General features: G+C 36.2%; 4 protein-coding genes across 5 annotated transcripts in view; 1 reads left to right on the top strand and 3 right to left on the bottom strand.

Annotated features, from left to right (window-relative positions):
- The window catches only part of LOC123539931 (uncharacterized), a 12,966-nt gene extending 350 nt beyond the window's left edge, over nt 1–12,616 (bottom strand). Inside the window, exons 1-4 of the mRNA XM_053525734.1 lie at nt 12,490–12,616; nt 7,976–8,108; nt 2,665–2,858; nt 1–1,974 (exon numbers count right to left, since the gene is read on the bottom strand). The exon at nt 1–1,974 is cut by the window's left edge and continues 350 nt beyond it. Coding sequence (XP_053381709.1) covers nt 1,703–1,974; nt 2,665–2,858; nt 7,976–8,108; nt 12,490–12,580 — 690 coding nt within the window. The 5' untranslated portion in view covers nt 12,581–12,616 and the 3' untranslated portion in view covers nt 1–1,702. The remainder of the gene's footprint in view (nt 1,975–2,664; nt 2,859–7,975; nt 8,109–12,489) is intronic.
- Nucleotides 12,617–35,592: 22,976 nt separating this feature from the next.
- Nucleotides 35,593–57,849, bottom strand: LOC123540877 (cysteine and tyrosine-rich protein 1-like). Its single transcript, XM_045326201.2, has 5 exons — nt 57,628–57,849; nt 56,444–56,558; nt 53,613–53,739; nt 49,702–49,865; nt 35,593–38,503 (listed from the first exon to the last, which is right to left on the bottom strand). The coding sequence occupies exons 2-5, from the start codon at nt 56,508–56,510 to the stop codon at nt 38,232–38,234; spliced, it is 630 nt and encodes a 209-aa protein (XP_045182136.1). The 5' UTR covers nt 56,511–56,558; nt 57,628–57,849; the 3' UTR covers nt 35,593–38,231.
- LOC128549671 (uncharacterized) lies at nt 38,522–48,938 on the top strand. Its single transcript, XM_053526903.1, has 4 exons — nt 38,522–39,039; nt 39,448–39,508; nt 43,130–43,215; nt 44,379–48,938. The coding sequence occupies exons 1-4, from the start codon at nt 39,012–39,014 to the stop codon at nt 44,537–44,539; spliced, it is 336 nt and encodes a 111-aa protein (XP_053382878.1). The 5' UTR covers nt 38,522–39,011; the 3' UTR covers nt 44,540–48,938.
- Nucleotides 57,850–62,287: 4,438 nt separating the features above from the next.
- Nucleotides 62,288–71,241, bottom strand: LOC123540802 (perlucin-like protein). 2 transcript variants are annotated; one of them, XM_045326096.2, is made up of 6 exons: nt 71,093–71,241; nt 68,094–68,185; nt 66,925–67,015; nt 65,397–65,483; nt 64,615–64,735; nt 62,288–62,383 (listed from the first exon to the last, which is right to left on the bottom strand). In XM_045326096.2, the coding sequence occupies exons 1-6, from the start codon at nt 71,136–71,138 to the stop codon at nt 62,353–62,355; spliced, it is 468 nt and encodes a 155-aa protein (XP_045182031.2). In that variant the 5' UTR covers nt 71,139–71,241; the 3' UTR covers nt 62,288–62,352. The 2 variants fall into 2 exon arrangements, with proteins under 2 accessions (XP_045182031.2, XP_045182030.1); XM_045326095.2 differs by lacking the exon at nt 62,288–62,383 and adding an exon at nt 62,948–63,626.
- Nucleotides 71,242–72,089: the final 848 nt, after the last annotated feature.

Below are 72,089 nucleotides of genomic sequence, written 5' to 3'. Positions count from 1 at the left end.
TTCCGTTTATAATCTACGAAAGTATATTTTGATTTCTTTTCTGACAGAATTTCTTTACTTGTACTACAGCACATAATAACCTAAACCTACCTTTTTATCAAAATACGTGACTTGAAGTAACGAAGCTGTACCATTTGGATTATAAAGAAAACATGTAAATACCAAATCTTAGAATGCATGACTGCGTGTGTATATTACAGTCGTACGACCTCCCAAGCATTTATTGTTACTGTTGTAATGCATACAATTCAGCTCATTTATAGTGACAATCCCCGAGCAGCGGTTGCCTCCCTTGCACTACTTCTTTTTACTGCGAAGGGGGGTCACTGCGTAGGAGATTGTTGCAGTGTGACTGATGGTGTGATTTCAAGGTGATACAATCAAATAGATTCTTAACATAAATGGATCTTTCTCATCCGTAGGTTTGTCAATATCCCGTTACGAACTTCTGATTTATTGAGCATGTGCACTCGTAAAATTAATACTTCTGGGAACGGATTCAGACATTACACGCCGAATTGAAAATTCAAACAATATTTAAGCAGAATACTTAGTCTCTTGAGAAAAAAAGCCTGTTTTTACAGTCATAAGACAGTAATTTATATGAAATAAGGCACAGGCTCAATCGGGAATCGATCCGACTTCAACTTTCCCATAACGTTTGAAAAGAACTGGGAAGCACATATCTTTAATTCGATAGTAAATTTCTCATTCGGTATATCGGCAGATTTTCGTCGCATCGCGTAGGATCGACACCCTATCAATTTGAAGGTAGATTTTGGAATAAAAACAACACTGCCCATATTTGTACTAATGTGCAAGACGTTGCTGTTTGGACTAGTTATGTGGACGCTTATTCGGCACAAGGAAAAAGCGTATTCTTCCAAAAAAAAAAATCCAAAGTCAGACGCTTTGTGCACGTGCCGGAAGGATTCTTTTTTTCAATTCGATAGGATATATCTCATTCGGTATATTGCATATTACCGTAGAGGGACCGATCCTGATTTTCGGTAGGATCGATTCCCTATAAAATTTGTCATACTTTTTTGAAACGAGTCTATTGCGGATATTAGACATAAAGAAGCATAGGGTGTACATGCACTGAAATATTGCTGGTTCCTTCAAATTTAAGATTACTGGAGATTTCAAGCGTGGTTTCCTGCTATTTGTCGTAACGAAGAAACAAAATGATGTGGTCAAACGGCGTTTAGTCAGGCCTCACTCCGCTTAAGTTTTCCTTCACTTAAGTTTGTTGTAACTTTTATGCTAATATTTCTGATAAAAAATTTAAGACTGGAGTTGGCATAGGTACTTGGAATAATTATACATAAAGCTGAAAGTCTGAAACAAGTTTAAGCAGTTTCTTTGTATTCAGACTTGGTATTTTGTATGTAATTGCCCGTTGTTCGTGAAAAACGTGACGGAATATAAATTATACGTTTTTTTTGCGATCAAAATGTCAACGTTTAGACCATAAAGTTACTAAATTGAGCTGACATTTTTGTTTCTTAAACATAAAGTCAATTTATTCAAAAACATTGTTATTCGAATCCATCAGTTCTGGTAATAGATGAACTTGAATATTTTTATCGTGTTTTTTTTTTCTCAGAAACACGACTGCTTCCGTCATATTAAGAATGAACTTTGTACGAGACGACTTCATGTTTTTTTTTATTTCTTGTGAATGCTGATTATCCTAAAATTACCACGCCCTAGATGGCGCCAGGTTTCGAGCAGGAGAAGGCTGAAAAGAATACACTTGCGGAGACAAACGCCCCCCGACTCGTGGGGACGGTCGTAATGTCTGTGTAGTAGAAGTGTAGGGAGGCGGCTGCGGCGACAATTTTCTCATTTGCTTAGGGTCGCTTAGAACTGTAAGTTCTATTGGTGATGTTTGTGAGAATCGTGTCGGCGGTCTTGGAGACTGTGAAGGTGAATACGGTGGCGGAAAATCATTACCGTGCTGTGACAGGGCTGAAAGATTATTATGGTAAATTACATTACAAGATTAAAACGGTTATATTTAAGAACGAATTAAATTACGGTTCAGTTGTTTCTATTTTGGTCTGAAATATGCCTGTGCATGCTAAGTATACCAACAGAAGGCATCGACCCATCCAAAGTATTTCACACCCAGATACAAATTAAATTCTCGCCCCTAAAATCCTAACCGATGTATGCTCGAAATCTCGCTTGAGGTGTACAGGTTTTGTGAGGAAGTCCCTCAGCTGGTTCACGGAAGGCTGTTTTACAAAAGGTATCTAACCAAACCGTAAACATGACCGGAAACAATGATCGGAGGTGGGATCTTCCTCCATCATCTGATCTGATAAAACGACGGGAAGCATGTATGCAAAATTTGCATAAAAAGAGCAACGATGTATGCAAAATTTGCATAAAACGAGTTACGACCTCGGGAATATTTCGCCGTTAGGGTGAAGAATTGATTTAATTAGAACACAATAATTTCGACGAAGGAAACGCTGTACCTATGAAAACATACATTATTTACCGAAACAGAACTATAGATCTAAAATTGTCTTTATGCAGTAAAAATTCAGCGTGAAGCATTTCGTGTAAACTTAAAATTTACATTGAAACAGAAGTAATGTTCAAAATAAATCCAAAATTTAATCCTGGTATGAGAAGGTTATTCATACTTACCGCTGACCGACCGAGTGGAGCCCATTGGGTTATTGTTCAGCTGAAGCCGAACACTTGCATTATCGTTAAATTGAGGTTCAACTCCCTGTTTACTCTTTTTCTTGATTGTGAACCAAATTTTTATGCCAATGGCAACAAGTATGATTACGACCGCAACACAGCCTAGAGTTACTCCAACAGTGGTGCTTGCAGTCCTGTGAAATCAAACGTAAATCACTAAACATATGATAATTAAAAATGCAATTGATAGTAACAGTATCTTAAATTACACTGTTATGTATGTATTAGAGTATACATATACCTTAAGCAGTGCACGTAAGCCACTTTCTAAAAACGTAGACCATTTACACTTACCCTGCTAAATTTTTATAGTGAACTTGTCCATCTTTCAATTTGGACAGTACCATTACCAACTGTTAAAAGGAGTGCATACCAGAAAAGCGGATCATGATCTGCACTGGTCACAGAGGCAGAATCAATCGTGATCAGCATGATAAGGGTTAGGAAACCCTACAAGCGTGTATATATTTTGTCTCTGTAAATTTCAACTATATTAAAATCTATGCAAAAAAAAACTTGTAATGGTGTAAGGAGATGTTTACAACTTTGCTATTTTTGTTACACCTATATTGTCCATGTGTTTGCATAGTCTTCAACTTTAGCGACCTTTCCGTAGACATCACGATACGCATCTGATACTCTTCTCTCAGATCGTCATTGAGGACATTCGCCTCTAAAATGCAAACTATAGACAAATTATACTCTTCTATCAGATCGTCATTGAGGATATTTGCCTCAAGAATTCAAACTATAGACGGAGTATACTCTTCTATCAGACCGCCATTGAGGACAATCGCCTCAAGAATGAAAACTGTAGACGATGTATACTCTTCTATCAGATCATCATTGAGGACAATCACCTCAAGAATGCAAACTGTAGACGGAGTATACTTTTCTAACAGATATGGCCATTGAGGACAGTCACGTCAAGAATGCAAACTGTAGTCGGAGTCTACTCTTCTATCAGATCATCATTGAGGACAATCACCTCAAGAATGCAAACTGTAGACGATGTATACTCTTCTATCAGATCGTCATTGAGGACAATCACCTCAAGAATGCAAACTGTAGACGGAGTATACTCTTCTATCAGATCGTCATTGAGGACAATCACCTCAAGAATGCAAACTGTAGACGATGTATACTCTTCTATCAGATCGTCATTGAGGACAATCACCTCAAGAATGCAAACTGTAGTCGATGTATACTCTTCTATCAGATCGTCATTGAGGACAATCGCCTCAAGAATGCAAACTGTAGACGATGTATACTCTTCTATCAGATCATCATTGAGGACAATCGCCTCAAGAATGCAAACTGTAGACGATGTATACTCTTCTATCAGATCGTCATTGAGGACAATCGCCTCAAGAATGCAAACTGTAGACGATGTATACTCTTCTATCAGATCGTCATTGAGGACAATCACCTCAAGAATGCAAACTGTAGACGATGTATACTCTTCTATCAGATCGTCATTGAGGACAATCGCCTCAAGAATGCAAACTGTAGACGATGTATACTCTTCTATCAGATCGTCATTGAGGACAATCGCCTCAAGAATGCAAACTGTAGACGATGTATACTCTTCTATCAGATCGTCATTGAGGACAATCGCCTCAAGAATGCAAACTGTAGACGATGTATACTCTTCTATCAGATCGTCATTGAGGACAATCACCTCAAGAATGCAAACTGTAGACGGAGTATACTCTTCTATCAGATCATCATTGAGGACAATCACCTCAAGAATGCAAACTGTAGACGGAGTATACTGTTCTAACAGATCATCATTGAGGACAATCACCTCAAGAATGCAAACAGTAGACGGAGTATACTCTTCTATCAGATCGTCATTGAGGACAATCACCTCAAGAATGCAAACTGTAGACGGAGTATACTCTTCTGTCAGATCGTCATTGAGGACAATCACCTCAAGAATGCAAACTGTAGACGGAGTATACTCTTCTATCAGATCATCATTGAGGACAATCACCTCAAGAATGCAAACTGTAGACGATGTATACTCTTCTATCTGGACAATCGCCTCAAGAATGCAAACTGTAGACGATGTATACTCTTCTATCAGATCGTCATTGAGGACAATCACCTCAAGAATGCAAACTGTAGACGGAGTATACTCTTCTATCAGATCGTCATTGAGGACAATCGCCTCAAGAATGCAAACTGTAGACGGAGTATACTCTTCTATCAGATCGTCATTGAGGACAATCGCCTCAAGAATGCAAACTGTAGACGGAGTATACTCTTCTATCAGATCGTCATTGAGGACAATCGCCTCAAGAATGCAAACTGTAGACGATGTATACTCTTCTATCAGATCGTCATTGAGGACAATCGCCTCAAGAATGCAAACTGTAGACGATGTATACTCTTCTATCAGATCGTCATTGAGGACAATCACCTCAAGAATGCAAACTGTAGACGATGTATACTCTTCTATCAGATCATCATTGAGGACAATCGCCTCAAGAATGCAAACTGTAGACGGAGTATACTTTTCTAACAGATATCGCCATTGAGGACAGTCACGTCAAGAATGCAAACTGTAGTCGGAGTATACTCTTCTATCAGATCATCATTGAGGACAATCACCTCAAGAATGCAAACTGTAGACGGAGTATACTTTTCTAACAGATATCGCCATTGAGGACAGTCACGTCAAGAATGCAAACTGTAGTCGGAGTATACTCTTCTATCAGATCATCATTGAGGACAATCACCTCAAGAATGCAAACTGTAGACGGAGTATACTCTTCTATCAGATCGTCATTGAGGACAATCACCTCAAGAATGCAAACTGTAGACGATGTATACTCTTCTATCAGATCATCATTGAGGACAATCACCTCAAGAATGCAAACTGTAGACGGAGTATACTTTTCTAACAGATATCGCCATTGAGGATAGTCACGTCAAGAATGCAAACTGTAGTCGGAGTATACTCTTCTATCAGATCATCATTGAGGACAACCACCTCAAGAATGCAAACTGTAGACGAAGTATACTTTTCTAACAGATACCGCCATTGAGGACAGTCACGTCAAGAATGCAAACTGTAGTCGGAGTATATTCTTCTATCAGATCATCATTGAGGACATTCACCTCAAGAATGCAAACTGCAGACGGAGTATACTTTCTATCTGATCGTCATTGAGGACAATCACCTCAAGAATGCAAACTATAGACGGAGTACACTTTTCCGTCAGATCGTCATTGAGGACATTTGCCTCAAAAATGCAAACTGTAGACGAAGGATACACTTCTATCAGATCGTCATTGGGGACAATCACCTCAAGAATGCAAACTGTAGGCGAAATATACTCTTCTATCTGATAGTCATTGAGGACAATCACCTCAAGAATGCAAACTGTAGAGAGAGTTTACTCTTCTATCTGATCGTCATTGAGGACAATCACCTAAAGAATGCAAACTGTAGACAGAGTATACTTTTCTATCTGATAGTCATTGGGGACAATCACCTCAAGAATGCAAACTGTAGGCGAAATATACTCTTCTATCTGATAGTCATTGAGGACAATCACCTCAAGAATGCAAATTGTAGAGAGAGTTTACTCTTCTATCAGATCATCATTGAGGACAGTCACCTCAAGAATGCAAACTGTAGACGGAGTATACTTTTCTAACAGATCGCCATTGTGGAAAATCACCTCAAGAATGCAAACAGTAGACGGAGTTCACCTATCTGTCAGATCGTCATTGAGGATATTTGCCTCACGAATGCAAACTGTAGACGGAGTATACTCTTCTATCAGATCGTCATTGAGGACAATCGCCTCAAGAATGCAAACTGTAGACGGAGTATACTCTTCTATCAGATCGTCATTGAGGACAATCGCCTCAAGAATGCAAACTGTAGACGATGTATACTCTTCTATCAGATCGTCATTGAGGACAATCGCCTCAAGAATGCAAACTGTAGACGATGTATACTCTTCTATCAGATCGTCATTGAGGACAATCGCCTCAAGAATGCAAACTGTAGACGATGTATACTCTTCTATCAGATCGTCATTGAGGACAATCGCCTCAAGAATGCAAACTGTAGACGATGTATACTCTTCTATCAGATCGCCATTGAGGACAATCGCCTCAAGAATGCAAACTGTAGACGATGTATACTCTTCTATCAGATCGTCATTGAGGACAATCGCCTCAAGAATGCAAACTGTAGACGGAGTATACTTTTCTAACAGATCATCATTGAGGACAATCGCCTCAAGAATGCAAACTGTAGACGATGTATACTCTTCTATCAGATCATCATTGAGGACAATCACCTCAAGAATGCAAACTGTAGACGATGTATACTCTTCTATCAGATCATCATTGAGGACAGTCACCTCAAGAATGCAAACTGTAGACGGAGTATACTTTTCTAACAGATCGCCATTGTGGAAAATCACCTCAAGAATGCAAACAGTAGACGGAGTTCACCTATCTGTCAGATCGTCATTGAGGATATTTGCCTCACGAATGCAAACTGTAGACGATGTATACTCTTCTATCAGATCATCATTGAGGACAATCGCCTCAAGAATGCAAACTGTAGACGATGTATACTCTTCTATCAGATCGTCATTGAGGACAATCACCTCAAGAATGCAAACTGTAGACGGAGTATACTTTTCTAACAGATCATCATTGAGGACAATCGCCTCAAGAATGCAAACTGTAGACGATATATACTCTTCTATCAGATCGTCATTGAGGACAATCGCCTCAAGAATGCAAACTGTAGACGATGTATACTCTTCTATCAGATCGTCATTGAGGACAATCACCTCAAGAATGCAAACTGTAGACGATGTATACTCTTCTATCAGATCATCATTGAGGACAATCGCCTCAAGAATGCAAACTGTAGACGACATATACTCTTCTATCAGATCGTCATTGAGGACAATCGCCTCAAGAATGCAAACTGTAGACGAAGTAATCTCTTCTAACAGATCGCAATTGAGGACATTTGCCTCTAGAATCAAGATTGTAAAAGTAGTATACTTTACTTGTAAATTGTCATCGCAGACATTCGCTTTAAGAATAAAAAATGTAGACGTCATATACTCTTCCACCAAATCGCCACTGGGGATATTCACATAACCATGATTCTGGTATAATATTACTACATATAACACCTTATCATTGTTTATTTTTCCGTGAATTCTAACTCTTGTTGTACAGAATACATGTAAGTTCTCAAACTTACCAGATTTCTGCAGCACAGCATATGTCTTCGACATGTCCGTAGTCACTGCAACATCCATGTTCACACTGTTGTTTATGGAAGGTATACAACTGATTATGCAAATAATAACAAGTGTTGCCGTAGACATAACAGTCTGAAACATAAAAGTATAGCAACCGTCCTTTTACCTTGGTTAGGAGTTGTTTCAAACACATACCATTATCAACTTATTAAGATAACAATCATAAATAGCAACTCGTGAATTAAAAGCTGTCTTGAAGCCACTGTCTTGAAGTCACGCATTTGTATAAGCATTTTTATAGTTCTTATATTGGACTGCTTTCAATTGGATTCCGTATTGTATTATCCACTTTCAGTCTAATACCTTTTTAACATTGGACTATTCGCTTAATATTGGACTACGTGAGGAAAAATGAGAGTGTAAGAAAACTATTACTGTGCACATTAGTCTAGTATGTTCTACACGGGAAATACATTACTGTAACCAATTGGAATTAATCCAATTTTAACACCACATTAATGAAAGCACAGAAAAGTGACCATAACTGTTAAATGGCAAATCTCTACTGAAATAAATGCAAATAAAATCAATAAAATGTGCAATTATTTGATGTAAGTATTGATGTAGTCCAACGTTTGTCCAACTCCATACAGCAACGTTCTATTCCCAGGTTTAAGTATTGTGAAAGAAATTTTCCCACCAAACTAAGCTCTGAGAGGCTGTGTTGTAGTCAGCCTCTAGTCAAAGGTGCCTTGATTTTGAGACGAGTAGGGTCACTACTGACCATACAGTCCCAAATCCCATTTATTGAACGAACCAGTTATATACTTTTTGAAAGTACATGATTACCAACCGTCAAGGTGCTATTGGTAAGTGAAACTGTTTAATATTATCTCGTATATAAGACAGTACAACCTCTGTTAAACAAATATGATCGAAGAGATTGAAATATTTAAGATTTACAGGAACACTTGCCCTTGAGGAATTAATTTACTAATAAAATATGTTTATGTCTGCTTGTATGTTTTCGTGTTTTTGCGTCTTTTTTACTTCCATGCTATAATTGCATTCGTTTGTGTTAATTTGTACATGTGCTCAATGAGTAAGTGTTTACAGTTACACATACCCATACTTCCATGCGAAGGGACCTCCGTGGCCGAGTGGTAAGGTCGCTGACTTCAAATAACTTGCCACTCATCGATGTGGGTTCGAGCCTGACTCGGGGCGTTGAATTCTTCATGTGAAGAAGCCATCCAGCTAGCTTACGGAAGGTCGATGGTTCTACCCAGGTGCCGCTCGTGATGAAATAATGCACGGATGGGCACCTGGGGTCTTGCTCCACCATCAAAGCTGGAAAGCCGTCATATGACTTATAATTGCGTCGGTGCGATGTTAAATCCAACAAAAATTCCATGCGGGGTGCTGTATGGGCCGCTGTGTTCTTTGAATGTGGCTTTCGCCTTTGGATTTTATTCTTGTTATTTTCAGTTATGAAGAAAATATATAACTTTGTTGATTGAAGTTCTTTTGATTACTGTTGCTTCATTGCAAAGTTTTTAGCCTACGTTTATATGTCATTTAGAAGAAGTTAATATACAATTTGGTTGTGCCTTCTGCTATAATGGCACATCTAGTGATGAAACTAGGTGTTCCATTATGGCTAGAGAGCCCGCCAGCCGTTTATCGACCTTTTGATTATATACCTTCACATTAATCATGTTTTTTTCTTTTTACATACTTTCCACAATTTTAAGCATTATAAGTATTGTTTTCTCACCAACAATGCCATGATTATTTTAGAATCGATCGGAAAAATGATTCTGCACCCTTTCAATCACCATAATGACGTTGTTCCATGACCTTATTACGTGCTGGCGTTCCGGTTACACATAGCCATTTTAATTATGGTGCGTGAGGTACAATCCGCCATTATCTGTCCGCCACGGTGGTCGTAATGATAGTTTTAACGGATTTTTTGTTACCTTTTAGCTCGACTATTCGAAGAATAGGGGAGCTATCCTACTCGCCTCGGCGTCGGCGTGAGCGTGAGCGTCACACAAGTGTTAAAGTTTGCGTACCACCCCAAATATTTTCAAAGTCCTTGAAATATTGCTTTGATATTTTGCGTACTTGTTAACCATCATGACCCTAGTCTTCAAAAAGAAGGAGGCAACTCTACCAAGCATTTTGACTGAATTATGGCCCCTTTTCGACTTAGAATATGCTTATTGTAATGTTAAAGTTTGCGTACCACCCCAAATATTTTCAAAGTCCATTGAGATATTGCTTTGATATTTTGCAAACTTGTTTACCATCATGACCTTAGTCTGCAAATAGGAGGAAGCAACTCTATCAAGCATTTTGAATTAATTATGGCCCCTTTTCGAGATGGAATATGCTTATTGTAATGTTAAAGTCTGCGTACCACCCCAAATACTTTCAAAGTCCATTGAGATATTGCTTTGATATTTTGCATAATTGTTTACCATCATGACCCCAGTCTGAAAAAAGGAGGAGGCAACTCTATCAAGCATTTTGACTGAATTATGGCCCCTTTTCGACTTAGAATATGCTTATTGTAATGTTAAAGTTTTACCCATAGCTTATATTATACTATCGAGCACTGAGAATAGTCGAGCACGCTGTCCACTGACAGCTCTTGTTATTATTATGGTAAGCTTTATATGTTTAATCATGAGATGTGTTACATCTGTAACCTGTTTAAAGCTATGATTTCCAGACGATATATGTTTTTTACTTTAAGAAGATATCTGTAAGCCGGTAAATTATCAAAAAATAAATGGTATCCTGAAACTTTTTGAATGCCAAGAAATACCTACTGTCCACTGAATCAGCTCGTTATCTATAGTAAGTAGGGGAAACCTTTGAAAACCCTTTTAATCAACGATCTCCTGTCGTCTGCAGACGACTATAATCAAAACCAATAAGTCCATTACTTAAAATGTCACTTCAAAAGATTTCAGAGTTCAGACTTCAGTCTTCGTGCAATATTTCAGAGAATAGTTTTACAATATCCATATATCGATAATTATAAAATAAAAGTGCGTCGTGTTGTCAAATATCTTTTTAAATGATACATATCTGATATCTGATATCTTTGACGAAATCTGATATAATGGCTCATCTATAGGCATTACAGTTATTTTGGTTAATTTCTATTGCTTTACATTGTATTGAAAGAAACTAGACTACTTTCAATGTGAATTTCTTGGCTTTATTTTATTAAGTGTGTAAATATCTGCACGCGTAAATATTCAATAGCAATATTCAGGTTTTTTTTTTTTTTAACTGATTATGTATCATAACATCTAAATATTCATTTATTTCATTTTTGATTAGAAGTTATGTTATACTTGCTGAGTGTGATTCGTTTTACATCACTGAAATGTTCTGAAGCACGGAAAATTGTGTCTCAAGATTTACTTGCATTTTATATGAAATAAAGAAGAAAACGAATTAGTATAACATGACCTCTAAATGAATTTAAAGTAATGCATATTAAAAGATACCAATGCTTTTAGTAACGTGTCATTTGAGATCGTTTTAACCCTGATATTTGTTGCAGACGTCTACATTCCTTTACAATGAAAATGTCATGTCAAGCGAAACGAACTCCATATGTTTATGACAAGCTATTGCTGTCTCTCAGAGCTTTAATGTTGAAAAGAATCACAGATTTTTTTTAATTTAAATAAATTTTATAGAAAAGTGAACACCCAAAGGAACATTTTAGGCCACAATTACCCCCAGAAAAAAAGTGTACGAATCGTTGGTTTCATTTTCAGCACGAGAGTATATGGCATTGGAAAATCGGATTGGTTTTGCCGTAATGAGTAAAATCAACGGAAACGCAAGTCCGGTGCGCAAAAAAATGATATATAAAACTGGTTGTAGATGCAGGTGGGAACATCAGGCTTTCGGGTTACTGTTTCGGCAGTAACTCGGTAGAGCCCCATTATAGCCAAAATGGTACAAACGGATATCTACTTCATAAAAAGTGGCAGGTTATTATAGTCCAACGTAACCATTATGTCGTCATGACGCTTCACGTGAAGTAGGGTAAAATATCTTTACAGCCACTTAAAAGATTACAGCTAAAATAAATTCATTTACATACAAGATGACATATATATTTCACTCATTTATTTCTGGTGTCCAATGGTGAGACAATTAGATATTTAACAGAATCAAGAACATTATTCTCCATTTAATATTTTTGATTAAAAAAAACAGTATAGACAGAAAATCAATTCGTAGACGGAAAAAAAGAAACAACTTGATTTTCAATTCTGTGAAATATCAATGTTAATCAAAGCCGGTGGAAAAACAGTCAAGAAATTCCCCTTTGAAAAGACGTACACGTGAACATTTATTTGTTTAATACAATGTGTAATATCAGAGAAAATTTACATAATTTCTTACGGAATAAGTAGAATTTCACGTAATCAAATAATCAATTGATGTTTAATGTTATATATAAAACAAAATTTACCTTTGAATAGTCCTGATAAAAGCACACTTATTAATGGCGGCAATTTTAATACCTTCGGATATATCATTATGTAACAGCAAACATTTAACATATATTAGAATATAGAACTGTAAAATACATGTTCTACATGGTTCTGTGTCTTCAGTTTGTAATAAGGAAACGAGATACGTCAATAAGCTTGTTGAATTATGGATATCAGTAGAAAAACTCTAAATAATAAACGAAGGAAGAATACTGGTTTTAAATGCCGCCTTCAAACAGTTTTCGTTATCATTAAGGCAAGGGAACATCTCACGATTCATGGGTCATGTTTCAAAACTTGGTATAGTTTAACGTCATCTTTAAAAGTACTATAGTATTTTATATACACCAGTTTTTAGCGTTACTTTACGCAAACCATATATGGTATTCATTATGTGAATTATTCGTGCGCATTTCTAATAAAAATATTTTGATAGTCATTTAGGTTGCTTGGAATATGTAACACAAAAGTAAAATCATCTGATGACAGTCTTGACAGCAAAGAATCTATAATGTCGAAGTAGAAGTAGGTTTAATAGTAGCAGTAGAAGTAGAAGTAGCAGCAGAAGTAGAAGAAGCAGCAGTGCAGGAGTAGCAGCAGCAGCAACAACAATAGTTGGATAGAAGGAAGAGTAGTAGCAGTAACAGCAGTAGCAGGATAAGCGATACTGTTCCAGCAGTAGCAGAAGCAGGAGTATCAGCTGTAGTCGCAGCAGCCGCAGAAGCAGTAGTAACAGTCGCAGTAGTGGCAGTAGCAGCCGAAGCGCTGTAGCAGTAGCAGCAGAGCAGCAGATAGCAGTAGCAGTAGTAGCATTAGAAGAACAGCTGTCGCAGAAGCAATAACAGTAGTAGTAGTAGTAGCATCAGAAGTAGTAGTAGCAACGGCAATAGGAGTACTAGCAGTAGTTGCAGTTGCAGTAGCGGTAGTAGCAGCTGCCGCAGAAGCAATAGTAACAGTAGCAACTGCAGCAGCCGAATCAGTAGCAGTAGTGGCAGTTGTAGCAGCAGAAGCAATAGCAGTAGTGATAGTGGTAGCAGAAGCAGTAGTAGCTGTAGCAGTAGCACAGCCGCAAAAGAAGCAGTAGTAGTAGTAGTAGTAGTAGTAGCACAGCAGCAGTATCAGCAGCAGCCGCAGAAGCAGTAATTGCAGTAGCAGAAGCAATCGCAAAAGCAGCTGTAGCAATAGCAGCAGCCGCCGCAGAAGCAGTAATTGTAGTAGCAGCAGCCACAGAAGTATCAGTAGCAATAGCAGCCGCGGTCGCAGTAGCAGTAATTGCAGAAGCAGCCGCAGAAGCAGTAATAGCAGCAGTAGCAGCCGCAGAAGTAGCAGCAGCAGCCGCAGAAATAGCAGTAGCTATAGCAGCAGCAGCCGCATAAGCTGTAATAACAGAAGCAGTAATAGCAGCAGCAGGAGGTGTAGAAATAGGTCCAATCGTAGCGCTTAGTCATCATAATTTATGCAGTATAAGTATTATTCTTACAGCCTTAGGCCTTGTTGAAATTCATTAAATACATATGAATGGACAATAGTTGTTAACTTTATTTTCATTTTATCTATTAGCTCTATATGGTTCTTTAACATTGTCTTCCTCGTAATACTATACACTTTCCTCATTTCTTTGCGAATATTATATTGATTTTCAAGCAAAGAACAAACAACTCGGTCGCTAAAAATCCTTTTTTCCGTAACTTTAATCATATGTATGAAAACAAATACTTTTGATCTCTATATGTGATAAAGTTACCTGTATGTGAGATAAAGGTGAAATTGGCTGTTATTTTCTAAAGGGATATAACGCGGAAGTACAACAATTTGTTCAAAACCAGAGTGGTCTTTGCCTACCACTAAACGTAACGGTTTAGACAGTATTTTCACATTGTATGTAACAATCCATGCACAGGAATATCCGTTCAAATCATGTGACGAAGGTAAAAAGGCACCTGGTTAATGCTTCCGGTCAGTTAAACACCTTTAAAAACACCATTTTCAAAGAACTGTTACATATGTTCGTTTTGATGCATTTGCAATAGCGTATGAGTGTTGAAATTTCACATAACTAGGTGGAACACAGTTTTCAGCAATTGTTTATTTATATTTCTTTACAAAAGGCATTCATTTTCAAAGGGGGACAACTTTTTCAGAACATTTTAAGTATCCGCCGTACGGGACAGTATGGCAGAACATGTAATGGCCAGGTAAAATATTGTTAAAGATGTTGTTCGTTTATCAAATATTTCTGTGTTTTGATGATATACTCCTAAACCTTAATCTAAGTCTTGCCGTAGCACGCAGAAGAATTGATATTCATACCAAAAGCTGTAAAAGACGACAAAAGCTGTTATAGATTTAAATTTAGATTAAAGAATTTGTCAAATTCTTGTCTTTATTTACCTAACGTTCAATTTAATTGTTACAAGACCAGAGAATTTCTGTTTCATTCAGTTTCTCACCTTACTAAGCTAAATGTATAATATCTAAAAACGGATATCTAAAGTTTACAGAACAAAATTTATACGCAGAAAATATGATATCAGTCAAAGTACGCATGCAGAATGACCCTGACTAAAATGATAACGGTCTTTGTGAGTAAGAAACACAGTAAGAAACGTTATGGTGATGTTGATTTTAATTGACAGTTTTGACCAAGGGTACAAAACAGTAAGTAAAACTATCTACAAGGCTATCTTAAATGGACAGTCATTAATATTTCAGTAACAAATATGAATCAATGGGGACAGATCAGAAAGTCTGTGGAAAAGGTGCATCCCATTAAGATAGTAGATAAGATGAATCATCTTCCATTTTTTTCAATCGAACATAAATCGGCAAGAAGAGATATAGGGCCACCTCTATCACCATAGTCTCCCCCAATCCCATCTAGCTTGTATTTAAGCTGATGTTGTACATCTGTGCACAGGTCAAACGATGATACAGTGCAATTTACTATTCAATATGGTGGCAGAATTCTGCCAATCAGGTTGTGTATTTATAATTTAAACGACGATTTATCGTCTGTGCTATACATCACTCTAAAGTAACCAAAGGATGTTAAGAGAAATCGTTTTGTATTCAAATACCACATTATTTTGATTCATTAATCCTGATTTTATTTATAAGACGCCCAGCTACTTCTGAATCGCAAAATTTTATCCTGTTGTCACTCTTTTTCGGCATTTTAACAACACTTTTCAGGTTCATCTTGCCACAGAAAGAACTGTCTTTCGGCTTTGATACTTTTATCTACATTAACAGCCGAAGTGCATCCTGTCTGTCTATTATAGAAATGAGATTTGTGTGGGAGTAAGAAGAGATATGCAGAGAAATTATAGTAAGTAACTTAATGTTCATTTTAAAATTATGAAAACTAGTAATTTCTGTCGAAACTAATATGTGCAAGAAAATAAATGGCAAGTGCCTTAAAAAAATATATATATATTTTTATAATAAAACTGGAATGTCTCGAGATACTAGTAACAAAAGATCTTGCAATATCACATCACTACTTACAAAACGTTGTTCACTAGGAGGAAATAGTTAGAATTAATGTAATTGTTCTTTTCTTTTCATTGTTCTGTTTGCTTTTTTAAGAGTATCAGTTGTGTTTTTGTGGTCATTTAGCCTTACTATAGTATTCTTGGATTCGAACCAGCATTAACTTGTTCAACTCGAGTAAAGCTAAGCACTAACACATAATTCACAGGCAGAGAATGGCTTCGAAAAACATACACGTGGATCAAATTTGCAGCCTTTTTCTCATATTGTCTTTTTCTCTACCTACTTGGCTTTCAAGACTAAGAAATAAATTTTATTGACAGATACATATATTACTTAGAAGACATAACAGTAGTGTTTTACCTGCAACAATTAAGTCGCTTTTAACTGCATTGGCAAATAATATCTCTATGTAATTTCTTTTTATTTTGTCTTGTCCAGTAAGCCACTTTGCAGAAAATCAATTTATTGGAGAGGATTTCCTTCAAATAATTTTAATGTGTATCAGTTTCTTAAAACGATTTGTGAAATTCATGCTTGCTATTCATTTGGACTTTTTCAGCGAAAGGGAAAAGCATTCACCGGAGTGAAACCGTTTCCCACATGACTCAGAGGCGGATGACGAATGATTTCAGACACAATGTCTTTTCTCAAATCGTCATAGAGAACATACCCCTCACCCGGGAATCGAACTCACGACCCCGCAATCCGTAGGTTTGACCTCTCCCTTTTAAGATAAGCGGACACGCTTTTCTGTTTAAAGGTACAGTTACACCACAGAGACAAGTTTTCTAACCTTACTGTTTCTTTGTCCATATTATTTTCAATTTAAACTTTACAAGTTAACTCTTGTACAAGACAAAAATTATAAGTTTAATGACTTAAACTTCTGTCTTTATTTTGTTGTTGTTTTGTGTGATGTTTTTTTTTTTTCTTTTTGTTGTGTTTTGTTTCCTTTTTCTTTCTTTATCACATCGAAATTATGAAACTACGTTCTTGATGAGAACGACGATGGTAAAAGTTGAAATAAAAAATGCTCGGAGGATGAAACAGCGACATGTTCCAGTTTTTAGCGTCATAGCTTTTTCTGTTTTCACCAATATGGTTTCAACTGTCAACATGGTAATTTCGACTATCAACTTTCACCATCGCGGTTTTGACTTTCATCATTTGACTGTTTGCTCTCAATTATCTGTTCAACGTATTCCTTACCTTATTATTACTGTTGTTTCATTATCATTTTTATTGCTTTCTTTATCTCTCTATATACTTATTTGTAAGTTGACAAATGTCTTGTGACCAGGACACAGACGTACTGATAGACATGTAAATTATCTTTTGAACGTGCGTTGTGATTTAAAAGAATGAACACTGGTTAGGTTAACTGCCCACCGATACATAACTGAACAAATTTTGAAAAACGGCGTTAAAACTGTACATGTCAGACACCCAAAATTCAAGGTAGGCTGTATCTTAAAAAACAAGAACGTAGGTCAGTAAGTCACATTCATGGTCACTGAAAGTCAATTTTAAGATCAGTGTGCAAAACTGTACATGTCATCCAAATTTCAAGGCTGTATCTTAAAACACAAGGAAGTAGGCCAGTAGGTCACATTCATGGTCACTGAAAGTCAGTTTTAAGGTCGGTGTGCAAAACTGTACATGTCATCCAAATTTTAAGGCTGTATCTTAAATAACAAGAAAGTAGGTCAGTAGGTCAAGGTCACAGTCGGGTGACCCCTTATCACTTGGGGTCTTCAGGTAATTATAATTAAACAGTCTAGGAAATATGATCTGATAATTTTTTAAGTATTTTTTCCTATATGACTCATATAACAAGTGACCCCCGGGGCGGGGACTCTTTCCGCCCCACGGGCATAATTCGAACAATCTTGTTAGAGATCAACTAGGCAATGATACATACAAAATATCAAAGTATCAAAGGCCTAGGCCTTGAACTTTTTTTTAAATCCTATGTAAGTCTATGTAAAACTTGGGACCCCCAGGGCAGGGCCTCCTTCACCCTATGGGCATAATTTGAACAATTTTGGTAGTAGACCACTAGGCAATGCAACATACCAAATATCAAAAGCCTAGGCCTTGCAGTTTCAGGCAAGACGATTGTTAAAGTTTTTTCCTATATAAGTCTATGTAAAACTTGGGACCCCGTGGGTGGGGCCTCTTTTCAACTCAGAGGCATAATTTGAACAATCTTGGTAGAGGACCACTAGGCAATGCATCATACCAAGTATCAAAGGCCTAGGCCTTGCAGTTTCAGACAAGAAGATTTTTAAAGTCTTTTTTCCAATATAAGTGTATGTAAAACAAGGGTCTGGGACCCCCGGGGCAGAGCCTCTTTTCACCCCAGGGTAACAGTTTGAACAATCTTGGTAGAGGACTACAAGGTAATGTTACATACCAAATATCAAAGGCCTAGGTCTTGTGGTTTCAGACAAGAAGATTTTTATTTTCCTATACAGTCTATATAAAGCATGTGACCCCCCCCCCCCCCCCCGCCCCATCCACCTCCCCCTGCGCGGGGCCATATTTGACCCTAGGGGATAATTTGAATAATCTTGGTAGAGGATCTCTAGATGATGCTACATGCCAAATCTCAAAGCCCTAGATCCAGTGGTTTTGGACAAGAAGATTTTGAAAGCTTTCCCTATATAAGTCTATGTAAACCATATGACCCCCAGGGCGGGGCCATATTTGACCCTAAGGGGATAATTTAAACAACCTCTATAGAGGACCACTGGATGATGCTACATACCAAATACAAAAGCCCTAGGACATGTGGTTTTGGAGAAGAAGATTTCTAAAGTTTTTCCTTTCGGTTGCCATGGTAACCAGAGTTCTGCATGGATTTTAACTCTTTGAGCAATTTTGAAACGGGACCACCCAAGGATCATTCATGTGAAGTCTGGTGTAAATGTGCCTAGTGGTTTTGAAGAAGATTTTTTTTAGAAATTGTTGACACACGACGATGCACGACGGACGACGGACATCGAACGGTCACAAAAGCCGAGCCTTTGGCTCAGGTGAGCTAAAAATAACCAAGCAGACTATATCTTTAATAAAAACCAGCGAATATCGATATCACACGGAGAAGACGTATATGTACGGAAAATGCCGTTTGTCATTATGGGTCAGCTACCTTAATAGACAGCCAAGAACAATCCATCTCTGGACAGCACGCAGCGTACAGATGCTCTCTGATGCGGTCTCGTTTTTCTTCTCATCATCGTATCATGAATTATTGAGTAATTAGGGTATATATTTTACAGCTGCATTCGAGCAAGGCTCAAAATACAATATATCTATATATATTAAATAAATACATTGATTACACTTTCGAGCCTTACTCATGTCACTTGTACTATTTCAATTTTGTAGAATAGTTCCTACCATCTGAACATTATTCCTGTACTAATTACCATGCATTCTTTTCTTACTTTTTGATGCTGAAAATTGCTAAGGCGCTAGAGGGATATTGCGCGTAACCATACTCTGCCAAACTGAGACTGCTATTTTATTACTTGGTTCCATTCTCTGATTTCAACGTTACTGATATTCTTTTAAGTCCTACGTTCGAATGATTAACTCTTGTCTACATATGACTAGTTAACTTCCATGTACGGCATACTAAGTTCTACGTAGGAATTAGTAAGCTATAGATAGGAGCTGTTATGTCATACGTAGAAGCAACTGCCCTACGTTGCGTAGGAGTTACTGTGTTACGTTGCGTAGGAGTTACTGTGCCTTACATTGCGAAGGAGTTACTGTGTCTTACGTTGCGTAAGAGTTGCTGCGTCTTACGTAGCGTAGGAGTTTCTGTGTATTACGTAGCGTAGGAGTTACTGTGTAACGTTGCGTAGGAGTTACTGTGTCTTACATTGCGAAGGAGTTACTGTGTCTTACGTTGCGTAAGAGTTGCTGCGTCTTACGTAGCGTAGGAGCTACTGTGTCTTACATTGCGAAGGAGTTACTGTGTCTTACGTAGCGTAGGAGTAACTGTGTCTTACGTAGCGTAGGAGTTACTGTGTCTTACGTTGCGTAAGAGTTGCTGCGTCTTACATAGCGTAGAAGTTACTGCGTCTTACGTAGCGTAGGAGTTACTGTGTCTTACGTAGCGTAGGAGTAACTGTGTCTTACGTAGCGTAAGAGTAACTGTGTCTTACGTAGCGTAGGAGTTTCTGTGTCTTATGTAGCGTAGGATTTACTGTGTTACGTTGCGTAGGAGTTACTATGTCTTACGTTGCGTAAGGGTTACTACTACTGGGAGGTACTGTGTCTTACGTTGTGTAGGAGTTACTATGTCTTACGTTGCGTAAGGGTTACCACTACTGTGTTACATTGCGTAGGAGTAACTGTGTCTTACGTTGTGTAGGAGTTACTATGTCTTACGTTGTGTAGGAGTTACTGTGTCTTACGTTGTGTAGGAGTTATTGTATCTTACGTTGTGTAGGAGTTACTGTGTCTTACGTTGTGTAGGAGTTACTATGTCTTACGTTGCGCAGGAGTTACTGTGTTACGTTGCGTAGGAGTTACTGTGTCTTACGTTGCGTAGGAGTTACTGTGTCTTAGTTAGCGTAGGAGTTACTGTGTCTTACTTAGTGTAGGAGTTACTATGTTACGTCCCGTAGGAGGTACTATGTCTTACTTTGCGTAGGGATACTGTGTTACGTTGCGTAGGAGTTACTATGTCTTACGTTGCGTAGGAGTTACTGTGTCTTATGTTGCGTAGGAGTTACTGTGTCTTCGTAGGTAGGAGTTCTGGCCCACGTGGGTAAGTAAGATGTACGTTGTACTTTCCCATTTCTCGCGGCATCAGGGTGTGGCCTTAAAAGCCTTTTTAGATTTGTATGTTCTTTCGGCCCCCAACCCCTTCTTCACTTTTGTTTGTTTAAAAATTGTTTATTTAAAACAAAATTAAATAAAATTTTTACAATTCATTTCTGGTAATAAGAAATGCCTGAAAAAGGTCAGAGCCGAAGAAACGCTTAAAAAGGGTTTTCCCCTATCTTTTTTTTGAGCTTCTATTATTATGATTTCTGTGCCTTGTGATATGTTTTTTGGGGGGAAAGAATTACGCAAATTTTTTAAATTTTTGGGTTATTGCTCAAAAAAACCAGGTTTTTTTTAGCGAGGGTTTTATTCGTTTTGTTAGATATAATCGTACGAAGTTAAATAAAAAAAAAGTAAATAAATAATGAAATATAATTTCTATAAGAATAGCACCCCAACTTTAGCGAAACGGCGGAAACTGCGTTTGATTACCGAATTTGTCTCTTATCAAAAGGTCATAGGCCCCTCTTTTTCCGAGGAAGCAATGCCTGATTTCAAATTTGACAAAAAACTTTATCCGATTTAATGCTGAAATGAAGGAAAACTTGTTGAGAAAGAACGGCAAATGATAAACAATTTGCCTAGTACTTCTCGAGCAAACGATCGGGACGGGGGGGCCGGTCCGACAAAAAATTTGAAGTTTTGTGAAATGTAGTTTTTGGGTTTTACAAGATTCGGTGCAAAAGGTAATGTTGATTGCAACTTTATAGATTGTGTTCTTTGCTCATAAATACAGATAGTTTTAGTAATAGAATGTCAGGGTGTGGTGGGATAGTCTGCCTTCTGTGGCAAAGTGCCTATTTGTTTTATTGACCCCCCAAGCGGGTTTAAAAACCTAGTAATCGCCTCGCCCGACATGCTTACTTGCCTTCGTAAAGCTTAAAAACTCGCAATATGGGGGTAAAAATATTTTTAAAGCTGTTTGGGCTGTGGTCATGTTTAAAAATTTTCATTGCGCACTTTAAGTTTCGGGGAAAGGAAAGTGATTAATGAATTCTTTGGTTTAAATGATCTGAAAAAATTTTAAATCGTGAAGTGAGGCGATGATTTTCCTAATTTTCCCAAACCAAATGCCTTCAAGGTGCCCGCCCAGTTTGGTGCCCATAGGGGTCCGCCCCTCAAAAAAAAAAAAAAAAAAAAAATTAAAAAACTTTTTTAAAGCCTAAAAAAAAAAAAATTTTATTTTTTTTTTTTTTTTTTCCCTTATTATTTCTGGAAAAGGTGAGTGTTCCCCGAAACGCTAGGGGGTTTTTATTTGGACACGCTGTGGAAAAAACCAAAATGTCCAGTTAGTACCAATGAAAGTCCCTGCTGAAAATTTTTCAACTGCTTTTTAAAAATTAGTAAACAATCCTATTCTACAAGTAAACACCCTTAAAAATTTACATTTAAATTTAAAGACGAAAAAAGGGAAAAAGGTTTTTACTTTCGTTTTGAAACAAAAGGGCCCGATCGTCACTGTTTTTTGAAAGTGTTAGACAATTTGGTGTTTGAATTTAAATGTAAGTTATTTAAGGGTGTTTACTGGGTTTGAATGGACGTTTTTTTTTATAAAGCTGATGTGTAAATTGCAGAGGGTGCTTGCTTGGTACTAAACTGGTATTTTGGTTTTTCCCACAGCGTGCTAGTAAACCCATGGTTCGGAAAACCATGCCCTTTTCCTATAAGGTTTTTTGGGAAAAAAAAAAAATTTAAAAAAATTTTTTTTTTTGTTTTAGGCTTAAAACAGTTTTTTTAATTTTTTTTTTGGGGGGGGACCCATATGGGCCCCAAGCGGGGAGGGACCTGTGAATCCCTTTTGAAAATTGTATAGATTAGTTTAATAAAAATTTTTATTGTATTTGTTTTCAAGGATCAAACAACAATTGAACTGAAAATATAAGGGGAAATTTATTATTTTAGAAAGGGTTTGGGGCCCAAAAGTTTTGTCAAATTTTTAAATTATCCTTTCATTTCAGTTGATTCCCACGTTAAAAAAAGGCGTTATCGTAATAGTGATTCACATTAAAATAAACTGTCAGTTCGTTTAATTGATTTATGGAAGAAATGATATTAAAATTTGTGGGTGGTACATTTTCTCGTGAACAGAAACTTTTTCAGCTTTGTTCGCATAAACCTATAGAAAAAACAGTTGGCATCTATTAAAATTATGAATTGAAACCCTTTGCTTAGAGCTTTTAGCCAATGTAAAGTCACGTTCTTTTTTATCTCGGTGCTCCGAAAGAAAAAACACATAGAATGTATGAATATATTCCTCAAATATTTTGTTTTAAATGTTGTATTGTGTTAGAAAAATTGAAAAAAATTTTAATTTGGCTAATGACTTAGAGATATATTTGGGCCCAATAAATATTGTTCTTATTCACGTTACTCAGAAAGGGAAAATGACGGGAAAAAAAATGCCCCGTGACGTAAAAAAGTGTGACATCCCCAAGGGGAAAAAAGCAAATCGATAAAAAAGGGTAGAGGGTGATTTCTTGGTAGTGCGAAGTGTTGAATTAGCGTATAACAAAAAAAAAAAAGCTAAGAAAAAGTTCTTTTTGGAAAAATTTTTCTTTTCGCCCTTAAATTTCATTGTGCTGGTACATCTTTTTTGGAAAGAAAAAAAGTCCCTCAATTAGTTTCCCGCCTATTTTAAATAGTTGACTCAAAATAAGTGACAGCTCTCTCTGGGGAATTAATTTTGATATGAACTTTGAACTATGTTAGAACAGATCATCAGTTCTTTAAAGCGGTTATTTTTTTTGGTCCCCGCCACCTGTAGCAAACCAAAACCCACTTAAAAAAAGTCAGTATTTAAATTTGTTTAGTAAAAACATTCTTAGTCGAAAGCAGATCCGTCCCTTGCATCGTACGTGTTTAAAAATCTCTATAGCCACTTCACGTAAAGTAATGGGTATTAAAAAGGATTTCCCCCTGTAATTAAATTTTCTTTTAAAAATGGGGCGCAGCCCGATGTATTTCCTAATTAGAAATTTTGGGGTGATCGTGTCGCGCATCCGCCCAGCTTATCCTTATCGCATTTTTCGAAATATTTTTTAATAAATGCTTTGTAGTATGGATTATTTTTCCAAATTTAAAAAATCAATACCCTTACGGAATTTTGCAAGGCCCTTCCGATTTTTATTTAAAAACAATAAAAGAAGACGAACCTTTCCCTACGCAACTTTTGCGTTTTTTTAAAGGAGCTAAAATTTTTTTAAAAAATAAAATTTCCCTGACTTTTATGGGTGGTGGTTTTTGTCCAATAAAAAATGTCATCTAAGCTTTTGGCCCAAAATGGCTTATTGTGAAGAGTTGTTTTTTGGATGCAAAAAACAAAAAGAAATAAATCAAGTCGATCAAAGTTAACTTTTTTCCGATTTAATGGAAACTACTTGACCAATAAGATCTTAGTTTTAAAAAATATTACCGGTAACCATTTTAAAAGGTTTGAAGCAATGATTTTAGGTTAATCGTGCATCAATTTCGGATTGTAGCTATTTGTTTTGAATTTTCGGGTTAAAAATTTTTTAAAATTTTATCGTAGTGGCAAAAGAAAAGGAAAAAAGTGGGCAGGCGCATGTTTTGTTAATTTAATTCGTTTTTTTTTATAGATGAATTTAATGCGTTTGGATTGATTTTCCATTGGTAGTTATAGTTGTTTTTTATTTGTAAGAGATTTCGTTCAGTAAAAGTCGTGCCGGGGTTTTTTACGTGTTGTACACAACCGCAAGTTTGTCCAAAAGGTAGGCTTCATTTTGTCCTTAGTAATTTTGTACCCAAACCCCTTTCTGTCCGCAAAAGGAGTACCGCCGGTCTGTCTTTTCAGTCCCGGGTTTAATAAAGTAGTAAATTAAATGCAGTCAAACGCAAGCTTGTCCCTGTAAGTTATAAGGTATCAAAAGTTGTTGGTATGTGTAAAATGGTGCGGTATCAAACCGGTAGATCTTGTCGTGTAAGTAATCGGGGGTGTCGTCCCTGTGTTAAATGTTTTGTCCGTATAAGAGCAAAAATTTTCCGGTTAATAAAATGTACACAATGTTGTTGGTATGTGCAAGTTGTGCGGTATACAATGCCGCATTCCGTGTCAGTAACAGGTGTGTCCGTGTCTGTGTTTTACTAGCATCTTTTTTTCCCCTTTAAGTGATTGTCAATGTCACAAATGTTTTTGGTATGTGCAAGTTGTGCGGGATACAAATGCCCGCATGTCAGTGTCCGTAAAACAGGAGTGTCCCTGTCCGTGTTTATACTACCATCGTTTGTCTGTTTGTGTGAAACTTGTCCGTGTAAGTAATAATTTTACAATATCTGTTGGTTGTGTAAATTGGGGGGTAAAAAACCAGCTTTTCCTTCTTTCAGGGGTGTCCTTTTTACAGCATCAGTTTTGCTGTTTAATTAAATTGCCCCGTAATAATTAATTTCAAAGTTGTTTGGGTTTTGTAAGTTTTGCGGTATACAAATGCCAGCTGTCCGTGTCGTAATGGGCGTGTCCGTGTCCCTGTTTTATTTTATCAGTTGGCCGTTAAAGTGCAAGTTTGTGGGGGAAGTAATTTGTTTACAAATGGCGTGGTAGGTAAAGGTGCGGGATTCAAAAGCCGTATGTCTGTGTCAGTAATCAGGGCGTTTCCCTGGTGTGTTATACAGTCAGTTTGTCCATTTAAATGCAAATTGTCCGTTAATTAATAATGTGTCCGAGAAAAATCTGTTTGGGGTGTCCTGAATATCCCCGGGGTGTCGGGGTTATCAGTTGGTATAAAAGTGTACATGTCAGTGTTTTGAAGGTTTTGTATATCCCTGTGTTTGGGTTTTGCGGGAAGGTTTTTGTAAATGTGTGTAGGAAAACTAGGTTCGGGTATGTTTTTTAAACCGTGTGTTGGTTTTCGGTGTAAGTTGTGAAAGTTTTAAACCTGTTGGGGTTTTCGGTGTTAAAATTTTAAACCCCGGGGTATATGATGTGAAGTTTGGGTAAGTTTGTAAAACTCTTGTATTGGTTTATTGTGTTTCGCCCGGGCTTTTTAAGTGCGTGAAAAAGGTTTTTCCTGGAGTGTTCCTAATTCCCAGTTTTACGGTTTGTGGGCAATGTTATTATCTTAACTTCAATTCGAAATGTAGGTTACAATGTCCCACAAAAGGCCTCTGATCCCCAATTGGGCTTCCTGTGTATCGTTTCCCTGGGCCATTGTAAACTTGCCCTACAATGGAATAGGGCATAGGAAATAGTTCGAAAGTGTAAAAGGGTTCCAAAATTGACATTTTTATAAAGCGATAGAATTTAAAATTATTTGGCGATTTATCCATTTGTACTCCCGGCTTGTTTTTTCCTTGATAAAATTTTTTCGTGCATTCGACTCGACGGGGGAAAATTGGTTTTGGCGGAAATTTTCTCGAGAAAATTTTTTTGGCGGAAATTTTAGTTTAGGTTGAGTATTTTCCCGTTCGAAAAATTATTAAACTGTTAATCTAGAAAAAATTTTCCTTTAAAAAGTTTAAAGTGAAGTATTTTAAGCCCCTGTTTTCGTACAACAAAATTTTTAAAAAAACGATTTACAGGGCCTCGAGGTTCGCTGTCTATTTTGGTGTCCTCGGAAAACTTGTTGTTTGGCTAATGTTTTTTGGGGGGCCTGCAGCGGTTGGGATACTAGTGTAGAGTTGTGCATGTGTAGCAGTTAGTGCGTGGTGTAACACATTGTGTGTGGTGTAGGTTTGTGCGTGGTGTAGCCTAAGTGCAGGTTGAACCTTTTGGGCAGGTGTGACGTCAGTGCATGTGTGCAGTTGTGCGTGGTGTGACGTCGTCCCTGTAAGACGTTAGTGCATGGTGTAGCCGTTAGCGATGGGTTGCGGTCGAAATGGTGTAGCCGGTAGTCATGGTTTAACAAATCTTGGTGTTTGTTAAAACCCTTTTAAAAACTTTCCTATTAGTCCTGGGTCAAGCAAATCAGGGTGGTTAAAAATTTTTATTTTCCCCCCCCCCCCCATAACACCCCCCCTTTCTATTTCCCACCCCCCCATGTGTTAGTGGGTTTCTATGGGGATTCAAATTACTTAGCGGCCAAATATTCCCAAAAAGACAGCAGGACAAACTATAGGGAAACTTTACGCATACAGGGACAGGTTTAATTTTAAAAAAGTTTCTAAGGACTTTTTATCTGTCGCATATGGTCCGCGGAGGATTGTTATTGTCGCCTATTGGTTTCCCCGGGGATTGATTATCTTACCTATTTGGTCGAGAAGCTATTATTGAAATAAGTATGAAGATGTTTAAATAAAATGACAAATTTTAGTGTAGTTGTAATAAACTTACTGGTGGGTTTTGCCCGATTGAAAATGATGATAAAAAATAATAAAAATAATAATAATAAAAAATATTTAAAAATAATAACTGATGTCTTTAAATTAAGTAAAATTGTTGTGTTTTTTTAAATTTTTGTTGGGAGGCCTAATTTCTTTGGGTATGAGTTCCCCCCAAGTCATGAAAGGCCCCTAAAAACTATTACGCAAAAGCAGACCCCAAACGTTCGGGGTCGAACCCAAGGGGTTGGATTTGGTAAAGGAGTCCCTTAAAAAAAAGGAATTTTGTTTCTTGGAAATAAAACTATGTTTTTTTTCAGTTGGGAAAAGAGCTAATTTTGCTTTATTCTTAATCCAGTCCCCTACAAAATAAAATGCCTCGATTAATCAATTTAAGACGAGAGGTCCGGGTGGGTCAAATTTATATTTTATATTTCAAACCGGTTTTTCCTTCGCAAATAAATTAAACAGACAAGTCGATAGTTCGTGTCAAAAATACCTTCATCATGTTGAAAAGTTGGCGTTTTCCGTAAAGTTGCCAAAAAGAGGAGGGCAAGAAAAATGCGTAATTTTTTTGAACAAATTGGGAAAATTTTTTTTTTTAAAAACCCTATTTCATTAAATTTTTGATGAGTGAAAAAATTCAATTTAATTGGCCACTAAAAACTCTTGAATACAATGTAATTTTAAATATTTTTTGTGTTATTTATTAAGTCCAACAAAAATCGGTTATTTAGATATATATAAAAATATATTGTTGCAAATTTGGGAATTGAATGAACGATTTTTTTGGATGTTGCCAAAAGCAGTTGAATACTTTGAAGGTAAAAAATCTTCACCAAACTTAAACAAAATGTGTTCGACCTAAGACCTCGGCGAAGTTGTAACTGCCCAAAACGGCCCCGCACTTTTGGAAAATTTTGGCTCTTGAAAATTGTTTTAAATCAAAGCACTGAAAGTCTGATAGGAGTCAGTTATACCCCAAAGCATGAAAATTGTAAGACAGTTTGGGAGACATGCGCTTTTCTCAAAAAGATTCTTGTTTAAAAATAAATTCGTGGTTATTTAATTTTTTTTGTTTATATAAAATTTTGATGGTTCTCTATAGGATTTGATGGCACTTGTGGTATTAAACTATTTAAAAAACCCAAAAATAAAAAAAGTTGGTGTGAAATGTATTGGGGGGTGGTTTTTATGTTTGATTTTGTCTAGATTTTTTTCTGTACATTAGGTGATAATTCAGCAGTACTTTTTTGACCCCCGAAAACTGGAAATAGTTTAAAAAATTAATCATGCTTAAGTATTACATCAGTCAATCTTTTGCTTTGTTTATTTCTAAGCAGGTATTGAAAGGGAAAATTTCTTTTGGGTGTTTTGGTAAAAAAACATACGGTGGAAATAGAAATTTAGTGTTATTTGGGAAAATTGTTAAAATATGTTTTTGGAAGCAAAAAATAAAAGGGAAGTAGTAGGTAAAAGCTAAGTTATTAAACGTGTCTTTTGGTCGTTTTTCTCTGCATCTAAATCGGTTGTGACCATTTTTTATTTAAAAAGTTGTTATCAAAAACTGTTTTGTGTGGTTGTTGTAGAAGCAGAGGATAAATTTCGACGTTATTGAAGTTGTTATTAGTCCGTTTTGTTCTACCGTATGGTCAGACTTTTTTCATAGGTTGTGTCTTTTAATATCTATTTTAAATGTTTTTATTAAATGTTTTCCGGGGTTTTGTAAACAGGTTGTTATGTGGGTTAAATTGATCGAAGTGATTTGAACGGCATTTTCTACAATTTTTTCTTTTTAATGGATTTGCTTATTCGGTGTAGATGCTTTTTGTGAGGGTTTTTGTTTTACGTATGAAAATATTTCTATTTTTTCTGCCCCTGACTTATCGTAGAAATTGCAGTAACAAGATTCTTGAATATTGTGTCGTTTGATATCTTACTGCCCCCATCTAAATAATTTTTTCCCTTACAGTGCCCCCCAAAACTAGGGTTGTACGCTTTGTTCTCTCGTTATAATGAAACATTATCAATAATTTAAAAAAAAAAACTGTATAGTATTTCTGTTATTTAAAGATTTGAATTGGCGACATTTAAAACCATTAAAAAAGAAAAAAATAAATTTTGATATTTTTTTTTTATTTTGTTCCTTGTGAAAGCGCTTTACATCCCTTTGTCACTGGCGTTGTGCTGTCGAATATTTTTTCTACCCGGGCAGAAAGAAGAAACACGTTTAAACAGTACATAAGAATAGAAGGGGGAGTGAGAGCACTGTCGAACCATTGGCGGATTGCTTGAGATTTGTAAATCAAATATCACTGGGAGTGGCGGGGGGGCATGACCTCGGGAGAGTTTTTTTACCTTGGACTGGTGAAAAAAAATGGAAACTTTTTATAGGGTAGCTAAAAGTAAAAGTATTTATTATTCAAATATACGTAAATTTCATACTTGAAAAAATGGGTGTTTTAAAAATGTGTCTTTTAAAAAATGCTCACTTACAATTCTGATGAACTCAGGATCCAATTCTTGGTCTGTAAGATTGCTTACTTGTTGTGCCATATTTTAAGTTCGAAACTTATTTTATGACTGATTTCACATTCAGTTTTAACTTATATACCTTTTCTCGATGCAGAAAAAATAACTTTCTTTTTTACCATTGTAAATTTTGTGTCTCTTTTCTGCGGCATGGCCAGTTACTGGGCACAGTTATGCCTCTCCTATTGTGCATGTGGACCAAAGCGGCGTCCCACTGTGTTATGTCTCATGCACACTTGTCATACCTTATTATGAGCATAGTTTTATGTAATCTTTTGCAAAAGTTTCGATGTGATCTAAGTAGATTTTCCAGGTTTGGTTGAAACTTTCAGTCATACCATTCATCCTTGGACATCCAAAGTATATTACCGCTGTTCAAGGTTTATTTGAAGCAATAAGCGTGCTCTAAAATGAACGTACACCCATAAAAATACCCCCCATTTTATAGGGGGGGGGGGTCTTTTTCCAGTTATTTTCTCCTCTTTTCCCGCTCAAAAATCCATCTCGAACACTCTACCTTCTACCACAAAAATCCTTTTCAATCCAACTTTTTTTCAAAACTCATTTTGGTACTTTGATACTGCAATGTATACACACTTATTCAATATAAATATACATGGCTACCCTAAGCACCCTTGATTACTATAATGAAATAATCGATATGAATAATCAGCCTAAGGTCAACAATCGCGGTCAAGTTGCGTCTACTATATCATGAATTATTGAGTAATTAGGGTATATATTTTACAGCTGCATTCGAGCAAGGCTCAAAATACAATATATCTATATATATTAAATAAATACATTGATTACACTTTCGAGCCTTACTCATGTCACTTGTACTATTTCAATTTTGTAGAATAGTTCCTACCATCTGAACATTATTCCTGTACTAATTACCATGCATTCTTTTCTTACTTTTTGATGCTGAAAATTGCTAAGGCGCTAGAGGGATATTGCGCGTAACCATACTCTGCCAAACTGAGACTGCTATTTTATTACTTGGTTCCATTCTCTGATTTCAACGTTACTGATATTCTTTTAAGTCCTACGTTCGAATGATTTACTCTTGTCTACATATGACTAGTTAACTTCCATGTACGGCATACTAAGTTCTACGTAGGAATTAGTAAGCTATAGATAGGAGCTGTTATGTCATACGTAGGAGCAACTGCCCTACGTTGCGTAGGAGTTACTGTGTTACGTTGCGTAGGAGTTACTGTGCCTTACATTGCGAAGGAGTTACTGTGTCTTACGTTGCGTAAGAGTTGCTGCGTCTTACGTAGCGTAGGTGTTACTGTGTCTTACGTAGCGTAGGAGTTTCTGTGTATTACGTAGCGTAGGAGTTACTGTGTTACGTTGCGTAGGAGTTACTGTGTCTTACATTGCGAAGGAGTTACTGTGTCTTACGTTGCGTAAGAGTTGCTGCGTCTTACGTAGCGTAGGAGCTACTGTGTCTTACATTGCGAAGGAGTTACTGTGTCTTACGTTGCGTAAGAGTTGCTGCGTTTTACGTAGCGTAGGAGTTACTGTGTCTTACGTAGCGTAGGAGTAACTGTGTCTTACGTAGCGTAGGAGTTACTGTGTCTTACGTTGCGTAAGAGTTACTGCGTTTTACGTAGCGTAGGAGCTACTGTGTCTTACATTGCGAAGGAGTTACTGTGTCTTACGTTGCGTAAGAGTTGCTGCGTCTTACGTAGCGTAGGAGTTACTGTGTCTTACGTAGCGTAGGAGTAACTGTGTCTTACGTAGCGTAGGAGTTACTGTGTCTTACGTTGCGTAAGAGTTGCTGCGTCTTACGTAGCGTAGAAGTTACTGCGTCTTACGTAGCGTAGGAGTAACTGTGTCTTACGTAGCATAAGAGTAACTGTGTCTTACGTAGCGTAGGAGTTTCTGTGTCTTATGTAGCGTAGGATTTACTGTGTTACGTTGCGTAGGAGTTACTATGTCTTACGTTGCGTAAGGGTTACTACTACTGGGAGGTACTGTGTCTTACGTTGTGTAGGAGTTACTATGTCTTACGTTGCGTAAGGGTTACCACTACTGTGTTACATTGCGTAGGAGTAACTGTGTCTTACGTTGTGTAGGAGTTACTATGTCTTACGTTGTGTAGGAGTTACTGTGTCTTACGTTGTGTAGGAGTTATTGTATCTTACGTTGTGTAGGAGTTACTGTGTCTTACGTTGTGTAGGAGTTACTATGTCTTACGTTGCGCAGGAGTTACTGTGTTACGTTGCGTAGGAGTTACTGTGTCTTACGTTGCGTAGGAGTTACTGTGTCTTAGTTAGCGTAGGAGTTACTGTGTCTTACTTAGTGTAGGAGTTACTATGTTACGTTCCGTAGGAGGTACTATGTCTTACTTTGCGTAGGGATACTGTGTTACGTTGCGTATGAGTTACTATGTCTTACGTTGCGTAGGAGTTACTGTGTCTTATGTTGCGTAGGAGTTACTGTGTCTTACGTAGCGTAGGAGTTACTGTGTCCACGTAGGAGTAAGTAAGATGTACGTTGTACTTACTACCAATCTCTCTGCTGGCATCAGGAGTGTGTGCCTTCAAAAGTCCTTTTAGATTTGATATGTTCTTTCAGGCCCCAACCCCTTCTTCACTTTTGTTTAGTTTAAACATAGTTTATTTCAAACAAAATTACAATATTTACAATTCACTATACATGGTACATAAGATAATGCCTGAAAAAGGATCAGAGCCGAAAGCAACAGCTTATAGAGGTCTTCTCCTATACTTTTGTTTGAGCTTCTAGTATTACTGATTTCTGTGTCCTATGTGATATGTTTCGTTGGGGAAAGCAATTACGCTAATTTAAATAAAGGAATTTATGTTCTGTTGAGAAATAAATCTATGATATTTTTCAGTAGGTACACAAGAGCTATAATTTCTGCTTCTATTACTCTAATCCAGTCCATACAATATAACATGCCTTGATTAATCAATTTCACGCACGAGCAGGTCACGGGTGTGGTCAATTTTATCATTTTATATTTCAAACCGGTTTATTCCTTCGCAAATAATTAAGCAGACAAGTCGATAGTTCGTGTACAAAAATACCTTCATCACATGTTCGAAGAGTTGGCGTTTTCCAGTAAAGTTGCCACAAAGAGGAGGATGCAAGAAAAATGCAGATAAGTTTTTGAACAAATTGTATTTTTTATTTATAACGTATTTCATTAAATTAAAGATGAGTGAAAAGTTACAATAATTGGCCACTAAAGCTCTTGAATACAATGTAATTTTAAATATTTCTATGTGTTATTTATTAATGTCCAACAAACATCGGTTATTTACGATATATATATAAATATATATATATATATATAAATATATATATGATTGCAAATTTGGGAATGAATGAACGAATCTTTCTTTGGATGTTGCCAATAGCAGTTGAATACTTTGAAAGCGTAACAATCTTCACCAAACTTAAACAAAATGTGTTCGACCATAAGACCTCGGCGAAGTTCGATAACCTGCCAAATCGGCCCATGCACTTTGGAATTTTGGCTCTTGAAACTTGCTTTTATAATCAAAGCACTGAAAGTCTGATAAGGCAGTCAGTTATAACCAAAGCACTGAAAATCTGATAAGACAGTTGTGGGAGACATGCGCTTTTCTCAAAAGCATCTCTAGTTTAAGAAATATAATGTCGTGGTTATTTATTTTGTTCTGTTTATATAATTTTGATGGTATCCTCATGATGAGGATGTTGGTGGCGACGTTGTGCTATTAATCATACCTTTAAACACAAAAGTAAAATATGATGATGGTGATAATGATGATGGTGGTGGTGGTGTTTATGATGATGATTATTAGTCGTTGCATTTTACTGTACATTAGGTGATAATTACAGCAGTACTATATTGACCTTCCGAAACTGGAAATAGTTTAAAAAATTAATCATGCATTAAGTATATACATCAGTACAATCTTTTGCTTTGTTTTATTTCTAAGCAGGTATTGAAAGGAAATTTCTTTTGGGTGATGGGTAAAGAAAACATACAGGTGGACAATAGAAATTTATGCTGTTATTTGGTAAAGTTGTTAAAATATGTTCTTGGTAGCAATACCTGAAGGTAAGTAGTCAGGTAAAAGCTATATGTTATTAAACCGTCGTCTTTGGTCTGTTTTGCTCTGCCATCTAAATCGGTTAGTGACCAAATTATCTATTTAAACGCTTGTTATCAAAAACTGTTTTGATGTGGTTGTTGTAGAAGCAGGGGATAAATTTCGACGTTATTGAAACGTTGTTATTAGTCCGTTTTGTTCTACCGTATGTGATACAGACTATACATAGGTTTGTGTCCGTAATATCTATGTTAATGCTTGTTATTAAACTGTTTTCCTGCGGCTTTTGTAAAACAGGTTGTCTATGTAGGTTAAATTGATCGAAGTGATTTGAACGGCATATGTCATACAAATTTTGCTTTTGAAATGCGACTTTGCTTATTCGGTGCTAGATGCTTTTTGTGCATGTATGTATTACGTATGAAAATATTTCGTATTATACTGCCACTGACTTAGTCGTAAGAAATTGCAGTAACAATGATTCTTGAATATTGCGTCAGTATGATATCTTACTGCCGCCATCTAACTAATTGTTTTCGTTCACAGTGCCAAATCTAGGGTTGTACGCTTTGTGTCATCATCGTTATAATGAATCATTCATCAATAATTTAAAAAAAACCTGTATAGTATTTCTGTTATTTAAAGATTTAAATAATTTTGATAAATTATATTTACTTTTATTTAGTTCCTTGTGCATGCAGCTTCTACATCCTCTTGTCATTGGCGTTGTGCTGTCGATATATGTTATTATACCGGAGCCAAGAAAGAAGAACTGACGATTCAAACAGTACACTAAGAATAGAAGGGCAGCATGAGAGCACTGTCGAACCATTTGGCGGATTGCATTAGAGACTTTGCTAAATCTAAATATACACTGGGAGTGGCAGGGTGGCATGACCTCGGTAGAGTTTTTTCACCTTGGACTGGTGAAAACAAATGGAAACTTTGCTAGTAGGGTAAGCTATTAAGTAAAAGTATTGATCTATTCAAATATACGTAATTACATACTTGAATAATGGCTGAATTAAAAAGTACGTGTCTTATAAAGATTACTGCCTGATATATTTCGGATTAGATCCAACAAATTTGCGAGGAAAAAGTAACTGCTATATAGTGTTGATTATGTAAAATCAAGAGAAATATTATCAAATAGAGTTGATTATAGCTTATATTGCCATCTTTGAAAGTAAATAATCCAGAAGATCTGATATTATTAAAGAAATGAATGTTTGCACGTGGCCGTTCAGTAATCAAATACATTATTCAATATTCCTCTTAATGGGCAAATTTTATTTCATAAAATATTTGGTGGCCCTCAACACACTTTGTGCATTTCGGTATGGCATATTGTATACACGTCTATCAGCATACTTAGGCAATCAGAGCAAAATCCATTGTCATGATGTTGAGAATTCGTTGAACATCTTGGCCTCGGATTTTCGGTAGCTGCATTTGCTAGCACAATTCGCATTCTTTCCCCTCCATTGTCTAGTATATGTGTGCTTATCATAAATAGAGCTTCAGCATCATAGCGTTGCCTATTTTGTTTCTATGCATTTTGGCTAGAAATCTATCATTTCATGCTCTTTCAATTTTTATGATACTTCCATCTCATACAATATGCCATGACATTTCATTAATTTTTGTAATAATATTATAATAATAAAAGTCACGGCCTTATTCCATTCAATCAGTATTTGTTATTTATTGTCAATAGTCAGAAGCGACAGGCTGCTCTTTCTAATATATCGTTTAAATCTAGGCCAATTCTCGCCATGGTTAAAACAACATATCTCTCAGAGGGTGGGCGAGTCTGTCGCTTCTTATATTCATGTCCTGCTGATAAAATAAACACGTGTACACGTTTTAAGTTTGATTTATTTAAGCATCATACGAAGATGTTATAACAAAGCAGATATAATGAGCAATAAACGCAACAAATAGAGGTTGCTTCTACAATACTTTTGTGGTACGTGTACGTGTAGAAAATCCCACAATTACAGAAACAAGATGGATTCAAAAAATTCAAATAAGAAGGTCGTTAAGGTTTTATAAACAAACATTAGTTTGTGAGTAAAAGTGCAAATAGCTTGATCTATTGATATACGTATATATCGCGACGTAGCAAGAAATGGCTCTTTGCCCCTTGCATGTATTTTCGAATGGCTGCAAGGCATGGGTATTAGAGTATTTGGAGAACCTGCAAGGCTATTAATCTCTTGCATCTATTTTCGAGGGGCTAAAATATATCACTATTTACCTCTTCGTGAATTTTCGAGGTGCTGCAAAGAATGGCTATTTACCTATTGCATATATTTTCGAGTGGCTTCAAGGAATGACTATTTACATGTACCTCCTGCATGACTCTTTAAGGGGCTGCCAGAAATGGATATTAACTCTTGAATGTATTTTCGAGGGCCTGCAATGAATGGCTATTTAACTCTTGCATGTATTTTCTAGGGGCTGCAAGGAATAGCTATTTTACTCTTGCATATATCCCAGAGCTGCAACGGTCTGATTAAAGTTTTGTTTTGCGTCATCGAAAGAGACGAATTTTCGAAACATTTAAGCATTCTGCCAAGCTGCTCTAAATTAATTGTAGAAACAGTAAGAATTAAATTTACCTGCATACAACTTCAGATATTTTGTTGGATTTAAAGTCATACCAACACATTGAAGGTCATGTGGCCACTTTTCCAGGTTCAACTGATGGTGGGAGATGCCAGGTATCCCCTTCGAGCATTGTTTCAGGTATGGGCACGCACCTAGGTAGAACCACAGACAGAACATTATTCACACTAAGCAGGGTTTCAAACCTTTAGCGAAGAGAGGTAAATGGTTCGACGATTTTTTTGTAACAAACGAGTATGTACTCAGTACAATTAAATTCTGTGAGAACTAATGTTCTTAAATATGGCAACGGAAGAAAAAAAATTACACACGTACGCGTACCTATATAAGTATGAAATCGCAAACAGTTTAATAACAAAAACAACACAAAACAGGAAAGATTACAATATGATTTAACACAATTTTCCGATCACAGTTCATACTACTTTGAACTGTACGAATGTTTTGAACGTTTTTATATTTATAACATGTACATGTATCAGTACACTTAATAATCTATATATCACAGACATTATATAGTATATTCTGTCAAACAATTTTGCTGACATGAAAGAAAATAAAACTTATATCGTGTGTACGAAACAAGTCCCATACGGGAGTAATTTCATTTATCGAATGACGAAAGTTATTTCTTTCACATAAAGATATTTTGACAGGTTGGAATCAATAAGCATTAAATTTTAAATATTTCAAAACAAAACACTTTCTACCTTTAAGACATTGCTCTTCTTTTATACTAATTCATGATAAAATTAATGTCCATATCACTTTTCAACATCATTGACTTCTTCACCTTTACCCTGCTAAATTTCTAAAATGGACTGGTCCACCATTAAATTTAGATAGTACCACTTATTATTCAAAGGGGTGTTCACTGAAACGTTACTGACTGAATAGCTAACAGTGCAGACCGTGATCTGCTTGCACTGGTCGCAAAGGCAATATCACTTGCCGCCAGCAAGCTAAAGGGTATATAGGTTGCTAATGACAGAGTCATAAGCTTTAGAATTTTAAGTATCAGCTTTAATTTTAAATTCCGTCATCTGAATGTAGTGACACTCTACTTTCCATTTTAATCATATTAATATAAATATTTCAAAACTTGCTATTGATTACAATCCGTTTTTGACTGTCCTGTTTGATATCATATAGCAATAAGTATACACTATGTATATAATGTACAATGTATTATTTGCCTTGGTTAAACAACTTGAATTGAATGAAGAAATGTTTATATATGAAGATGTTTTATCATTATATTGCTCTTTGTTGTGGCCTGCTTTGGCTTTTTTGTAAACTAATTACAAAACAATAACTTATTGCTGCAGGACTCGCTATGCTGATGTGATACATTTAGTTCAGTTGTATTCGAAGTACCTCCACGGGCATTCGGCAGCAAAAGTACACGCTGACATGGCAATAGATCAATATACCGAGTAAAATGAGTAGTGATATAGAGCACTGTGTTTTTAATAGCAGAAAATAAAATGATATGTATATGAAGACCACAGAGCACCTTCGGTATAATATTTTCACAAAAGTAGAGCAAAATGTTTTTTTCGATTGTTCAGGTACACAGCCTCGTATCTAAATACGGTTTGCACTGACGTCAGAATCTTTTCGTGACATTTTCTCTGGTGTATATAATTTTAAAATAAAAAAAAAACCCTGACAATTTTCATTAACAAAAATAGAACAAAATTGCTTGAGATCTTAATGGATGCGGACCTGGGAATTTGGTTTGCATATTATTTGCGATATGTTTTTAAACGAAGTGAAAATTAATGGACATTGCATATACCCGATAAATGTATCGAATTTTTAATGGACGGCTTGAAATATATAAGAAAACATGTAACATGTTAACATTATGTTTGGCCTGTTCCGTAACCATTGTATGGTTGGTCGGTATTGTGTGCCGATGATTGTCCACTTCCGACTGAAGCTTGTCCCATACTTGGTTGGCCGTAGAGTCCAGAGAAAGGAGGCGGTGCTGGAGTTTGTGTTTGGTCGGTATATGTCGGCGGATACGCTGGATTTGTACCGGCTGTGTAGGGTGGTGGTGCCGTAGGTTGACCGGGGAACCGGGAGCCAGGATAGAATGCTGAAGGTGGGTGCGGGTATGTGTATCCTGTAGCAGCTGGAAGTCAAAGAAAACAAACATTTTGATGCATGAATATTAAAGCACTGAGTATCAAACCATCCTATATTTGACAACTGTACTATTAAAACCAATTAAAATGATACACAAAGGGTTATTAATCATTCTCAGTATAACAAAAAAAGTACTATCTAGAATGTTGAAAGATTCAGTAACAATAGTGTACCCACTGGCTGTTGACAATCCATCGAGATTTCGCTTATCCTGGTCAGACTTTTTGTTGAACTCAAGAAAAACTAATATAAGTTATAGGGAATCGATCTTACCGACTTTCGTCGCGAAGCGACGAAAATCGGGATCGAATCCCACTACGGTAACATACGAGGGTATCCAAACAACACATACTATCCAAATAAAAAAATATGGAGTTCCGGTTTAGACCATGGGCGTGCGACGACCCCGATGAAATTCGGGATATCACGGTCTTTGTTAATATTAATAAGCGTCCGTCAGATCAGTAGGCGAAACGCAATATCCGCACAATAAGATGTCTGCGACCCGAAAGAATATTCAAAGTAAGCTGTTAATTTTGTTGCGTCAGAAGCTAATCAGCCGGTAACGTGACTACACTGATATAATTTGTGATACAAACATGCTTTATTCAATACTGAGTAGCATTTTTTAAACGGCGACATTTTGAACATTTTTATATTTAGAGTGAGAGTGGATACACGTTACACTGGCGCCGACATTTTGAAAATTTGAGGAAACAAAAATATTCTCCACGAGTTCTTCAGCTCGGGGAATGAGAGAATAGATTCACCTTTGAATCGCTTTTCAGATCGTATTTTAATTCCTTTCCGGTACTTTAGTTTCTTTGAACTTCTCTGTTAATAAGCCTATATTGAATTTTTAAAATTAAGAAATCCGTGATTTTACTTGCAGGCATGACTGATTAATGGAATTATTTTACTTTTATATAGAATATGGACGGCACTCCAGTACAGCATGTGCATGGTTGGACCTGTTGACATTTTTAGAAACGTGAGTAACTAACTTTCCATTCATAATAATAATGTAAACAAACACCCCACCCATAAAAAGCATAGAAATTCCTTATTTTTTACATTTTTATTTATTCATCAATTTGAAATGGGCCTTTTAGATTATTGTTTCTTAAGGCTCACTGCTTGTGTACACAGTAATTAAGTTGAGCTTATGATTCTGCCGATAAGCTGTGCTCGGCCTAAATATAGGGAATCGGATCGGCTTCTACAAAGAGCTATAAAATAAACAGATCGGCGAATTGAAAGGCATATAGAGCAAATCTCGCCAACATCCTGTGACAAATAGATGAGATCTCGTTGTAAGCATCTGTTGATCATGATTGATCAAGTCAGCAAACGCTTTGAAATAAGGTTATTTTGAGTTTCGGATCATTTGTTTATCATGATAATGGTGCATTTTTAATGTTATTAGTATTTACAGTGCTACTACAGGAGGAAGAAATGAATTTATGATTGAAAGTCTGAGAAATCAACAGTTTTCGTTTGAAAACGGACACAAACTGGTTTATTACGTGCCGGGCGTACCACTAGCTTTATACTTCAGTAAGCGTCTGTTGATTTGATTATGATTGATCAAGTTGGCAAACGCTTTGAAATAAGATAACACGCTAATACGAGATGACGCGGGATTATCCCAAGTTGCCATTCTGTGTATTTTATAGTTCTTTGGCTTATAGAAAAAATATTGATTTTAAACAGGCTGGTAACATTGCCTTATCGGGCTTTCAACATAAAAACTAACATTTTTTTAAAAATAGTAAAGATATTTCTTTCAAACCACTGGCACCAGATCAGAAAGAAAATGCCTCCGTACGTGTTATACCCTACCCCTAGGTATTCTATAAGAACCATGGTCATGAACGGGAAAATATACTAACCCATTTCAATCGCGTATTTCATACCTAAAACACGCAGTTCAGTAAATGTGTACTTTTGATATTAAACAAGCGATAATTTATCTTCCATCGTGCACCAGTCACATTGTCTCAATATTCCATACTGCAGAGATGCTCCATATATTTTATGCTTTAGTCAACGTTACAGAAAAAACTTGCGTGAACTCCCCTAATGAACATCCGGTCTAGAGGTCACGGCAGTGTGCACATGTTAAACGAAATGTAAACAAACAAAAACAGAATGCAATATATTCACAGTTTTACGATAAGACTCGAAATGATGAATGGAATTCATCTTGTATATGATTTTGAACTTGAAATCATACATTGGTATACATCTATTCTGTTTATTTAACACATTTATGCTGCATATAAACATTTTAGCGTACACGTGTAGTAAAATGACGACTGACATACATCTTCACATCAGCCAATCAGAGTGTGTCTGTAATCTAGAACGGAACTTCACCAGGGAAGTTCAAGCAAGTTTTTTGTGTACTTTGAAAAAACTGTAAACTACACGTTGTTTTTCTAAGATAAGAAGTATTGAAGAAATGTGACCGGTACACAACGGAAGATAAATTACCGCTTGTTTAATATCAATAGTACACATTTACTGAACTGCGTGTTTTAGGTATGAAATACGCGATTGAAATTTGTTAGTATATTTTCCCGTTCACGACCATGGTTCTTATAGAATACCTAGGGGTAGGGTATAACACGTACGGAGGCATTTTCTTTCTGATCTGGTGCCAGTGTTTCAAACTTGGTTCATCTGTTCATATGACACAAATTAAAATAAAAATAACTTGGTTGCCTTCAGTTTTGGTAGAATTATTTCCCCTTTTCAGATTTTTATGACGCATAATTTTTGAAGTCCAAAAAAATTATGTGTTAATGCATTACATTATGCTATTGGCTTTTGTTTCGTATATTCCACACTCATCTCAGACACCGTGCAAATTGTCAACAGTCGGGATAGCGTTTATAAGCGCAACTTGGCGCAGACATGCAATTCGGCTCGATCTTTCTTTGGAATATATGTAATACTGTTTACATGTCGTACTGATACAACCACATTTTAAAATAAATTTGTATTGATACGTCCACATTTTAAAATAAAGTCATATCTGATCCCTAACAAGTTCGTAATTACAAAAATGCAGCCCTTATCTGGAGTTCTGAAGCATGCTCGATTAGTTGGTCAGAATTATGAAGGAATTGAATTCAAATTGTTCCATAAATGCAAGAGTTTAAGAGTTAGTCAGAACCATAATCATGCAGAAAATGTAATTACTTTCACAAATCACAGGGCTCAAATTTTGGACTCGCTAAATGCAAGTCAATTTCATGGAATGCAAGTTAAGATAAAAATTTCACACAATTTATTTTGCAAATACAAATAATAGTCAAAATTGTTGCGGTTTTTGTTAATGTTTGTAGATTCGCTTTCATTTGAGGATAACAGAAAACACAACATCTTTTTTGGTTAGCCATTTTTTGTTGAATGGATTACTGATTATAAAGAAATGTAGAGGTCTATCTTATAATTAAATCTAGAACGCAGGCTATCTTACTAATTCGTACATGTATACAGTTGAAACGCTATTTATAATATTAGGTACGAAAATTTGCCTTGCCGTAGTTTCAGCCAGTAGTTAAGTTACGCCATCAATGATGCGTTCCGAATTACTTTGAAGGTCATTTTGAGTTATAACGCACAAAATTATACGCCAAGGAAAACTGTGCAAGCAATATTGATGTTCTAGCATGATTTTTTAGGATATTCTAACATTCTTAATTGAAAGTCTAAATTTGCAAGTAGATTTCAGATTAAGCAACAAGAAAAAAAAGCTACAGTCATGCGAAAATTTGCAGTACGTTGGTCAAAAAAGTTAAATTTGAGCTCTGCAAATGCAAACTGAAGCCGCTCACATTACTTTTTGGTCCGATGCATTCAGTTCCTGTTCTCCTAGGAATCCCCAGTCGAGCATGTCCCAAACAATACATGATGAAGTATTTTGAGGGTATGAGCTAGACCAGTTGTTTTATGGTTCAAAATTCAGCTTTAAGTTCAGGCATGTGAAATTGGTGTCAGGCTTGGAAAATTTTCTATCTGGTTGCCACCATGGGTTAGTTGAAATCTGAATTGTGTATACTGCACACATACTCAAATACGTTTAAAGTTATACGTTTATGAATCATGACCGTCAGATACCAATAAACAATTGTAGCATTTTGTCGGCTCCTGTGTTCATACTAAACTGAGGAAGGCAGAACAGATTCTTCTAGCTGCTTTACCAGTCTGTTTTTGCCTTTTAATGATACCAAGCAAAGTGAAGGTCATTGACCACCAAGTCAAAAAGGTACCTGGGTTAAAGTAATGTTTGGCTGTTCTGGCTGGTCAGTTGTGTAAACAAACCTACTCATACAGTGACTTTTCTTTTTTCAAAACTGAAATTTTTAACCGCATTTACTCTGTTTCATTATACATTTTGACAAAATTTGCAACTGTTTTATTTTCATTAAAAAAAGTTTTATTTAACAAATTTCTTCCCCCATGCCAATGATATAATTGGGGTCATCTTATTGGCATGAAAATTGAAAAACTGCGAAAAGGATGTTAGCTCTTAGACTTTTGAAATTTAAAAACAGCTGGTTGTCCATGTTTTCTTAATTTGCTCACTTTTCACTATTTTCAGGCATCTTGGTCTATTATACAGAGTATTGTTGTACTGCTCCAAAGTGCTTGTTGACAGACTGGAACCACTTGCTTGCGGCTCATACGGTATTTCTATCTTTCTGTTTATTATATAGTTGCAGCTGTGGGAAGCAGTTTCAATCATTCAAAAAGCATGATATACTGTATACAAATTAATACTTGTGTGAACAGATTTTTGCGATTGAGTCAGTGCATAGAATCAAATACCAAGGAATATTAGGCGTAAAAAAAAATTGTCTGTTTCCTGTATCCTGACCTACCATAAATTTTTGGCCCGACCCTAAATGGACGGTCCGTCCGCCTTTGTCTTTGAGAACATTTTTTTCAACTTTTTGACAAAAAGTTGCAATTCTGCACTTTTTATGCTTTAAACATGGACAGTGATGTTATAAATCAACTTACTGATGCTCTAGAGGCATAACCCCCATATTTGTATTGATTTTTTGACACAAAAATAATTTCCAAAAAGTCTCCCTAAAAATAATTTTAAAAAATCCAAAGAAAAAGTTTTTTCCGACCTACCTACCCTAATTTTTTTTAGCGTGTTACCAGAAACAAAATTTTTTTTAGACCTAAGAAAAGACTCCATTTCATTTTCTTGATGATAAAGCATTTCTGGACAAAATCATAAAATTTCATACATGTATGCAAATTTAAACAATTATTAGCTCGATCACCTGTCACAGTGTGACAACATGAGTTGATGTCCGTCATGTGCCAACAATTTGTAAAAAATCTTATTCAGAACCACTGGGCAGATTTACACCAAACTTCACAGAATGATCATGGGGTGGTCCTCTTTCAAAATTACCCAAAGAATTTTAATTCCATATACAACTCACCGAAAAGAAAAACTTTGAAAATGATTTCTTGTCCTTATATGACAGAGGCCTATATTCGGCCACTTCCCAATCCAAAAATATTGCATTTTTGCTCAACATCCCAAAATGCAAGGTAACATTTCCCAAAAATCAGATCAACAAATGGTTTAATTTTATTTACATTTTAGTGTTACCGGAGGAAGCGGTTCTCAGATATTGATTTTTTAGCTCACCTGTCACAAAGTGACAAGGTGAGCTTTTGTGATAGCGCGGCGTCCGTAGTCCGTCCGTGTGTCGGTAAACTTTTGCTTGTGACCACTCTCTAGGTCACATTTTTCATGGGATCTTTATGAAAGTTGGTTGGGGTCTCTTTTTATCAATTTACAATATTTGATTTCTGTTTTACAGGTTCACTTCTTGAGAGCAGGCAGCTACAAAATGGAAGGTCAACAAATCCAGTATACTTGAAAAGCAAGAAAGAAATACCAGAAAATATAAAAAGACAGAAAAACAAGGGAACTTTAATAAAAAAAAAAACTTTTAAGGATAGGAATTCAGGATTTATTTAGAAACTAAATTTATTTTGAGAACAGCAGTGTTTGACTAAGCTCTGTTACTTTAAGAGATAATGTATTGTCACATTGGTTTTGTTATTGTCGAGCCCGCTTGCGGAAGCGAAGACATATTTGTCCAAATGTCTATTCGGTGTATGTGCGTGCGTGCGTCCGTTCGGATTTGTTTGTCCGGACCATAATTTGGACATGCATGGAGCAATCTTGTTTATATATGGTATGAATGTTAACCTCAGTGAGATGGAGTGTCATGCGCAAGCCCCAGGTTCCTATCTCAAAAGTCAAGATCACACTTACAGGTCAAAGGTCAAATTCAAAAATGACTTTGTCCGGAGCATTTCTTCTTCATGCATGGAGGGATTTTGATGTAACTTGGCACAATTGTTCACCATCATGAGATAGAGTGTCATGCGCAAGAACCAGGTTCCTAGGTCTAAGGTCAAGGTCACACTTAAAGGTCAAAGGATACAAGAATGACAACTTTGTCTGGAACATTTCTTCTTCATGCATGGAGGGACTTTGATGTAACTTGGCACAAATGTTCACCACCATGAGACGGAGTGTCATGCGGAAGAACCAGGTCCCTAGGTCTAAGGTCAAGATCACACTTGGAGGTCAAAAGTCAGATACAAGAATTACTTTGTCTGGAGCATTTCTTTTTGATGCATAGAGGGATTTTGATGTAACTTGGCACAATTGTTCATCATCATGCGACGGAGTGTCATCATAAAATCCTAGAATTACTTCCCTTTGTTGTTACTATAAATAGCTTACATTTGTAACTTTTTTATTACTGGTCGTAGGGAAAAATCAAGACCACTTTCCTGTAGTACAACATGCATGTTACATCAAATTTTCAGGTGTATTTTGACCTATCTCTGCTGGTGCGGATTTTTGTGTGGACTTAGAATTTTTTTTATATTTTTTTTTTTATTTTTTTTTTTTTAATTTTACGTTCCTTTTTTGTTACTGTAAATAACTTATATTGTAACTTTTTGCAATCTCTTTTATTTGGCATAAATGTTTGCCTCAATGAGACAAGGAGTGTCATACACAACTCCCAGTCCTTTTGACAGCTGGCGGGCTTGACATATTGCCCATGGGCATCTAGTTCTCATATTTTTCATGAGATTTTAAAGAGAATGTTCTGTTATACCCCCATGTAGTAAGCTTGTCTGTCTTTCAGTCAGTAGGTTTTCATGGCTTCCAGATGATAACTCATGAAAAGCTTGATCGCTTTAAATATTGTTTTTGGTACATAGTTACAGGTCAAGTTTGACTTCGGGTCAGTAGGTCAAAGGTCAAGATAACTTGCAAAGGCTTTGGCCTGGGATCATAGCTTTTGTAACACAGGTGTTACATGATAAAATACAGGTTGTTTGAATTTGAGGTCAATAGATCAAAGGTCAAGGTCACAGTGACCTTGAACAGTTGAACCGTTTCCGAATGATAACTTGAGACCTTGAGCCTAGGATGATAAAGTTTGGTACACAGGTGTCACATCATGAAATATAGGTCAAGTTTTTCTTTGAGGTCAGTAGGTCAAGGTCACAATAAGGCAAAACAGAGAAATGTTTTTCAGATTATAATTTGAGAATGCTTGATCATGGATCATGAAAATTGTTAGGGAGGTTGATTATGACCAGCAGGTGGCCCCTAATGATGTTGAGGTCAGTAGGTCACAGGTCAAGGTCACACTGACCCAGTTCTTTAAAATGATGCACGGAGGGGCACCTGGGGTCTTCCTCCACCATTAAAACTGGAAAGTCGCCATATGACCTATCCTGTGTCGGTGTGATGTTAAGTTCAACAAAATAAATAACGGTTCTTTAAAACGGTTTTTGGACAATAACTTCAGGATGCTTGGGATGAGAAACACAAAATTTAGTACAAGGTTGGTCTTGACCAGCAGGTTACCTGTATTGATTTAGAGTTCCAAAGGTCAGGATGACCCGGAACATTTAAACCTTTTCCATACAAAACTTGAGAACACTTGGGCGGAGGATCATGAAACTATAGAGATTGAATTTGAGGTCATTAGGTCATAGCTCAAGAAAATGCTGCTTTGATATTGGCTTAGTTCTGCGATAAGGCCATATTGTAGGGGTATAATTCGTCACTCTTGTGACAACTCTAGTGTTTAGCTCACCTGAGCACAAAGTGCTCAAGGTGAGCTTTTGTGATCGCCCTGTGTCCGTCCGTTGTCAACAATTTGACTGTTAACACTCTAGAGGTCACAATTTTGACCTAATCTTTATGAAACTTGGTCAGAATGTTACCCTCAATAAAATCTTGGACACATTTGATGTTTGGTTATCTTGGATCAAAAAACTAGGTCACCAAGTCAAATCAAAGGAAAAGCTTGTTAACACCGTAGAGGTCACATTTAAGGCTATATCTTCATGAAACTTGGTCAGAATGTTAATCTTGATGATCTCAAGGTCCAGTCTGAATCTGGGTTATGTAGGGTCAAAAACTAGGTCAAATCAAAGGAAAAGCTAGTTTACACTCTAGAAGCCAAATTTATGACCATACCTTAATGAAACTTGGTCAAAATGTTAATCTTAATGATCCATAGATCAGATTCAAATCTGGGTCAAGTGGGGTCAAAAACTAGGTCACCAGGTTAAATCAAGGGAAAAGCTTGTTAACACTCTAGAGGTCACAGTTTTGGCCCAATCTTAATGAAACTTGGTCAAAATGTTACCCTCAATTAAATATTGGACAAGTTTGATATTAGGTCGTCTAGGGTAAAAAACTAGGTCATCAGGTCAAATCAAAGGAAAAGCTTGTTAACACTGTAGTGGCCACATTTATGACCATATCTTAATGAAACTTTGTCAGAATTTTAATCTTTATGATCTATAGGCCAAGTTAAATCTAGTTTAGGTGGGATTAAAAATTAGGTTACTAGGTCAAATCAAAGGAACAGCTTGTTAACACTCCAGAGGCCACATTTATGACTGCATCTTCATGAAACTTCATCAGAATGTTAATCTTGATGATCTTTCAGTCAAGTTTGAATCTGGGTCATGTGGGCTCAAAAGCTAGGTCACCAAGTCAAATCAAAGGAAAAGCTAGTTAACTCTTTTAGAGGCTACATTTATGATCATATCTTAATTTATCCTGTCACTTGCAGTATTTTCGACCCGATATCAGGGTGCCGTATATCTTTCTTGATATACCGTCAGTTGACACGTGACCAGTGATATACGGTCAGTTGATCATGTAACCTTATGATCGATATTGTTGTCATAAGAAATTTTGCATTGAAACCATTACCATTGTGTTGGAAATGTCCGAACTAAGAAAATGAGTGGTCAAATAATGAGTTTTTATTCAAAAACGAAGAAGTTATTGCGATTTTTAATTGTAACCACATTACTGTGACGGTGATTACGTCATTATATAAGTGACGTCATTACGAATATGACGTCATTAAAACGGTTGTCGCATACTTATTTTTGTAAAATGAATTGCCAAATATGGGAAAATGAAGTCATGACAAGATAAATAGAATAATAGGTTAGTGCCTAAGATGGAGAAAGTTTATCTGGCTCGGCTCCGGACGTTATCAGGTTCGCCTTCGGCTCACCCGATAACCTCCTCCACCTCGCCAGATAAACTTTCTCATCTACGGCACTAACCTATTATTCTCTATGTAACTTGGTCAGAATGTTGATCTTTATGTCAATATGTCAGGTGAGCGATACAGGGACATCATGGCCCCTCTTGTTTGTTTGTTCTTGTTGTAAGAGAAATTGTACATTTTAGAATACAGATTACAGCAAGTCACAATTTCTTTATTTTAACAATACTTATTTCAAAGCCTGACAAAAGCATCCAGTACTGTTATTAAAAGTTGTTATTCACAGTTCAGCTATATTTCATGTATGAATAAATCAAGTTATGTGATCTGTGATCATTATAAATGTGTATACAGATAAAACTTAAACATGTGAACAGTTTATTCAATAAATAAAGTGTAATGCAAGTCTTTGTGATGTGTATATAAAAACAAAATTAGGATTTGTTTTACGAGTAATTTCAGAATTACAATTAACACAAATAGAAAAAACCAAGCCTGCACAAGAAGGCTAATATGTCTCCCTAGACTGAGCTCTTAACCTGCCGTGGTGCAAATAGATTGTTAATGTGTGTCTGTCTGTTAAGTCTTGTTAACAGTGAGTTGCAATCTAGTAACTTTTCAGTTTGTATGATTTTTAGCTCACCTGAGCACAGCGTGAGCTGTTGTGATCACCTTAAGTCTGTCATTGTGCTTCTCAACAATTTGCCTGTTATTAAACACCCTAGTAGACAGTTTTTTTTAAATGTTAAAGGGATGAGTTGAAGTCTGGTCGATTCCCGATTGAGGCAGTGCCTTATTTCATATTATATTACAAACTTATTGGATGGCTTTGTCGGTTGTCAAAGCTGTTAGCCCTCGGTCCTTCATTTGGCACCAGAAATAAAGTTAAAGCCCATCAAACCGGTGTTGATTTTTAGACTGGTTAATAGTTTGTTTTATAACAGTTTTAGTTTCAGTTTATTGGCAATCAGCAATATATTTGCCTTTGGCCATTTACAAATATAAAAACTTATGGCAAAGACAATCATACACGAGAAAGTGAACATATACACAGAAGACAAATAACAAAACAGAATAATTGTATTCGATCAGAAGACAAGTAGATTTTCAAGAGTATTCTTTCTTACAGTTAATGCTTCTTTAATATCTTATAACATGACTCTTAATCGCCGGTCAATCGTTTCAGCTTTTGACCAGTCTATTGCTCAACACTAAAGTTTGGTGGGAGGAGGTCAAAATGTGAAGGGAAAATATGACAATGTATTTGTGATGTCATGTAATAAAACAACTGAATGGCGTGCCGTTTAATAGTCAAAACTATTGATCGGCAAACTATTTAATAAATGTATTCTATGAATCGGTGATTTATATAAAGAATCATGTCTTACTAATAAATATACAACGAGACAAACTTTTTTCTTTTATAAATTCATCTCTTAATAAAGAATTTCTATTATTTTGTCTCAGTTTTATATTTGCAATGTTTCAAAGCATAGGATCGGAATACAGTCCATTATTCATGTAATTTGGTGTATGAATGAAACAAAAAGATCTTAATATAGATCATTACCTGTGTAAACGACCATATTATTTTGCGTTGGCTGTGGAGCTGGGTTGATAATCTGACCGGACCTGCTTCTTTTCTTCATAGTGTAACAGCATATAATTACAAACACCACCAGGGCAATGAAGCCTACACACGCGAAACATATGCCAATTATTATACCCACAGTCCTGAAATACATAAACTTTAAGTTGAATGTAAGAAATATTATACAAAGTTTTTTTATACTGAAAATAGAGTGAATTCTTTTATCAAAATAAAACGAATAAGATATAATTATACATAATGTACTGAATAATATAGTGACTACATCTAAGAAACTAAGTAAAAATACATTTTTCGTATTACATTAGTCAAACAGTATTAAATATGCACAGGGCTTATTATAAATGTCTTTGCAATTATCGACCAGTGTGTAATCGTGTTTTAACTATGCAACAGGTCTAATAATATTTTATTTCTCCAGTAACTAAGTTAGCTGGTCTATAAATTTCATAGTATAACAACTATAAATCTTAGAGTATATGAGCTTGCATGCCCATTTTAGAAAAAAAAACAGTAAGTGTTCACAGGAAAGCAATTACGTTTGTGTTTTAATTCATTTGGAAGCACATAAGCGGGTCAGTCAGATACACGGACAAGTTTTCACCGAGTAACATTGCTACTTTGCACTATCCTCCCACTAACTTTGAAGGAGTCGCCCATATGCGTTTATGACTTTAAATAAGCTTTAACAAAACAACAATTTATGCGTGTCGAGATGACCGGCCATAATGTACGTCAGCTCATCAGGCGACCATGAATCGAAAATGCCAGTAAGTACATTCATAATGAAGATGCCCGTGCGTAAGGAAAAATCTTCAATTAAATTGTGAGCGTACGATTTAAGCAATTAATTAACAACAGTTATTTTCCAGTATTTTTCTTTTTAAATTTATTAGCGTCCACAGAAGCGTGTTCTCTTTACATTTTATGAACAATATACATTCACTTCCTTAACCTGTAAATAATTTATCACCAGTCTCGTCTAGACATACTAAATGACTAGAAACAACACAATTACGCTCTACAACATAGGTCTTTTTCTCAATGTTTTCGATTTTTTCACTCTGTCATGTTTCTTTAAATTAAATCTTTTCGTAGTCCTGTGCTCCTTTTACCACAAATGTACTTGTAGAAATAATTTTTTTACATTAGAATGTAACCTAGAGATTACCACGAGCTACCTTTGGGGGCCATTGATCCACTTAACATAAAACCATAAATACTGATAACAGTGTTTGAAATATTGAATCGTTAAACCTGCAATTCAGCTAGGAAACATTGGATCAAAATATGATTTATTTCGGGGTTCGGACTTGAGGCACAAATACGAAACCTGGAGTTGTAGCTGTACAAATTCGCTGCCCTTGGTTTTGTCGCCCGCCTACGTTCTTACGTACAAAATAATATAAGCAATAAATTTTCAGTCATTATTGTTTAAGTTTTGACTTGTTCCTTCAGACATGCACCTGTATAGTGATTTTACTGATGCAATAAGCACTGTAACTAATAGAGACAAAACGCAAGGAATTACGTTTATGGTAGCATGTAAATAACTAATAATGGTTGCGTATAAAAAAAAGTAACCGGGTAATACAAGCGAGTACATTCCCAGTTTGGATAAGACATAAGTCATACTTTTTTTTTTTTAATTATCATCAAGATGATTAAGCTCAACTTAGTCAGCACAAAATACTGAAACAAGAATGGCGTAAATAAACAGTTGATATAGTACGCAACTATATCAAACACTACATCATATGTATATAACGCTACAGGTATATAACAACTAAATTTATTTTCAAGAACAAGGGACCTGAAGCCAGTTTGAAAGAAAAGGTATGTGAATTTGAGACTTATTTATCTTTTCGTACGTGATTGTCAATACAAATTCAAAATTTCGCCTGCACTCAGGGACATTTCTATTATCCCATTGTTTAAATATATGTACACCGCAAGAGACCAAAACACAAAGGCTTAAAATTCAGGAGCTGCAGTGGGATATGTATTGAGGTAATTTTATTAACCCATACCCTTCTAAATTTCTATAATAAACTTGTACATCTTTCAATTTGGACAGTGCCATTAACTGTTAAAAGGGGTGATTACCTACAAGATACTGACTGAATGTCTAACAGTGCAAATCTTGATCAGACTGCATGGATGTGTAGGCTTATCAAGATCTATCCTGTTCTCAAAGGCAAAATCAATCGTGTCCGGCATGATAAGGGTTAAGCTGTTACGTACACTCCCACATTATTTTTAAATTTATGAAATACACTCTGGTACATTTTACCTGTAATACTGTTGTAAAGAACCCAAACTGCTGTGGACACGTTTTTTTAGAATCATAATAACGTTTACTTAAAAGTACTCATTTAACTTATCGTAGGTTTGTTTTGCTGTGTTGTACGATAGTTTTATGAATTCCTAGTCGATCCGACTTCATTAATTATTCACAAGTGACGTATACAATGTCACCAGTAGAGTAACAAGACTTCAGGATAATATAGATGGTATCAGTGTTTCTACATACTATTTCCACTTTATCAATATTTCAAACACTTTGTTTAGAAGCATTCACTGATTATATGTCACGCTAGTATCAGCCAAAAATGAAATATTGGATACCTGAGGTATTGTTTAACGATTAAATGGCATGTACATGTACGTGTACGTGCATTTATTCTGGTTATATAGAGATACACGACGGATTGCCCTTGTAAAACTATAATCACAAAATTAGGTTCATGTGTTTAAATATATGGGACAATTTTAGCCGATGATTATTATAATGTAGAGGCATGATTACACGTGCAGATGAACACGTGCAAATCTTTTAACAGTTCAGTGATATAGAATGTCGGTCAGGTCACCTAGTCGGTGATCTGAACTTCTTGCACCGCATCTAACTTGCTCTCTGGGCTTCCGTGGTCGAGTGCTTTAGGTCACATGCCCCTAATCGTTCGAAACCTCGTTTAAAGCTCTCGTCTCACGTTTAGAATATGTTCATGTGAAGCTTGCTTACGGATGGTGGGTGGTTCTACCAAGATACCCGCCCATTTCTGAAATAATGCTCGAAGGGACACCTGGGGTCTTCCTCCGCCATGCAGTACGGAAATTCTTCATTTGACCCATAACTGTGTCTGTGTGGCGTTATTAAACTCGACAAAAAAACTAGTCTGCTCTTCATGAAGAGCTAACAACTTCACTACAAGGTTCTTAGAAGGAACAATAAATTCTAAAACATTGACCCTGGAGACATTTGCCTCGTCAATGAATCGGATTCGCGAGTTCTGGGTTCACAGTAAAGTGTTCTGCCAGGCGAGCTAGACGGGTGGGTTCAAACAAACTAAAAATCGGTACATGTAACCACATGCCGTCCCCAGAAGAACGAAACATATACAAAATAAACATGTAAAGGATTATCACCTGCATGCACTGTGGCTTTTGTTCCCAGTATTGTCCGAAATTTAACACGGAATTTAGATTCTTAAGATGTATAAGTTTGATGGTTCTGCCAAATGTAAAGTTGATCATACATAGGTTTGACTTGTAAGACCAGTTAAAGAGAAGATGTAAATGAGAAATAAAAACGAGGACTGAACGGAAAACTGTCTTAACTCTTTCTTTATTTAATATCGTATATATGCCGGAACCCAATTAGCGCTTTCAACCCGTAGTGGGCGAGTTCACTCCGGGTGATTTTACGCGTCCATTTCACAGAAAAAACTACACCTCAGGTTCCTGAGAATATTTGTGGACCCCACATAGGTTTTGTATGAAATCCATGGAAACCTGAGATTTAAACTCCCATCTGCTGTACAAATAGCTGAAGCTCTGTTGCTCATAGCAATTCAGTTAAACAAACTTACCACGAAAAGCAGCATATTTCGTCATCATCACCATAATCTTCACAACATCCGTTTTCGCAGTATTTCTGGTTAAACGTGTAATAGTCCTCATGCAGATATACACAGTAACTACCAGCATAGCACAGATCTAGATCGAAAAACGAAATGAGTCGTATTCCACATGAATGGCAAGACAAAATATAGGTTACCTAAATTGATTTGTCACTACAATGAAACTTATATCCTGCATTTTTTAATGGTTTGCAGGAACCACTTTTCGTGTCATAAGTCATGTGCGAAGACAGAAACTGTATCAAAATAGTAGTATCTCTTCTTAACATTCATTGTGTTTGTTTTTATTCTGTTTTTTTCTTTTGTTTGTTTTTTTTTTTGTTTCATTGGCTGAGTTTCGACTACCACATGTCAAAAGTAAAAAAATGAAGTTATTCATTGAATGCGGACACAATAAAATTAAACTTTGTTTAATTGTAGGCAAACATATCTCTCTTTTCGTCAAATGTATATAGTCACTCGTGCCCGCTGCACTCGTAAAATGTATTATGTTCCAATAGATAAAAATAAAAACTTGAACGCCGTCTATAAATTACAAGCAACATTAAACCTTGCAAGAGATTTAAAACGTAAAACTTATGTGTACACAAGATATAATCTTACATAAAATAATGTATGTGGTCTTTGTTTAAGGAAAAGATTTTTTACCGTCTGTCGGTCGGAAAAGCTAGATTTGGTCTAAATAGTTGGTGTACACACACAATTTTCTTTATTTGATAACAGAAGGGATTGTTACTTGATTTTATTTAAACAGAAAGAGTACACATACAAAAACAAGAGCCATGTTAGACATGGCTAATCCCCCCGCCGAGCATATTATAATTGAAGGCTAAAGTTCCTGGCAAGTTAGTGTCTGAAAGTATGAATTTTGGTGAAATCTTTGAAGAACCGTTTAGTTGTGGTCCGCATCTGGGGTTTTAAAGATGTGGAAGAAAGAATAAGTCAGTGGTGAGGTGGTTTACTGCTAAATTTTATTAATTTTCATGAACAGTATAGCTATGATGTTTTTCTATATGGCTAGTGTAAAAAGAAGGAATGGAAAGCTAACAGGGAACAAGAGTGCCAGAATGTCACAATATATGCCCGTCACAGCAAATTTCTTTACTCTAGCAGCTGTATTTGCAAATGGAATTTAATTTTGTGGTTTTTTAGTAATCATTGTAAGTCTTTTGTTTTTCTAGGTCCACAAAAAAACTCCTTACCTGGTAAAGATACCTTAAATTACACCTAAAATTGGAAAGTAACATCTATGTTGTACCACAGAAAATTGGTCTTGTTTCTTCCCTACAGTCAATTATAAAAATGTTACAATATAAGTTATTTATAGTTACAACTAAGGGAAGTTAATCTTAATCTAAAAAAAAAAAAAAAAAAAAAATTCAAGACCACACAAAAATCTTTACCAGGTAGAGATTGGTCAAAATACACCTTAAAATTGGATGTAGCATGCATGTTGTACTACAGAAAAGTGGTCTCGATTTTTCCCTACAACTAGTAATGAAAAAGTTACAATAAAAGCTATTTAAAGTAACAACAAAGGGAAGTAATTCTAAAGAAGGGAACTTCGTCTCATGATGTTGTATAATTGTGCCAAGTTACATCAAAATCCCTCCATGCATGAAGAAGAAATGCTTCGGACAAAGTCATTCTTGTATCTGACCTTTGGCCTCTAAGTGTGACTTTGACCTTAGACCTAGGGACCTGGATTTTGCGTACGACACTCCGTTTCGTGGTGGTGAACATTTGTGCCAAGTTATATCAGAATCTCGCTATGCATGAAGAAGAAATGCTCCGGACATGGTTTTCATTCTTGTATCCTTTGACCTCTAAGTGTGACCTTGACCTTAGACCTAGGGACCTGGTTCTTGCGCATGACACTCCGCCTCGTGGTGGTGAACATTTGTGCCAAGATGTATCAAAATCCCTCCATACATGAAGAAGATATACTCCAGACAAATTTTTATGAAAATATAAAAAAGAGGAATAACTCAAAAAATAGGCAAGGTAGAGTTATTGTTCTTGCACACTGCACTTCCTCTCAATGTGTTCTGTCAGTGTATGAAGTTTGAAGAAAATCCCTCCAGTACTTTTGGAGATATTCTCCGGACAATTTTTTTAAGAAAATAAGATAAAGGGGAATAACTCAAACAATAGGCAAGGTAGAGTTATTGTTCTTGCACAATGCACTTCCTCCCAATGTGTTCTATCATTGTATGAAGTTTGAAGAAAATCCCTCCAGTACTTATGGAGTTATGCTCCGGACAAATTTTTTTAAGAAAATAAGATAAAGGGGAGTAACTCAAAAAATAGGAAAGGTAGAGTTATTGTTCTTGCACACTGCACTTCCTCCCAATGTGCTCTATCAGTGTATGAAATTTGAAGAAAATCCCTCTAGTACTTTTGAAGTTATGCTCCGGACAAAGATCGTTGCGGACGGACGCACGCACGCACGGACGGACGGACGGAGAGCATTTCTAATATCCCCTTCGCCTTTGGCGGGGGATAAATAAACTGATACTGATTCATTGTTAGTTCGCGCACTTTTTTCATCTGAAAGGTGTTTGTTATATGTAACCGTTGTAAAACTATCTGATCCCCACCCCCCTCCCCAAATAAAAAATCCGCAGGGGACAGTGCTCAAGTGTCCTAAGTCGAATTTTAAAAAAAATATGCGATTCTGTATAAATGAGGTACGATTAAGGATTTTAAAAGATAAATATGTTGTACACTAAAAGGAAAGAAGTGTCTTTAATTATAATAAGTAAATTGAACTTGATTACCTGCAAAAAGGCTTGCCAACAGAAGTGAAACTCCTGAAACGAATCTTGTAATGTTAACGTTGACCATTTCGTCCGTTAAAACCTTCCGATGATCACAACAGTAAGTGTTCGTAACCTAAATAGAAACACAATATCATTATAAAACTTGCATTTCAGTGAAAAAACTCGGGTGAAATTTTACGTCCACGTAGAAAAAAAAAAACGAATAATACTAGTATCTGTTCCGCTAAAGATTGATGTATAATAATTGTTATTGATATAAATCTTCTTTCCTTTAAGTAAATATTTATAAAGCGAATTTAATTATTTGAATGGGTAGATCAACCAATATTAAATTCAACTGAAATTAACAATCGTTTTTTCATGTACGTGGCTTGACATAATTTCAATGTAAGTTCACACAAATTCAATATCACCATTCACAATGTCGATACTTAATATGCAAATAAAATGCATTGAAAACGACTTTTTATATGACTGAACGGGGTCGTTTAAAATGCTATAGGACATTTAAATATTTCTTGTATAGAAATACAATTGTTACAGTACTTTTTTAATAATATAAGTATAATAATATTGTGATTTTATGTTGACGTATCTACCTTGTAATATTTCACTTTAAACATAATTTTATTTCAAACAATGGTTACAACATATACAAATCTACATTGTGCAATACAGAAGATAAATGTATGAAAAAGGATTAGATCCGAAAGCTAAAGCTTATAAAGGTCTTCTCCTAAAATTAAGTACTGTAATAAATACGTTATGGCAGTGCTTATAATCTTGTCAGTATATATTGTAATATTTTAAATAGCACATTATATTTTTTATCTGAAAGTAATTCAAAGTTACATGTTAGACCTGTGAAAAAAACTGAAATCTATAAAGATATAGTCAGTCTGATAATCTACCTTTAAATTCGCATGTCAGCATTTACGCTGTATGAAACAATACATGAATTGAAAGAAGGCATCTGAGAAATTCAGTATATTTATTTTTTTGTATTTTTAAATGAAACACATTTTGTGTGATAACCTTGATACATTTGAATTACTAATAATTCTTCAGTATTTGAGTAAATAGAAAGCGTTATGATTTATTGCATAATAAAAACCTCACATATTTATATTTGATTAAAACAAATGTATGTTTATTTTTAAGAACATTTTTAATTTACTTACCACAAGGTTATTTAGGTAAAGTTAGACCATAGCAGAGCAGAGCTGTATTTTTCTCTCCAAATTGATCGGGTGATTTCAAAATTATCCAAATGGGATTTTACATTTTAACAAATAACATAATAGCCCATCCAACAGTCGTTCTATATTTCAATAACTTCTCAATTAACATCGCGCAGCAACAATGTAAATACCGGTATTAATCGATATAGTATACAAAAATGAACTAGGTTAATCTAGAGCGCGCAGCAGTTTTAGTTTTAGTATCGATCTGCCGGAAAACCAATACCCAGGATGTCAACATCATAATTGTCTCCCACCGATAGGACTTTACCCGTTACAGTTATAATATTGGATTCTGAAGTGTCAAAGTTTGTGTGTGCGCGCGCGCGCGCGTGTGTGTGTGTCCTGTTCCAGATTTTGGCATTCTTATTCTACATTTCTTCACTATAAAGGTTTTATACATGGTACTGGGTCTTAATGGTTAAAGTGTTATCAGAAAAAACTGGAACTGAGTTTATTATACCTCAAGTAAAGACTCTCAATTCAATATTTCGACCGGGTATTATTCGTTTCCAAATCCCCGTACAGACAGCGTTTTATTAATGAACTGGTCAAGTGGCTGAAAAACGCATTTTACTGGCTCGCCTCTACGACAGGATATTGCTATGGAAACTACCTATAATACCGAACATCCCCAAGTCCAGGCCCCCAGCTTTTTCCTTCAATTACACAAAGAGCAAGCCAGCAACCTAAAACAAATGGTGGTTTGTTAATCGAAAGCTGGCTTACAAACGCCTTATTGTCCCATAAGGCCGTGTCATCTTTAATGAACAAAAAGAGCTCAATGACACGCAAAGGACCAGTCTATCGCAAGTAGAATATTGCATCAATCGCTTCTCCCTAATTGCAGAAATGCGCTTAACAGTTAGGGAAACTTTGGGTAACTAAGCCATTTGGGCACTTAGATACTTGCGTATTTGAAACAATGCCATGAGGATCTCAATACTGGAAATATTTCAGGGACTGGATACATGTTTATATTCATTTTTAGTCAGAATGAGAAACACTCGGCGGAATCACTGACATTTTCCACCTTTTTGGCCTTGATTTCAAATTGATTTATACTAATGTATTTTAGGTATTTCAACCTAGATAAATCACTCTCGACACCTCATTCCTGATTAGATCCATCGCAGTGAGTGCTTATGGCCAAGCAAGGAAATTTCTGGTTACATTTTTACGTCTTTGGTATGACGCAGCCGGAGATTGAACACACGACCCTGCGCACTCGAAGTAGACGCTCTTCCACTGAGCTATCGAGGCGGAACTGTAAACGTTCATAGACCCTTTTTCAATGGCATATAGGTTTGAACTTCATCCCTGTCCTCTCATAACAAGAGCTAAGCGAGCTACTTTCTAGCTTTTTTTAAAAGCTATCCTTGTGGACAATACTAGGTTATTTTTCTTTTCCAAAACTCTCTACCGGCAAGCATTCTAGTAGACCCACCTACATAATGAAGAAAACAAACGACATTGCTATTAAAGATTCTGATTTCAGAATAATAACATAACAAATTACACAGGCTTGCTCGGGGGCAATGGAATATATACATGTCACCCTAACTGGCCTGTATTCATTATATAATTGGGTTCTAGCTAAAGATTGAGACATAAACGGTGGAGACGGGGAGTGTATGGGAGGTGTTTTGCTTCCAGCTGGAGGGGTATGGGATCCTCCCCCAGATGTTTTGTCAGTTATAATGGCTCATTTGGCACTTCTGGTACATTTCAAAATGAAAATCGGAGAACAACATACAAACATTTAACAAGAGCCATGTTAGACATGGCTAATCCCCCCGCCGGGCATATTATAATTGAAGGCTAAAGTTCCTGGCAAGTTAGTGTCTGAAAGTATTAATTTTGGGGAAAGCTTTGAAGAACCGTTTAGTTGTGGTCCGCATCAGGGGTTTTAAAGATGTGGAAGAAAGAATAAGTCAGTGGTGAGGTGGTTTACTGCTAAATTTTATTAATTTTCATGAACAGTGTAGCTATGATGTTTTTCTATATGGCTACTGTAAAAAGAAGGAATGGAAAGCTAACAGGGAACAAGAGTGCCAGAATGTCACAATATATGCCCGTCGCAGCAAATTTCTTTACTCTAGCAGCTGTATTTGCAAATGGAATTTTAATTTTGTGGTTGTTTAGTAATCATTGTAAGTCTTCTGTTTTTCTAAGTCCACAAAAAAACTCCTTACCAGGTAGAGATACCTTAAAATACACCTAAAATTGGAAAGTAACATCTATGTTGTACCACAGAAAAGTGGTCTTGTTTTTCCCTACGGTCAATTATAAAAATGTTACAATATAAGTTATTTATAGTAACAACTAAGGGAAGTTAATCTTTAAAAAAAAAAAGAAAAAAAAATTGTAAGTCCACACAAAAATCTTAACCAGGTAGAGATTGGTCATAATACACCTTAAAATTGGATGTAGCATGCATGTTGTACTACAGAAAAGTGGTCTCGATTTTTCCCTACGACTAGTAATGAAAAAGTTCCAATAAAAGCTATTTAAAGTAACAACAAAGGGAAGTAATTCTAAAGAAGGGAACTGCGCATGACACTTCGTCTCATGATGGTGTATAATTGTGCCAAGTTACATCAAAATCCCTCCATGCATGAAGAAGAAATGCTTCGGACAAAGTCATTCTTGTATCTGACCTTTGGCCTCTAAGTGTGACCTTGACCTTAGACCTAGGGACCTGGATCTTGCACATGACACTCCGCCTCGTGGTGGTGAACATTTGTGCCAAGATATATCAAAATCCCTCTATGCATGAAGAAGAAATGCTCTGGACAAGGTTTTCATTCTTGTATCCTTTGACCTCTAAGTGTGACCTTGACCTTAGACCTAGGGACCTGGTTCTTGCGCATGACACTCCGCCTCATGGTGGTGAACATTTGTGCCAAAATCCCTCCATACATGAAGAAGATATGATCCGAACAAAATTTTTTATGAAAATATGATAAAGGGAAATAATTTAAAAAATAGGCAAGATATAGTTATTGTGCTTGCACACTGCACTTCCTCCCAATGTGTTCTGTCAGTGTATGAAGTTTGAAGAAAATCCCTCCAGTACTTTTGGAGTTATGCTCCAGACAATTTTTTTTAAGAAAATAAGATAAAGGGGAATAACTCAAAAATAGGCAAGGTAGAGTTATTGTTCTTGCACACTGCACTTTCTCCCAATGTGTTCTATCAGTGTATGAAGTTTGAAGAAAATCCCTCCAGTACTTTTGTAGTTATGCTCCGGACAAAATTTTTTAAGAAAATAAGATAAAGGGGAATGACTCAAAGAATAGGAAAGGTAGAGTTATTGTTCTTGCACACTGCACTTCCTCCCAATGTGTTCTATCAGTGTATGAAGTTTGAAGAAAATCCCTCCAGTACTTTTGAAGTTATGCTCCGGACAAAGATCGTTGCGGACGGACGGACGGACGCACGCACGCACGGACGGAGAGTATTTCTAATATCCCCTTCGCCTTTTGCGGGGGGACAAAAAAATCTTTGATGAAAAAATTGTTTTCTAAAATGCCCTCCGTTATTTATATGCATGTATCACAGAATTGTACTTCTGAATCATGTTAAAGAACTTTATAAATCAATGAAGCAATGCTTTTTAAATCACTTCAGGTCCTCTTAAGTTCACCATGCAGTCCTAGTTTCACATTTTATTCAGAACTGCATAAGGCTGGATTGCTGAGCCTGTGCATGTCCGTTCTAAAAATGTTTCAAATAGAGCTTCTGTTGCAATATTAGACATATATTTGCATTTCGACGCTTTTATTTTAAATGATAAATAATATATAAAAACTAATTGCCTAAATCAATAGGGAATTGATCGAATCGATCACTCTACGGTAACATGCGAGGTACAAAATGAAACTACGTGTATGCTATCAATACTGTTAGAGGTATTGGGATCCATATCCTTTTGGTTTAACGGGGTTTACAATCTACAAACTAATATATTAAATCTGACCTGAAATGACAAGAATCAGAAGAATTTGAAGGTTTCAATACTGTTACCTTAAAAAAAATCAACCTACAGACCCATATTTTTTCAGGTTACCAGAAACAAACTTGATGTTAAGGCCTTACTTGGGCATCGGATCAAAAAGTGCGCATAGCATGGTGTGGAATCAAGTGATTTTGTAGCAAGGCAAACATTTACTCATACTAAAATGTGAGAAACGCCCATTGTAGCCTACCTTTTTTAACAATTCCCATAGATTTTGATTTCAAAAAATGAAAGAAATTGAAGTTACACACACTCTGATGTTAAAACGATAAAGCAATGATACCCCTCAGCCAGTTAGGTATTCCTTTTCAAAGGTTAAAAGAAGACATGACTCATGGTTTGAGGACGGGATAAATTCAAAGTACTTTTAACAGAAAGTACTAGTTTTACTAGCGTGTTGATTTACTATAAATTGGTATCATTGATGTATATGTAAAGTGATATGTATAAAAATGGTAAATGCGAAAAATAGACGAATTCAAAAAATAATTCATGAGTTGCCGTTCCCACTTTCACATTGTATTTCTCCCCACATACCATGCATACCGAAATAGGAAAATAAGAAAAATACAAGCTGCATAAATGCAATGGTATATTTTAATTACACAAAATTAATTGCATTCTTAAATTAAAATGCAAGTTCTTTAACCAATAATTTCGCAATCATGACCGCCACTGAAAGAGAAAAAGCACAGTCAAAACAAAACATTATTCATACACATGTTTAAGATGTAAAACTGTAAGAAAAAATAGTTATACAGATTAACATATTAATATATAGAAGTAACCTTACTACTATGACAATTACAATAATTAAAGGCCGGACATCCATTTGGCACCACATTTTACAATTACTGATGAGACACGACACACGCAATCTGACTAAAGTACATCTCCTATTACACTACGCATAGGATCTGAGAACGACCTATTCATAGCCTCGTTCTGACGACCCTTTCGCTAGCCAATCAGAGCTTAACTTACAACATTTCGCAAATTACCTGTAGCTTGACTTTTGATATTTACAATTCCTTTTCGTAAGGTACAGATAGCCGGTTAGCTCAATCGTAGCACTTGCTTTGTACGCGAGAGGTCCGGTTCGAGCCTGGAATGACTGCAATTTTTCTATCTTTGACATTCGAACACGTTGTCTGATTGGTCAAAATAAAAATAGCAATACTGGAAATCCAAAATATACAGAAGACATAGGAATGGGTCGTTCTCAGATCTTCGTTTAGAAGATCAAGTACTTAAGTCAGATTGCGACACACGTTGACTGACGAGGGACACTTGGTGATTCTCGGGTGAGCTAAAAATTCGCGCAAACTAATAAGATTCTCTCATTCTTCCTTTTATGACATTCGTAGGCATAGCGTCGATGTAACAGAACTTTATCAAATCTAATATTCATAATAGTAGGGTAAATTACAACACGGCAGACGTTATACGCGCGTTTTCAATTTTCATATACGCGCGTTCGGACAAATGGTCAAATGATGCTTTATTCCCATGAGAAATATCAACAGTTCAAACGATCTAACCAACACATCTCTGAGTTCTGAATTTATTTTCAGTATCAATTAGAACTGATTGAAATGGACCGCTTTGATAATGGAATGTAACGGTTTTTGTGATGTTGTTTTGATTATATTTAATGCTTTGGTTGCTACTGTCACAGGACATGTAAAATGTGACATGAAATCTATAAATACGTCAAATAATTAGAAATGCTTCAAACTGTTTTTAAAACCTCATCCCATTGCAAAGGCAGAATATAATATTTTTTGATCGGACTGACTGTCCTCTGTACATAAAGTACATAACAACAACATTATAAATGATATAAGTTTAATACATATCATTTACATAAAATCAATTCAGGTTCAATTAACCAATTATTTCGCTATTTTCACTTCCACTGAAAATATAAAAAAAAATCGCATATGAATTATCATAACGTATGGTTATATCTTTAATCAAAACTTATAATTTCTAAATTTGTAATTAATGATTCTTTTGACTTTACATAAATATCATTGTTTGACATTTGAACGAAATTTTAACCGAAAACAAACGTGAAATTTCGTTTATATCCAGTGTTATATATTTATTTTTCAATACATTGTCAAAATCGGCTCGTTGTATCGTACAAATTTGTTGTCTTTTATGAGACCCGATTAATAGAACTCTTTATTCAAAATTGAACGTCATGATTGTCGCTCAGATGTCGCTTTAATTAACGTAAATGTAGACTTACGTATACCATGTATACCACTTCAAAGAGCTCCTTGTATAAAATTGTGAGACTCTTTGACTAAACAGAACGACTAACGAAAACCGTCTGACAGACATGAAAGTGCAGTTCATTAGAAATGTACGTCAGTAATAAAGAATGAAGGTTTGCAGGAAATATCAAAAGTATTACAGATTACGTTAAATCTAGAACGTCATTAGTTTTATATAAAGAAAATGCTGCTGATTTTGTGGCAATATCAATGGCAATGTTCACCTATAAATATACAAACGTAGTAAATTTCAAATTTTACAGATGGCAATACCACTATGAAAGATCCTTGCTTGTCTATAGCTGAAGGTAAAGTCACAGGAACCAAATAACACTTTCTTGCATGCATTTTGATTTCAATGGATCAATGGTCACTGGTACCGATACTATATACATATTACAGTAGCTAAAACTTTCATTACAGAATGACCAACTACCACTAATGAAAGATCCTTATGCTTTTTTGGTTAATAGCTGAAAGGTAAAAGTCACAGGAACCAAAGTTAACTTTCTTGCAATTTTGCAGTTTTGAAACTTTACACAATGGCATAATGTTTTAGGGTCACTGGATACCGTAATACTATTTGCAATCACTGAATATTACATATAGTAATAAGTGTACCTGGCTTCACATATAGCAATGCATGTCCTTGTACAGGGTATATCTCCCCATTGGTAGCCATAGGCGTCATAAAATATTGCACAATCTTCAACAGCAAGGTTTGGCTGGCCTGGATACCAATCTTTTACCAACTTATGAAAAACGAGGCTTTGATAAAAATGTCGGCAAACGATGGAATAATAATCATAGTTTTTCTGGGTTTACTTGATGATAACATCTACGATATGGTGGTGATCAAATCTATAAAACAATTAGAACCCCTTGAAGCATTGAAAGCAACTAGCAGACTCTGCGGAGCTTGTACATGAGTAATAATGAAAACTGTACCACCGGCACGCCCCTTAGCACCGAATTAAGAGGAACTTAATTTACAGTAACTTGGAATAAACTCCAAATACTTCTAAAGTGATAATATCATTGTTTCGAGCTTATGATTATATAAGTGTCAGAACATGTTATATTCTTTAGCTAATACATTAGGATGTTATTGCGTTTCGTATGACGTAACGTCAAAAAGTGCTAAACTAAAAGAAGATATGAAACAAAACGAAAACGGATTTATTTTCAAATGTAAGTACATTCATTTTCAAGACCAACAATATGTAAAATGTACATTGTTCAAATTATTCTGATGTTAGCTGTTTGTAGACAATGAGAGTTGAAATTGCAGTAGTTAATAGTAAATATGCGTTGCCCCTGTATAAACATTATCATTATTGGATATTTCATTAATATCATTCATTATTATATTTGCGTAATATGCAGGAGCTGAGTAAACAAACCTGTAAATGTAGCAGGCTCATCAGTGCCAAACCATTGCCATTTTCCCTCTGTAACTTCGTCTGTTAACCCCATCCACCAATAATGATCTGAGGACCCACAAAATATTTCCTTTTATGCTAGTTTCATTTTTTTAATATTCGTGTCATATGAACAGGATGTGTCATTCAACGTTTAAAACTGTCAAAATATATGTATATCTTATTGGAATAACAGGTACTTAATCATAAAAAGTAATCCAATCATAATCATCTAAAGATACAAAAGGGATATTGTAACAATAGCTCGGTCTGGGATGCTGTATTCGGCTCGAGAGGATTTTGCCAGATCGGATCTCACGAGGTGCGCATGCGCCGAGTGTGATCCGTCCTTGCAAAATCCACGGGTGCCGAATACAAAATCCAAGATCTAGCTACTGTTGTAATGACCCTTTTATTATATACCTCCACCTTTTTGTTTGTTTATTTGTAATCGAACGAAATCTTAAATGTTTGTTGATGTTAAAATGAAATGAGTGATGTTTTTGTGTGCGCTACTTATATAACTGTGTCAGCTCATGCATATTCAATGAAAGTAGTCCGGCAACATACAATACAAAAGGTACAATACGGATTTTTTTCTGCCTGGTCATATTTACTTGTGAAATACAATCCAAATTTTTGACAGAATTTATATAAGTATATAGTAAAGTACCGTATTGTTTGCATATCAAATCAATATATTTCACATTAGTTAGGGCTGAACGAATGGCAAACTCATAATGATGTCCTAACCTGATTCTTATTAAAATAAAAGTAAAAATGTTACAGAAATGAAGCATCAAGACTTATATTATTGTACACACTAACATTGTGCATTGACTTAATCACAAAATGTAGAAGCCTTTTATTCAGTACCGATGTGAAATTGCTAAAAAAATTAATTCTGTTTGGATGCTCAAATACAAGATTAAGAACCTTTTGTTATTTTTCACAATTACGTGCTTTCTAGGTTGTCTTTCAGGAGCAGATTAAAAACTTTACCAGATTCTACAATAGCAAGCCAACTTAGCAAAATGATAAGGTTTTCATCATTCCAGAATGAGAAAAGGTTGACAAATGTGCTTTAATGGTTAAAGGTTAACTCTCTCCCACTTCCTTTTATTATATAAGACTCTATGATGTTTCATGCAACGTTTCTTGTATAAAATACCAAATGTTTTTATTCTATATGTCACTCGTGAAATAAATGTTACCTAGTGATCACCCGGCGGGATAAAGTTTTGTTCTTACACTGAACCGTGGTCGTGTATTTTAAGTATTAACGTCCTGCTGCAGTTTTTGTTGCTGTTGTTGATCAATACACAGTTCAAACACTGGACCCAAAACTGTAATCGCACTTTATCCCTATCGTTTGTCTCAAGAATGTCATATTGCACGAAGGTAAAACTTCGTCCCACATTACGCAAAATCTACTTACTCGCTTCCATCGGTTCAATGCTCAGTTTCAATCTCCACCTTTTCACCTCGTTAAAATTGTTCATGCACTTACGATTGAGGTCTGTGAGTCTATCTTTAATGAAGTCATTTTCGGCTTTGCTGTTGACGTGAATCAGGTGTCCGTTACGTTGGCGACAATAGTGCTGACAATTAAAATCAAGAAAATTATTATTTAAAAAAGTTAAAATTACTTTTCAAAACCTGTATTGATTCATTGATTGGCGTTATTTAAATCATAAGCATATTGTCAGGCGCTATTAAACTCATAAACAGTTACCATAAAAAAGCTGTGAGGAACTTGGCAACTGATAAAGTGTACATAAATAAACAAACGAAAAGTAAAGTGCTATCAGAACGATACTTGAATATTTTGGCCGGAAGATACTTATAAACTCCCTATCATATTTATTATGGATTCTAAAATCCAGTGTTTCTATTAAGAATCAACCATAGAATTCAGTAGTAAAACGCAGAAAAGTTCAAAGCGCAACAATCTACTAGTATGTCGATGACAAAATGTAAAAAAATATGGGCCAGCTATGTAGTACTAGGGAGGAAGGAAAGTGATGTTGGAAGACAAAAGTCATATTATAACCCGATACTCTGTCCTTTTTTTGTGCTATTAAATGTAATATGTATACACAGACTAGCTTTATATCATTTTTGCATGCTGATACTTCAAACATACATGTTAGCTAGACATTTACAAGTAGTTTTTAAAACTTGGAAGGCAAGGATATCAAAAACTTCTCTGTGCAATGTAAATTGTTCTTTTCTTTTTCATCTTTAAGCAATAAAATATATGTCATAGTTATGTTTAGTGAAAATAAAGGACATTGCTTTTTGTCCTGCTTATTATATCAGATCAGTTCAAGGGAAGCAAATGTATCAAAATATTAACTGAAATGTTATTGAGTTCGTTCCCTTCTTCAGTTGAATCTTGAATCCTGCTGTTTCGCATTTCGAACAAGTCAAATAGAAGGTTATAAAATTCCACATATTTCATGATAATTATATTCCTTGTAATGATAACTGGGTACATGGATTATGTGATATGAAAATTAATTTTGAGAGATTATCCCAAATGCATACATAACGTGTAATTCACACATGTATCAAATGCAAGCAGCATTATTTAATGTTCTGTTCAAGAAAAGTTAAACTACGCAATTATAATATTTTGTGATGCAAAACTGAAGAAGGAACGTTTATAGAACTTACCTCTGCCTCAGTAAAATGCACTTCGTCATGTCCGAAGAAATAACAGGAACCCTCGTATGCGAGCCACCCGTCAGAACAGGAAGTAAACGTACCTTGAATGAAATAATAATAGTTTTATGCGAAACAGCTTTTGGTAATGAAGGCAAGAGTAAACAATTGCAAACTGTACATAAAATATATGAAACGTATTGAGTGATAATATAACAATTAAGCAACACAATCGGTTAGCTAAAAGTATCCCACAAGTTGCGATTGACTAGGCGACATTAAGCCCCGATCTCACTGTCACGGTTTGGTCTCCCGGTTTATCTCGGTTCAGGGGTCCGGGATAAACCTTGTTCAACCTTGTTGAACCGGCGTGCAACCTTGACGATTCCGTGAACGTCCGGGAAGATCCTTGATAAACCTTGTCGAACCGGTGTAATGAAGTATTTCGACCCCCATAGAATAATGACCCCCTGGTCATTATTCTATAGAAAAAGTGACCCCCCGGTCATAGTATTATGACCTCCAGATCATAGTACTATGACTCCCCCACGTGAAGTAAACTGAACCTCACGAAGAATATTGACTCCCATAAAAAAATGACCCCCGGTCATTTGGTCAAATTTAGTGATAACTCATGTATCTAAGGCCTATTGCATTTTATGCCCCCACTCGGGGGAGGGGGGCATATAGATTTGCCCTTGTCCGTCCGTCCTTCCGTTTGACCATTAGCCCGAGATACCATCACTTGACACGGAAATTAGAGCATTCCGCAACGGGAAAAGTGATTCTATTTCTGGACGCTGTATCTTGGTGTATACATTTTTTTTTCAGGAAAATAACAATTTACAATACGTTCACAAAACACACCAGCAAACTTCGGTATTAAGTAATTCTTCAGAAGAAAACTGCACAAGAAACTGCTAGCATAGAATTTAGTATTAATAGAAGTTGAAATACTTAGCAGTGGCAGTAAAGTACGGTAGCGGCAACAATAGAAAAATAGTAGTAGTAGTAGTAGTAGTAGTAGTAGTACTAGTAGTAGTGGCAGTGGTAGTGGTAGTGGTAGTGGTAGTGGCAGTAGCAGTAGTAGTAGCAGCAGCAGCAGCAGCAGCAGCAGCAGAGGAATAAGTGACAGCAACAACAGCAGCAGGAGAAGAAGAGGTAGATGTACAAGACGTATTAGTGGAAGCAGGTATAGTAGTATCAGTAGTAGCAGTTGTAGTAGTAGTAGTAGAAGTAGTAGTAGTAGTATTAGAAGAAGAAGAAGTACATGTAGTAATAGCAATAGAGGTAGCGGCACCAGTAGTAGTAGTACAATCAAAATGTTAACTATTGGCAATGGAGGGTATTAGAGTTGTAGATCTAGTAAAATTGTCCGTTAGGTTTGGTGGGGATCACTTTATAATAGATATTATCGTCGAAAGTCTTTTTAGGAGCCGGTGTTTTACACGGAAAGAGTAACATTTTTAAATAGAATAATGTCCGGGAATCGATATTGTATGAGAGTTCGAATGTAGTAATTTCGGCAGTGAGTATTTTACATGGAAGGAGTCACTTTTTCTATAGAATAATAACCGGGATCGTTAATCTATGAGATTCGAAGGGAGTCATCTTTAGGGAGTCAGTATTTTCCTTGGAGGGGTCAGTTTTTCTATAAAATAATGACTGGGGGTCGTTATTCTATAGAGTTTTCAAAGGGAGTCAGTTTTTTATAAGGGGAGTCAATATTTTACAGGAAAGGAGTCACATTTTCTATAGAATAATGACCGGGGGGGGGGGGGGGGGTCGTTATTCTATGGGGGTCGAAATACTTCTTTACACCGGCAAACGGCCCCGGTTGTTTTAAAATGTTTAATACATCCGGGAGTCACCGGGAACGATGGCCAAAATCGGCATATTCCGTGCAACGTCGGCGCAATGCCGGCAATTCCCGGTGTAACACCGGATATCCAACGTGTGTCTACCGTGGTATTCCGTAGTAATCCGGGGTCACTGGCAATCACTTTATACACGGTAGAGAGAGCTGCGGCGAACTCCGGCCCCGGGACGGCATGGCGCAGGCAAAGCACGATATGGCTCCGTCTTGTACCGGTGGGGTTAGGGAAAGTTACGGTAAGCCCAGGTTTATTCGCCGATTAACTCCCGGTTATAGCCGGAAAATGCCGGCAAACCACTGGTTGAGTCCGGTAGAACCCCGTTTCACAACGGACTGTTCGGGTTTAACCGGCTAATTCCGACCACACGACGGTGACAGAAGGTGAGGTCACGGATCTACGAAGGTAACAGACGGTGAAGTTGCGGTGACATAAGGTAATATAATGATATAGTATATAAAAACACTGTGAAAATCCTATATGGGGAGGGAGGTTTTTGCCTTCCAGCAGAGTCTTCGTCCGTTGGGCTCAGTGTTTGCTTCTCAGTAGAGCCGTCTTCAACTTAGCTTCCCACTGGTGGCAATTTTCTGGCACCGGGTTTCATGGTCTTTGGCATGATGTTTGGCTTCAAGCGACTACAAGATAACTTTTGGGGATCGACGTGCGTCCTGTTTTATATGCTACCGAGAAAGCACCGGTAGGCGCCGGTGTGTCACCGGATCACAGCCGGGCTATGACGGAATGCTACCTGCGGTCATCGGGGCACTACCAGCTACGACCCGGGTCATTCGGGAATACACCGGGATCAATCGGATTTACACCGGACAATCACCATGGATATCCGGTGTCAGACCGGGACTAAGTCGGGGTCAAAGTGTAGTTTCTGCTTCATTATTGGGGATTTACCGGGACACGGTCGAGAATATGAGATCCAACTTACATTTTTGCAAAAAAAATGTCACGGTTCGTCCAGGTATACCGGCTAATGTTTACCGGGAGGAACCGGGGCCGTCACCGGGAATGTGAGATCAGGGCTTAAAGATAATCGGGGATACAAAATGTTACCTTTAATTTTTACAAGTCCGAAATTACACTTACAATTACAGCACCTAGTAACTCTTATTAAACAGTCCTTACCTAACGTAAAACCTGTCAGACTGAGCACAAGAAATATGTATTTCATTATGACACTGAATAGACAGCAATAAAATCTGATTAAGTACGAATTTACAGATAGATAAGGCACTAGAAACAAGTTAATAATTCACAATTGTTACAATGTAGATAACAGACATATCTAATGGCAGATAAGGGAACATGTAAGGCCCCTTCTTAGGTGAATTATAGAAGAGAAAAGTGTTGACTGGATATTCTATCGAACAGCGTCAGTTGATTTTAAATAGCTCTTTGGGTTAAGTTTTTAAATTTCAAATGATTGCAAGTCTTTTTTTTTTTTTTTTTTTTTTTTTGGTAAATAAACGTTAAAAACATTTGAAAGAGTGGCTATTCCCCTGTCATATTTTCATAGACATTATAAATTTCAGTAAAATATCTAATAATAAATAAAAATGTCCTTTGAAACCATAGAACGCAGCTTAATCTTGTCACAGAAGAATTGGTTTCTCAGTTTCTACGCATTTTCTGGATATTTTAGATAACAGGAGTCCTGTCAATTATTTACGGCCGGTGCTAGGGGGCCTGAGGATGTTGCATCTATTATAACCTCTAAACGAATATTCCCAGTCAAACTTTACATTCTATTATTTTTGCTTGCTTTCAGATTTTAAATTGCTTATAAATTGTATTGATTTAGTCTGTTTATGAAAGGTAATGAAATGCGCAACATCTTTCACGCCTCTGGTACCATCTGTTATAAAAATAAAAATATATTATAACTTTGAATCGATTCCATGATTTCGAAGTATCGAAAATAATATCAACACCGATTCCGCCTACGGCCACTACAAGATACTCCAAATACTGATGTTGTGTAAAAGTGAAATAGTTTGGCATTGTGCTTGTTCATTTGATCACTAGGTTTGCAAGAGGTAACAATGTGATTTTACTGGTATAAACGCATACAAACCATCATTTAACTCTTAACTAGATTCCATGATCTTTAGAGACCAGAGAT

This window comes from Mercenaria mercenaria, chromosome 16 (genome assembly GCF_021730395.1).
Source record: "Mercenaria mercenaria strain notata chromosome 16, MADL_Memer_1, whole genome shotgun sequence".
Lineage (NCBI taxonomy): Eukaryota > Metazoa > Mollusca > Bivalvia > Venerida > Veneridae > Mercenaria > Mercenaria mercenaria.
The sequence above is the reverse complement of the archived record's forward strand: the minus strand, read 5'-3'. Positions and strand labels throughout refer to the sequence as shown.

Coding starts and splice junctions, on each gene's coding strand:
- LOC128549671 (XM_053526903.1), top strand. CDS start 39,012: ATGTCTGCGACCCGAAAGAATATTCAAA. Junction 39,040..39,447: donor GACCCGAAAGAATATTCAAA/GTAAGCTGTTAA, acceptor ACTTTTATATAG/AATATGGACGGCACTCCAGT. Junction 39,509..43,129: donor CTGTTGACATTTTTAGAAAC/GTGAGTAACTAA, acceptor CACTATTTTCAG/GCATCTTGGTCTATTATACA.
- LOC123540877 (XM_045326201.2), bottom strand. CDS start 56,510: ATGGTCAACGTTAACATTACAAGATTCGTTTCAGGAGTTTCACTTCTG. Junction 53,740..56,443: donor GTTGGCAAGCCTTTTTGCAG/GTAATCAAGTTC, acceptor TTTTCGATCTAG/ATCTGTGCTATGCTGGTAGT. Junction 38,504..49,701: donor TAATATGGTCGTTTACACAG/GTAATGATCTAT, acceptor TTTGACTTCCAG/CTGCTACAGGATACACATAC.
- LOC123540802 (XM_045326096.2), bottom strand. CDS start 71,138: ATGAAATACATATTTCTTGTGCTCAGTCTGACAGGTTTTACGTTAG. Junction 67,016..68,093: donor TGCATTTTACTGAGGCAGAG/GTAAGTTCTATA, acceptor TTTAATTGTCAG/CACTATTGTCGCCAACGTAA. Junction 65,484..66,924: donor TAGACTCACAGACCTCAATC/GTAAGTGCATGA, acceptor GTGGGTCCTCAG/ATCATTATTGGTGGATGGGG.